Raw genomic sequence first — 72,089 nt, 5'->3', positions numbered from 1 at the left:
AGAACACATGTATATTTACAGCATGATACACATACACGCACCCCACGCCTGCCACATACACACACACACACTCTCACACAAATAGCCAATACATGAAAAGGTGCTCAACATCATTAGTCGTCAAGGAAATGCAAATTAAAATCAGAATGAGATAATCATACCATTAGAATGATTAAAATTAAAAGGACTGGTCATATCAAGTCATCTTGGAGAGGATTTAGAACAGTTGGAACTGGAAATAAATAAATGGGAGCCGCTTTTGAAAAAGGTTTTGTAACTTCTTATAAAGTTAAACATAAGACCATATTATCATTTTACCCAGCATTTCCACTCCTAGGCATTTACCTAAGAGAAATTAAAAATCTAATGTTCTTTTTTTAAGATCTATTTATTTATTTCAGAGAAAGAGAGAGAGGAGAGACCATGTGAGTGCCTAAGTGGGAAGGGGGCAGAGGGAGAGCTCTTCAAGCAGACTTCCCACTGAGTGCAGAATCCTACAGGCGGCTTGATCCCAGAACCCATGAGACCATAACCTGAGGCAAAACCAAGAGCTGGACACTTAACTGACTGCGCAACCAAGGCCCCCCTGTACTTCAGTTCAGGTCATGATCTCAGGGTTGTGAGACTGAGCCCCAAGTGAGGCTCTATGCTCAGCATGGAATCTGCTTGAGATTCTCTCTCCCTTTCCCTCCACTCTCTCTCTCTCTCTAAAATAAATAAATTTTTAAAACTTAAAAAATTGTATACACAGAGTGCATTTTATTTCATGTAAATTATAGTTCAATAAAGTTCATTTTTAAAAAAGGGTAATGAAAAAATAGCCACAAAATAGTTACAATATACCATTTACAGAATTCTTAAAAATACAACAAATAGTACATATTTTCATAAATTATTTCACATGAGAATCATGGTTTCTTCTGACATGGGAGGAACAAAGATACAGTGATGGATTGCCATGGAATCAGGAGGATCCCCATGAGTTTCAAGTGCATTTATAAATCTTGGTTTAAAATTTGAAACGTAGATAGTCTATATGGCAACACAGATTTGTCAAAATGAAGTAATGAGTGAAAAAGTTTATATCATTCTTTAAAGTTCTCTTTGTGTTTGAAACAATTCATACTTCTACAAACATGAGTAAATTTTAAACTCTAAAAATTTACTAAATCATATAAAATATTTACGTATTATTTTCACAAATCTGTCAAAGTTCCCGCTCTCCTGATTGAATGAGCACAAAATGGAAATATTTATTTACTTCTGTTATTTACCCACCACATTCCCTAAGCCCTAACAATTGGTGTTTTATACATTAAAAATAAACCTTGACATGCTCCAAGAGCTTCCCACAGAATTCACTATGTTCTTACTCACTTAGTATTTATAACCAGGTGAAATATCATGGAAGATATGAAGATTCACTTGCGGGACAGAGTTTCATGAGTCTAAGGACACCACCTTCCTAAACAGATGCAGGCGAACAGGATTAATGCCTGTGCACTGGACTATTAAAAATTGTGATGTGAATAATCTGCATAAAATAGACTATTATAATTTTATTTACTGTAACTTAGTAACCCTTGTCTTTATTGCATTCTTATTATGTGCCAGGCACTCATCTGACTTCACAAATGTTAATGAATTAATCTCCTGACAATTCTTAGAGTTAGGTGCTACTGTGTTTTACAAATGAGAAAACAAAAGCAAAAAAGGTTAAATAATCTGCCCCAGGTTACACACTAAGTATAAGAATCTAGGTTTGAGACCAGAAGTCTGATTTCAAAGGTGAGTGTGCACCACCATACCCCAATTTATTACCTTATTGTCCTTTCCACAGTATTACTGTCTTTTTCTAGACTCAGCCCAGTAAGAATACTTGCCTACAAAAGCCCACTCTACACATTCCTAAAACCATTTGTTGGCACCTCCATTTTCGTCAATAGCTCTTATCCACTGGCATGCCCCACTTACTAGATTGTCAACCGCTTGTGAACATAGACTAAGTGCTCCTGATTTTATTCACGTAGCATTTGCCATAACATCTAATACTCGAGAGAAACTCAAATATGTCCAGTAGAAAGTTTGCCATAGCCGAAGTAAAATAATATCACCTATGTGACAGCATCTCTTCTTACCAATGCACACAGGCTAAATTCTCTCTCTGATCAGGGAACAAACACGGCGGGATCACAGATAAAGGCTGGAGAGCAGGGAAGGGGGCATCAACATGGTGTGATTTGTTCAGGATTCTCATCAATCCAGAATGAAACCAAGATCATGCAAATGAAACCAGGAAAATGCAAAAAACCTTTAAAACAACTCAAGTTGATGAAAAAGAATTCTGTACATTTGGGCAACTTATACAAACATAATTTATCAACAGCCTTCCCCCCCTAACATTACAAACACTCCAGGGGCGCCTGGGTGGCTCAGTGGGTTAAAGCCTCTGCCTTCGGCTCAGGTCATGATCCCAGGGTCCTGGGATCGAGCCCCACATCGGGCTCTCTGCTCCGTGGAAAGCCTGCTTCCTCCTCTCTCTCTGCCTGCCTCTCTGCCTACTTGTGATCTCTCTCTGTCAAATGAATAAATAAAATGTTAAAAAAAAAAAATTACAAACACTCCAGCAACTTGGTTTCCCAGTTCACAGTGGTTTGAAAACAGCAAAGCCAATAGATTATATCCTTAATATTGTGTGCACACCCACACACAAACCCCTTTTTATTTAAAAGCACATAGGCATTCAAAGTTGAAATTTCAGGACCATTTAAAATCCAGCATATTTCAGTAGCCCCTAGACAGAACAATAATACCTATCACAACCAAGATCCTCTTGATGAAAACATTTTTTTTCCTCTTTAAATTTTATTTACTCTTTAAGGAGTCAGGAATAGGTTTAGCACATTTTTTAAAAATCTTATCAAAATGAATTAGACTAAAAAGGCAGGGTGAGGCGATTTCAGAAGAAACTTGGAATAAAATAATCCACAGTGAGGCTCCCGCTGGAGATGCAGGGGCAGGTCGGGATCCAGCTGTCCCTGCACACTCGCGGGGTCCAAGAGAGGATGGGAGTGAGCGACAGGTGGCAAACCAGGCTAGCAGGACACATGAGTGCGGGCTGGGGAGAGGTAACATGTCATAACAGGCAGGTGGGGCAAGGCTGAAGAGAGTCCAGGAACTGGCACTTGCAGATCCAAGAAAAGGCAAAGGCAGGAAAGTGGGTCAGCAGAGAGCAGAGTCCTACATGCCAGCTAGATTTAAAGGGGACTTCTTTCCTCAGAAACAGACACAAAGTAGAGAGACCCAGGCAGGTGTCAATGACCCCTTATCTCCTGAAGATAGATAAACGGTGATAGATGATAGATGATAGATAGACGGATGGATGGATGGATGATAGGGATATAGACATACACACACACACATATTTATCTATATCTCTATATCTCTCCTTCATAGAGCATAAGCTCTAAATAAATGGTGAATGAATGAATGCCTTAAGTAACGAGAGCTATTTGAAGCAAAAAAAAAAAAAAATTATCAAAATCAGTTACCAAAAATGTATACCGCTAATCTAACCAAAACAATAACAAAAATAACAGTAGAAGTCAAAATTGCCATTACTTGATACAAAAATATTGTAGCAAAAAAGAAAAAGAACCTAGAAGATAGAAATAAGTATCCTGAAAAATTTTATAAGTAATAACAAATTCTCTAATGCAGGTGACCCCAAAATAAATATACCAAGCTATAAATAGCCAATTAATGAGTGAGAAGATATAATGAAAAAAATTAGTTCACTGATAATGTCCAAAATATTATGAAATTCCATGAGGTTAAATTTATAGGGCATTTCTGAAGAAAACTATAAAATAGGGAAATCTAAAATATTAAATTTTTTGGTAAGGAAAGCCTGTTATAAAGAACACGGTTCTTTTCAAATTAGATTATTTCAAATTTGTAAAAACTTCTTAAGTTTATCTGAAAGAGTAAATAACTGGGAAACAGCTTAAGATTTTTTGAGTAGTAAGAGTGATGGGAGAATTATTCTTTCAGCTATTAAGATGTTTTATCATCTAAATAAATTATATTACTGATATGAGAAGCAGGCAATACCTCAATGAAACAAGTTTTTCTAACACAGACCAAGTTATAAGATTTTAAAATGTTGGTAAGGAAAAAAAATCACAGTGAAAAAAAGACATGTTATTCAGTAAATGATGAAAAGAAATTGGCTGCTAAGAAAGAATCATGTTAAACTTACCCACCTCACCATTAGCCAAAATGAATTTTGGAGCAAACAAATCTTAGTATGTGCATGGCCGTATTTCCCTTTAATGACCATAAATAATTTCACTCTTTTAGGATAATCTCTCACCCAACTTCTAATGCCCAAAGTATCATACCACTTTAACATGCAATGTTTACATTTTTTCCCCCAAAATTTACAAGAATTCCAAGACACATCTATGTCCCAGAAACAAAATCTGGAGTTTAGACTACTGGGTCACTTTGGGTAAACTTACTTCCCAGTCCAAAAAATTTAAGTAAAGTAGCATGTAACAAAATCTGTTCTAACTAGGAAGGACTGAATTTCCCAGATAATGGAAGCTTCTCCTGTAGAGCTGGCTACCTGCTTGCCTGTGTCAGAGTCCTCATGTCTATCAGAAGCAATTCCAGTTAACCAGAAAGCTCAGCCTTGCCCCAAACTCTGTGAAGAATTTCGTCCTTATCCAGGGAAATTTACAATATATTCCTTCAATACTTCTGGGTCAGCATCAATCAAACTTTGCTGTAAATGTGCTACAGGTCTTGTTTCCTGGTCCTACTGTTGGGTGTTATTTGCCAGATATACTAGTTCTAGTTTTTTGTTTTATTTGATTTTCTCAAATGATCTTCATTTGATTTCCTCATTACAAAAGTAGAAAATCCTTATAGATTTTATTAACACCAGAAAAATCTCTTTAAAAATGTATATCAATCAAAATTTCAGTACCTAAGTGTAACTTTTTTTTTTTTTTTGTAAATGTAGCTATTATGAACAATTTGGAGTCACACTTTACATTTTCTTTTTCTTCTTTTTTCTGGTCATGGTCAGAGAGAGAAATGCATCAGGATTTTATAGAAATGTTTAATAAGGTAATTGGGATATTTACAGCATTGACGTGAAGTATGACTGTTTTGCTTTCAAAGTTCAGGCTTGAATTATGTGCAATTTACAAAAAAATATTTTAAATGAATCTATCCATAAATGTGGTAAAGTCAGTTAGTTGAACGGCAAGGCCTATTCTACCGAGTTTTTTCTATTATGTTTTTCTAAGTTTATTGGGTTATTATTTTTTAAAATATGTTTGTTATATTAAGCTCAATTTTTAAGAAATATCCTTTTTGCATACTGAATATAATCTAACAGGAACCTACTGTCTAATTTTTATTTTTTTAAGACTTTTATTTTTATTTATTTGACAGATCTCAAGTAGGCAGAGAGGCAGGCAGAGAGAGAGAGAGAGATGAGGAAGCAGGCTCCCCACCGAGCAGAGAGCCCAGTGTGGGGCTCGATCCCAGGATCCTGAGATCATGACTTGAGCCGAAGGCAGAGGCTTTAACCCACTGAGCCACCCAGGTGCCCCTACTGTCTAATTTTTAAAAGGCATTTCACATAATCTAGCAAAGTCAACATTATAATATGGGATAGTTTGCACTTCACCTCTCATACTTTTCATAAAATAACAAAGTAGGTGATTATACACCAAGAAGAATGCCATTGTGTGAACTTTTAAAGAAAAAAATCACAATTTAAGAGATGCTTATGCAAATGTTATTCCAATAAAGAATTCTTTATAAAAGAAATGATGCATGGGGGATAGGTGAGTCATCCTAACACTTTTTGCTACGTTTGTTTTTACTTTAAAAGCAGTGTGGATTTAGATGTGATATTAACTATTAGAGATATTGTTTTTAAAAAGTTAATATATCTAAATAATTTTTAATTTTAAACAATTATTTAAAATGTCTCATGGTAAGTATGCAATTAAATATTGGTGCTTTTCTTCCCTTTTTTTATTATCATATGGAAATTTGGATATTTCAGTAACTGTACTATAGTTTTACCTCTTTTTGACATTGTGTTCTGAACCCATGTTTTAAAGTAGGACTTTCCTCAAGAAAAGGAGTTGTATTATACAACATTACCAATGCTATTTATAATTTAAATGCTATTTATTCTTACCTAATGTAAAATCATTTAACTATATGTATTTTGAGAGATAAATATCCAAGATCTAGTCTTATTTGAAGTAAAAAATATATATACCGGAAATTTCATTGCTCCTCCTTTCTGTTAGTAAATTAAATTTAGAGATTGGTTTTTAGTTAGTTACTAGCTTCTATTCGTCTAACAAGGGTATCTGTCAATCACTGGGCATCTAGTAATTGTTGGTCATTGTGTTAGATCGGGGGTTCTCAAACTTGACTGTGCATTAAAATCACCTGGTGTTTTCCAAACTTCCCAGCCAAGATGAAAAAGCACTGTGCTAGACGCATTGAATTCCAGCAACAACTCTATTAGCATTTACAGAAATATTCTACTTCAGCTGGCTGCAGTGGGTCATGGGAATCCGAATTTTAACAAGATCCCTTAGGGATTCTGATGCAATTGATACCAAGACTGCTTCTTAAAATAAACCTTGAGGCCTGGTTGTTTCAATAAGTGCCTTATACAGTCTACCGTCTTCATTTCAAAGGCCTTTTACAAATGGAGCTACCTGGTAGATAACATTAAAGATACCTTTTTTTAAAATGAAGATTTACTGGATTAAAAATTTTTTTTTTACAAAATTATTTTAAGGTAAATTAAAACACAATTTTATTACTATAAAGCCAAAACTTTATGAAGAAGAAAGTTAAAAGATGTAGTGAAGGGAGTTACATGTTACAACTGTCCATGCTGAATTCCATATTGTTGTAACTACCTTCAGGTACCCAGGAAATGGAAGCTGCAGGGTTCTGGAGGTGAGCAGGTAACAACACAGATCCGCTTCTCAAGAGTGTCCTGGGAATGGCTGGGTGTGAAATAATTATCCTAAGCTTACCCCGAGCTAAGCCTTATCCTGAGGTTCGCACTCTAATGGGGCCAGTAGTGGCTCTTGTTGACACGAAGGCCGGAAACATCAAGGATGGCCAGGTATTCAGGAGCTGGGTGACCAGGAACAACCAACCCACCAATACTTTTAAAATGAACAGCCGTGGGGCGCCTGTGTGGCTCAGACAGTTAAGTGTCTGCCTTCAGCTCAGGTCATGATCTCAGGGTCTTTGGATGGAGCCTCGAGTCCAGTTCCCTGCTCAATGGGAGCTTGCTTCTCCTGCTCCCCCTACCCCTGCTCATGGTTTCTCTCACTATCTCTCTCTCTCAAATAAATAAAATCTTTAAAAAAAAAAAAAAGGAACAACCAATGAACAGTCATAGTCTCATATAAACACAGCGTGAGTGCCTGAACTCAAATCTCTACCCTAATTAAATTGTGACGGTCAGATTTAGCAATTAATTAGTTAGACTTAGTATCTGAGTCTTAGTAATTTCATGTACAAAAAGAGAAGTTTGGCTATAAAGTGTTGTTTTGAGTAAGAGAGCTCCTGGTCCCATAAAGTTTCTGGGAACTTCTAACAAAACTAAGTTCAGAGAACCCTTTCCAAAGAGAGTAAATGTTCATTATATCTTGTACTGACCTCGATTACACGTCTTTTGGGCAAGGCATGAATAAACAAGCAAATCCTAAGTAGAAATAAAAATAGCAATAAATCTCTAATGAGGAAAAATGCCACTTCATCTCAGAAAGGTCGAGGTGGATTTTGACAATCACCGTTCTTGTGAACTGGCACAGCAAAGATGACGTAGTACCTGTTCTCCACCAGGTCGTGTTCCAAGCACTGACGGTTCCACGGTTCCTGCCCCCGAGAGTGGGTCATATGAACAAATAAGCATTATAGGGCAATGGGGTAAGTGCTTGGTTCTGAATAATTCTAGAAGCAGATATTATAATCAATATGAGCTATATGGAAAAAGACAGTTGTGAAAAATGGGCAGCGTCTGCTGCTCCCGACCCTACAAATAGTTTCCTTGTGAGTTCCTCAAAGTCATCCCCTTTCAGGCACCTTTCATGTGAGACAACCCAAGTGTTTGCAAGCTTCCTGGGACCGGGCTCTTTCATCAAATTTTGTGCCCAAGGAAGCATGCCAGAAAAAAAAAAATGGACTTTACCCTAACGCCTTTTGTGTTATCCGGGAATGCTAAACATTTAAAATAATTCCAAATATACCTTGATTTTCAAAACACTGGTTTTCTTAGAGAGTGGATTTTGATGGAGGTCTAGTTGTCAGTTCTGAACTCAGAAAGATTTCACAACCTACTCTTCCTCTCCTAACCCTGCCCTTCCCTCCCCTCTCCTTTCTTCCCTGCCTCTCCCCTTCTCTTTCCATTATTTGCCTTTTCTCTAGATAGACTATTAAAAGTCCCAGAGCCCCCAGAAAAGTTTTGTTGCCCACTTCTAAAGGTAGAGCTAAATTACTGCACCCTCAGGAAATCTCACACTAATCTTATAAGATCTTATAAGATCATGCTTCATTTTTTCCTGTGGCTGAGGTTATTGCTAAGATAACGTATTTATAAAACTCTTTAAGTAACACACCACTGCCAAAAATAGTATTATAGTATTAGCATATGTCCAAAAGCTGATTTTAATCATCACTTTAATCTTCAAAAGATAACTTATTCCATTGAGAAGACTGGGATTTTCTTCAAAGTCGGGAAAAAAATAAGCTTTTTGGTGAATTGAAATGGATAAGATTAAAGAAAAAAAATCTGCTATGGGAGTTTCAGAAAGCTATATAAAATACCAAACCCTCAAAGAAGTAAAAATAAAGTTGGAAACATAAGAAGTCTAGCTATCTTAGAATCATATATGAACATGAAAGAATTAATATCTTGAAATTACTTAGTTCTTTAAAAAAAAAGTAGCATATTTCCTAACGCTATTACATTATATAACATAATACAAAAATCTGAAAGACTAAACCACACTGATCTGAATAATATGTTAAAAGAATATAAAAACAATCAAATACCACTTATTACACTTATGTTAGTTTTAAGCATAGCAGCCACAAAAAAAAAAAAAAAAAAGATTGCTATCTTTTGGCAACTTCAAATGCAAACATTTCTGAGAACAGCGCAACAGATTGGTAAAGAGCAAAGCAGCCCTTGATTCTTGCATTCTTTCTTCGTGATGTGATGTTTCTCATTAACCTCAAACAAAAACTGACACACAAGTAAAGAGCTTGTTGTGCCATGAAAAAGACATACCATTGTGGATGGTCCAACTTTATTTTACTACAAAACAAATGTTATACTCAACTCCAACCATGTCTTTTATTACTCATTATTATATCCTTTAATCCTCAAAGAGCTGGAGTTTCCCAATCGTGAGTAAAAGTTAGCCAGGTTGGCCATATTTCACAAAGAGATACAACACTCATTCTCTGTTCCCTAGGATCTGTTCATGTTTCCAGTCATGGTGGTGAAGGGACCCTTCCCAGAGGGTGGGCGTATACATACCTCCCAAATGGAGTGGGGGCAGGGAGATTTTCTGTAAGCCATTTAGAACTCAGGATCTGTTGGCTCCACTCTGGTCAGGTGTATGGAAGGAGGCAAGTTAGGAAAGGAAGGACTGGCACAGATTAATGGCCACCATTTACGGAACCTCAGACAGTAGTCTAGGTAGAGAGAACGAATCTATTTTTCTCTTTTCATTGTTGAAGAGGTCAAGCTAAAATTTCCCTCTGTGAGCGTGGGTAATGTAACAAGTGGAAACTGCACCAATGACTAGGGGACATACTTTAGGGCTCTGGGGTTATATTAGCTTCTGGATACAGACAGAATGTTCGACAAAAACCCGTGTCAGAAGAGTTAGTAAAACCTTACATTGCTGCAACAGCTGAGCAAAGAGAATAGTTCTATTGAAAGGAAATTAATGAACAAGTGTCAAAATGGACAGTTGGTGTCAGTTCCTAGAGGATTTGGAAGTGAGAAGTGGAGTTGAGGAAACCATGTTAATAGAGCCCTTGTTTGTATGAAAAGAACATCGAACTTTACCAAATATCCATCATAGAAGTCATGCTTGTCACAGCCCGCATTAGCCTGCATTGAGCAGAAAAGAATGTTTTATTACGGGCTATGTGGGCGTCTTATTTTTTTGATCTCCAGCAGCATATGATCGTCTGTTTTCTTGGAAACAAATTTAGAAAGAAATTCTACCCTCAGCGATGTAATTCTTGGACCAAAATGTGTCCATTATTTTTGAGAGAGAAAAAGACTCTTTCAAGCCCAAACGATCTTATTTCTAAGTGAGTTTTAAAATATTTGGAACTAAAATATTTTAAGTTTTAGCTTTTTTCAGGAGCAACCCCACTCAAAAGTCAATTTTCTCTGTTCTGTCAATAAATGAATAGTAATAAAAATAAACTTTTTTCCTGATTATTAAATCTGACTAAAAGCATAATTAATAAATAGAAAATTTGAAGTATGTTTCCTCTCTATTTTAGGAAGACACTATGTTAAAAGGATTTCTTAAGAAAGGCTTTCTTTATAAATGTCTTATGTGAGATAATCTTTTAAACATCAATGTAATTTACATTAATAAACCAAAGGTACCAAAATGAACACTGTGAGGGCAAATATATAGATCTCTCTAAGTTTAATACAAAATTCTGCACAGAATAAAGGCTTGTTAAGGAAGAGGTAGAAAAAGAGAATGAGAATAAATGGAAATTTAAAAAACATTTCATGTGGGAGTTTATTGGATCTCTGAAGCTTTTACTTAATATTCACTTAATATTTCACTTAATATTAAACCTAAAAGTCTGCTAATAAAGCAAACATTTGAAAAGACGCATTTTAAAAAGAGAAAATCATCTTGAAAATTTTAAAATACATGAAGAATATGGAGTCAGAAGTGGTAAAGTTGGATCTATTGCTAAATAGTTAATCATATCAATGTTTGTAACTTGAGATCTAGAAATTTAAGAAATATGGTAGTAAGTGACAGACTCTCCAGCAGGCACATAAACCCGAAGTGGAATATAGGGTTGGGTGTGGGACTGTACATAGATAAAATAGCAGGTTCCAAAAAGAAACAAAGTCCAAGGAATGGACAGAGGCAGATCGAAATGAGATGATACTATAACCTTTTATAAAGACAGATTCATAGTAAAGAATTAAAATAAGGTAGGTTAACAATGAAGCAAACAGCCATTCTAGTTGGAAGCCCATACATAATCATTGTGAAAGAAGATACCATTTTTCAGAATATTCAGTCCTACCCTAGACTATAAGAGGAGAAAGAAGAATAGATGAAATTAAATATCAAAGCAAATGGTTTAGAAAACAAATTGGACACTTTTATTTTTATTTTATGTATTTTTTAAGATTTTATTTATTCATTTGAGAGAGAGAGAGAATGAGAGAGTGAGCATGAGAGGGGAAGGTCAGAGGGAGAAGTAGACCCCCCACTGAGCAGGGAGCCAGATGCAAGGACTCCATTCCGGGACTCCAGGATCTGAGCCACCCAGGCACCCTTGCATCATGTAGATGGGACAGGCTGCCTGTACGTGGCAGTAACATGGAAAACACAGTTGCATTGCTATTTCCCAGTGCAGCCAAACACAGATCCAAACCTCAGCCGTCAGCTCTCAACACTGCCTCTTTTGGTCACTCTACTAGAAAATAAGTTACCCTACAGGCTGCCAAATAAACATTTAAAGGTCCTCTAAGTTTGTTTGCCCCGAGATTTTTTTTCCCCCCACTGAGGACTATCCTTCTATTGGTTACTGTAAGGAGGCTCAGAATAAGAACTTCCTTCTGACTGTATCAATCACTGGTATAAGAACCAGGATTGGTTTATAAGCACGTGAACTTGAGCAAGTAGACAAATTTCTCTTTGCTTTCCCTCTCTTAATTATATAACATGCTTGGTAAAACACTGTGAAGATGGTATGAGATCATTCATTAAAGCACTTCAACACAGGGCCTGTCACTTCTTTTTTTCAGAGTTGAATAATGGCTATGACTTTACAAAATAAAATGTAAAACGGCACTCTACTTTTAAAGTCTACACTCTCAAAGTACCACTTCTTGTACATTATATTTTCAAAGAGCTTAAGTCTCATGGTAGTTTATGCTTAAATAGAAGAAAAAGAAAAATTAATTTACATGGTTTAATAAACCGGGTATACTTTTACTGTAAAATTACATAGCAAAGTCTTCCAATCCCAACATCTAGCCTGGATCACGAAATCAAGGAAGATAAAACTTAACAGATATTTTACGTGACTAGGGACACATCAACCATGTTATTTCTGTACTGAAAAAGCTCAGATATTATACAATTTAAACATATTCTAATTGTTGGTGTGCTTAGATCATTATTCTAAAAACTAACATGTATTATCAGGAGGCAGAAACGTTTGAGCTTCTCAGAAAGTATGAAATGTGTGTCTGTGGCTGACTAAACAACTTTTTTTTCCCCTAAACCGGTAGAAAAACTTTATGGAATAAATGTGTTTGTACAGTGGTGACTATTTGTCACGGGAGGCTCTGACATTGGCATTAAAGCACCAACTATTTTGGACAATATGTCATAACCAGCCAGTTGGAGGACAGTAACAAAATACTTGGCCAACCGTTCTACATGAGAGACATCTGTTTAGCTTAGCAAAGCTAGTAACACCAGACCCTACTATAATTTGGATGCTCTAAATAGCACAATTCATTTGGTTTTTAAAAGATGTAAATGACCCTGAAAAATTACTCTGTGTCTCTTAGACATTTTAAACAATAGTTGTATGTAGTATCATGAAAAAGGTCATATAATATTTTAAGTACAAAATGTAACATATATGTAATACTGTATTAGATTTATATTTTTAAATAACGTAATACAACACTTACATTATGTAATATTACATTATATGAAATTTTTTTACATACAGAAAACAAAGAAGAGTGTGATTTATTAAGGTGATATGTAGTTGGATGATTTTCCTTCTTTTCTTTGATCAAAAGTTAAATAATATAATACTGGTTTGCATTGAGTTTTATTATGGGCCAGATACTGTACATTAAGTGTTTCATTGATATTGTTTTAATCTTTAAAACAACCTTAAATAAAGTAAAATTGTTTTCACTTTATGGACTAGTTAATTGAGACTTAGAGAAGTTATATAATTTGCCCAAGGTCGAATATCACCAAGTGGCAGAGCTGGGCCTAGAACTTGAATCTAAAGGCAAACTCCGTATTTGTAATCACTGTAATTTTTTTTTAAAGTCACTTTGTATATCCTGCACTCTGTTGTCTTATTTATGAAGAGATATCTGTAGGCATCTATTGTCTTTTTCTGGGATTTATGGTGACCAGCTCCTTGATTTGCATGGAATTTTCCCAGTTTTAGTGCTGGAAGTCAGAGCTCCTGGGTTCCCATCCTAAGCAGACCTACACCAGTTGGTGACCCAGTTGGTCAGTCACCAGGACCATTTAACCTGGAAAGTCATTTAACCTGGAAAGATTCTAAAGTTTCCTGAATTTTGCTCCCCAATTTATCAATCTGAATGAAAAGTAATGGAGAGTACAAAATTATAAAAAAAACTTCATTTTTGTAAACAGCAAGGAATAAGTGTTTCACAGGGAGAGGAGCTTTCATTGTCTCTTTCCCTGGAAATTATGGCCTAGAAAATAAGAAATGTGGCAGAGGCTCTTACAGTATCTTTTGTGGTCAGTGCGTGACCTGAACACGAGTTTTGTGGAAGTAGGGTTCTACTCCCAAATGGAAGGGAATCAGGCCAGCTGAGAGCAAAGAGCAAACAACACACTCATGAAAAGATCTGAATAGCAGCCTGTCTGGTTCCTCCCTTGCTTGTCTTAGATCTGTGTCTCAGCTGTTTTAAAAAGGCAACCAGCTCTGGAGCAGGCCTCAAAACCAGAGTCCTCGGGAGCCCAGGTCCTGCCCCATTTCCCGGTATCACCTCTCCCTGCCGCCCTCTAGAGACTGCGCAGGACCTGCCTTTTAAATCTTCCCAGTTCTTCTGCGTGGTCCGTGCCCCTCCCCCATATTCTCTGAAGTGACTCGAATGTTCTGTCAGTCTAAGTGCAGAACTATTTTTACCACAGTGTTGGGGAATCTCTGGGCACAAACTGTTTGCCGATTAGGTAAATTACAGGTGCTGGGGTTCATGTTACTCACTGTGCTGCCACAAGTTTCAAGCATTAATCTGCCTCTTCTGAATTTTCCCTTTCTGTCACCGGGCCTTTCCTTCACCACTATTCTTTAGGCCTGTCAGAGGCCTGCTGGTTGACTCTTTTCCCACAGGCAAGCAAAACCAAGTTCACGGTCCATCCTGCCTCTCTCCTCTCCAGCCCCCTTCCTTTCTTCTGTCATGTTTTTCTCTCTTCTTTCTCTGTTCATTGCTGCTTCCTTCTGGCTCTCAGTCCTACATTCTCAGCTATCAGTGAAATGGCTTTCTATGAACCGAACTATGGTATAATAGAGCCAGATTCCTGAGACATGACCCACAGAAATCTCTTCACCAGTTTCTGACAAACCTTCACCTGTGACGGTTTCTTCCTTGAGTTTCCTCCTTCTGTCGCCACCATCCCAACTGACAGGTTTGCTAAAAATCTTCAGCATGCTCATGGAAATACCAACTGCACATTCAGGAACTTCCATCCCCAAACCGACCTTTCTCAAGCTTCCAGTTCAGGATAGACTCGTCACTGTATGCTAGCTTCCAAAGTTCTTTCCTCCAAAGTTCCTAGTTCCGTTACTCATTTTTGTGGTTATTTTCCATTAGCATCTGTCCCGCAGGAAACCAGAGATTTGTTGGGGGCATAAATACATCAAACACTTTGTTGGAGTCACTAGGTGTAATATTTTCACTTCCACTATACCATTAACATCATTCGGTCCCTAAATTCATCTTAAAGATTTGTCTCACCAAATCTAGGTATTTCCATTAATTCACTCTGGCTATTTCGATCAGAGGCCTTAAGAACTGAGTAAGGGGGGACGCCTGGGTGGCTCAGTTGATTAGGCAGCTGCCTTCGGCTCAGGTCATGATCCCAGCATCCTGGGATCGAGTCCCACATCGGGCTCCTTGCTCAGCAGGGAGCCTGCTTCTCCCTCTGCCTCTGCCTGCCATTCTGTCTGCCTGTGCTCGCTCTCTCCCTCTCTCTCTCTGATAAATAAATAAAATCTTTAAAAAAAAAAAAAGAACTGAGTAAGGGAAGGGAAAAAAGTAACATTTGTTGAGTGCATATTTCTTATTATGAACTCAATGTTTAATCATTTCATTTTAGGTGAAGGACATGCCTGTGATGGATGTGTTATATATGCCAGTTGATTTCTTATAAAAAATTAAGGCTCCAGGGCACCTGGGTGGCTCAGTGAGTTAAAGCCTCTGCGTTCTGCTCAGGTCATGATCTCAGGGTCCTAGGATCGAGCCCCGGATTGGGCTCACTGCTCCTCGGGGAGCCTGCTTCCCCCTCTCTCTCTGCCTGCCTCTCTGCCTACTTGTGATCTCTCTCTGTCAAATAAATAAATAAAATCTTTAAAAAATAAAAAAAAAATTAAAAAAACTGAGGCTCCAAATATATAATTAAGAATGGCCAGAGGGGCGCCTTGGTGACTCGGTCGGTTAAACATCTGCCTTGGCTCAATTCCTGATCCCAGGGTCCTGGGACCAAGCCCTGCTCAGTGGGGAGTCTGCTTCTCCCTCTCCCTCTGCCACCACCCCTCCCCCAGCTCCTGTTCTCTTCCTCTCAAATAAATAAATAAAATCTTTAAAAAAAAATTAAGAAGCATGGCTGGAACTTGGATTCTGTCTCATTCCAAAGCTGTTTTTCTACTGCTTGCAACACCTTCCCATTGACTGAGTAGCCATAATCCTTTCCCTCCCACTCCTTTTCACGGAGAACTGGATATAGTCAAGCTTTTGTGGAGATGATGGGAAGAAAATGCATTTGCAAATAACTAAGCATGAAGTAAGAACAATGAAGTAAGAACAACAAGGTGGCAAATTGTTTGAAAATTCTCAATTCTATCACCAACCTAGTTTCAGATTTTGTTATGAATGAACTCTAGGCCCCTGAAGTGAATGAGTGATCCTTAATATTATTATTCTCTCATTATTATTAATTGGTCCATAATTTTTTAAAAATGCATTTGCACTATTTAAAGTTTGGAGGATTTCCGTTTACACAAACCTGTTTGGACCACTTGTCAAGGTCTGTGTCTCCCAAGTTCTGCTGAGAAATAATGCAATTGCAATTACAGGCATCTCATATTCTGTAAACAGTTCGAGTTCCAAGAGTTCACCAGTTAGTTGTCTGGAATCACTGCGTATTTTCCCATTACCTAATCTAGAAATGGGTGGTTATTTCCCAAGCTGGCATTTCCTTTTTCTCTCCTCCAACCTCCACCCCCAACCCCAAAACAACAACAAAAGAAGGAAAAGCCTGTTTCAACCAAGGTGAACAACAACACTAAATTTTATTGGCCCAAGTTCTAGAGAATGTTGGGAAAGGGGCTTTATAATTTAATAAGAGACCACAATTCCATAGTAAAGTGTGAATTCACACAAAGAAATGCCACCCCTATCTGGGAGGGTGATATTGATCAGCATCTCAAAGCTTTTTCTACTCTCTAGAATCTTTTCTTTCTACATTTTTGACTCATTGTTTCCTCCAGTGACAACACTTGAATGAGGGAAAAAGATAGCAGGCTCACCATGTGAAGCCCCACCTATCTGATACCTCTTAAAATCGACAGTGAGTCTCAGAATGGTACCACCTTAACGTTCCTTCTCTTATCCAAGCAACAAAATTCCTTAGAAGTGATATTGTTCTTATCTCATTTTTGTCTACACCTAATTCCATTAATGAAAGTACTTTTATAGAATATGCAACATTTTTGAAGTGATTGCACAATTTTAAAAACTTCTTCTTCATTACTACCTTTGAGAGTATGATGTCTTTTGTCACTATTTCAACTTTATGGACAAAAAAGTGAGAATTTGAGATATTAGAGTTGCCAGAGACTTCACAAGCTAAAAAGACTATAAACTAAGCCTTCTGCATCCCAAATTGAGGGCTCTCAATCATATTTTTTACTACTTAGTGATTTTCATTCACCCTTCTAGGTTCAAAACTCCATGAGAAAGGGGATCATTTTTTACTCTTTTATCCTTATCCCCCAGGACACTATCTGGCACTTAGTAGGTACCCCCCAAATGTTGAATAAATGAATTTTAATTATTGTTATCTTAATTATCTTAGCAATAATGTGATATATTTTATTGGTTAAAAGTGACTTTTCAAATTGTCTTCACATTATCAGATGAGTTGTCAGGACCCCCAATCTGCTGTTTCACCTGCTGATATTAGCAACCAGCCCTGCCAGAAATAGAAGGAAATGTCACAAAATAGGTAATGGCTTCATATTATTCTTCCCCGTATTTTGCACTTAAAAAACAAAACAAAACAAAAATAAAAATGGTTCTCAAACTTGATAGGAAATTATTCAGCTACACAATAACAAAAAAATAAAAACAGTCTCAAATGTCAGAACATAACCCCTGAAGCCTGTGGCTCAGTAAGAAAAGGCTATGAAGAATTATCTTTTGGAATAAGTGACTTGACTCAAAAATGAAGCTAGTTCCTACATTGCCCATTGATCCCTTATACTGTCTTCACATAGTCATCTAAAAGATAAAGTCATGTTGAACACAGCCTATAATTATCCCTACTTGGGGGTAGAATAGGAAGACCTTATGTTTCCATCTACTTTTTCAGGCACTGACTATTGCGGACAAAACCAAGGTTGACTGTCATCCCAAAGGCCATTTACAGGTGAAGGGTGCACATCTTGGGGAGGGAAAAGCAAAAGAAAGGAAAGAGAAAGGAAAAGAAAAGAATGCAATAATAAAAAAGAAAAAAAATGCTTTGCAATAGCTGTGTTTTCTTTCCTTCGTACAAAATGGTCTTAGCCCCGCACAGAGCCTTATGCTTTTAGTGCTAACTAATGTTCATCAAGCAGCCGATATAAGGCTAAGTGCTTCCCAAGCATGACACCATTGGAGTCAACACTCTACAAAATTCTATAATACAACTGTTAGTATCCTGGAGCAATCCAGAACTAGTACTTGTCTATGTACACATAAATTGAAATTACCTTAGCTAGGACTTGAAGGGGGTTCTCTCCCATCTAGAGATGCTCTCCTTCATCCTTATATTGTATTATGTTCCCGACCACGGGACCATGGCGGGCTACAACTAAAATTGGTAATCCTTGCTTGGGCCTTGGTTGCCACCTTTCTCACCTGAATCCTATGCAACAACTTATTTGGAGTCAATGGGTATCAGGATGTGAACCACCAAGCCCTGAGAACAGTGTGCAGAGTAGGAGCCATAATGGGGGAACCTTGGGGTAGGGGGAGGGCACAGAATATTCTGAAATAGCAAATAGCTATGGTGTGAGTCTTGTTTCCACTAAAACTGTTTTCAAAGAAGTGATTCCGTGTATTACAACCCCATCCTCTGCCACCCCTTACCTCACTGGTACCACACCACGGCTCCCCGTTAGGGATGGGTACAGAATTCGGATCTTGGTTGCCACCCCACCAAAGCAGATAGCCAGAGAAGGAATCTGAGCACCCTTCAGCCACCCCTCCAGCTCCCAAATCATCTTATCAGCCTTAGTAAAAGAGAGGAAAGAGATTTACCTGCTGCTATTGAGGCTGAAGCCTGAAAGTCATGTATAACTTTGAAGGACTGTAATGGTTTTAATCACAGGAATAGCATCTTTTTGACAGGCAGGACAGAGAAAAGAGCTGAACCACTCTGCAAATATTAACCAGGCTATTTTGGAGCAATGGCTATTGCCTCTGAAATCTTTCATCATGGGTCTATACTTAGAATTCAGATGAGCCTGGGGGAGGGGAACAGAGCAGTGTAAATCCCCAGTTGTTTTGAAGTTGTCCAGTAAACAGGTTAGCACCTAAACTGTCTTAAATGGAAACATTCAAACGTTTTATTTAAATTGTAGGATTCTCCCTGGAGTATTTTGTTTTAACCTGTTCTGCACACAGATTGTCCTGTCGTCCTGGTGGTGACACTTCTCAGTTTTCTTTCAAACCAGATATTCCGGAGAGCACTGGCTGTGATCACATTGGGAGACTGATGCTCCATGACAGCTAAAAGTTGGATTGAGTTTCAGGAGCTACTATATATAAAGCTGGGGCGACTTATGTCACCGCACTAATTAAATGCCATCTGGGTGGTTCCTCTGGGTTTTTGAGCCCATCACCCAGTTCAAACCGAGTCAGAGGCCAAGGAGGAGAACATGATGATGGACCTTTTTGAAACTGGCTCCTATTTCTTCTACTTGGACGGGGAAAATGTTACTCTGCAGCCATTAGAAGTGGCCGAGGGCTCTCCTTTGTACCCAGGGAGTGATGGTACCTTGTCCCCCTGCCAGGACCAAATGCCCCCGGAAGGTGGGAGCGACAGTAGCGGAGAGGAGCACGTCCTGGCGCCCCCGGGCCTGCAGCCCCCCCACTGCCCGGGCCAGTGTCTGATCTGGGCTTGCAAGACCTGCAAGAGAAAATCGGCCCCCACGGACCGGCGGAAAGCTGCCACCCTGCGCGAGAGGAGGCGACTAAAGAAAATCAACGAGGCCTTCGAGGCACTGAAGCGGCGGACTGTGGCCAACCCCAACCAGAGGCTGCCCAAGGTGGAGATTCTGCGGAGTGCCATCAGCTACATCGAGCGGCTGCAGGACCTGCTCCATCAGCTAGATCAGCAGGAAAAAATGCAGGAGCTAGGGGTGGACCCCTTCAGCTACAGACCCAAGCAAGAGAATGTAAGCCCAGATGCTGCTAGGACAGGGGAATGCGCCGGCTGGTTAGACGCTTTCCTCGGGGCCTTAACCTCCAGCTGCTCCGTCTCCCTTCCCAGTTCCCCTTCCTCGCCCGCCCCTCCCGCTCCCTCTCCAGTGAACCCCCAGTGACCCGTGAACTCGGGGTGCCTGCAGTAGGCAGGAAATTCGTCCCCGGCCGAGGAAGTAGGGGAAACACCCCCACAGAACCTCCCCACTCCCTCCCCGGAACCGAGGTTTCTTTCCTAATCTGCGGCCTTGGTTTTTCTCCAGCTTGAGGGTGCGGATTTCCTGCGCACCTGCAGCTCCCAGTGGCCAAGTGTTTCGGATCATTCCAGGGGGCTCGTGATAACTGCCAAGGAAGGTAAAGTAAAAGGGCACTGGGCCGTACTGGAGAATATCCCGGGAGGGGCCTGGGGTGGAAGGGAAGAAAGGGCTCGCAGGGACGGCGGGACGCGCTGGGCCGAGGTCCTCCCGCGGGGCCCGGAGCTGCCTCCTACTTCCTTCCCCCCCGGGATGCTGTGCTTGACTGTTTTTTCTTTTTCTGAACTCAGGAGGGGCAAGCATCGATTCGTCAGCCTCGAGTAGCCTTCGATGCCTGTCTTCCATCGTGGACAGTATTTCCTCCGAGGAACGCAAACTGCCCTGCGTGGAGGAGGTGGTGGAGAAGTAGCTCGCGGCCGGAGTGTGGGATGTCCTCCACGGCGCAGGAAGACCCCCGCCCTCCCTCCTTCGCCTAATCCTGGAGCCTGGGTCACATTACATTAACATTCAGGAGCGCAGACCCAGGAGTTTATGAAAGGGAAGGAGACCTGTTCACAAAGAAACTTCTCAGAAACTGTTGTGCACGCTCAGATGAAAAAGCCTTTTCGGCTTTGGGCTTTTACTTCTGGAACCGCGAGTGGCTTAGCCCTAGCCCCTTACTCTGTGTTTGTGTGGTTAGTTCTGTAACCTCTTCCTTTGATTCCGGGGATCCCTTTGTGCCATGTCCAAAAGACGTTCATTCCTGTCTGAAGCCAAGTGGGAACGTTGCCTCTAAATGTTAGTGGTATTGAATGTATTTTTTGTAAATAATCTTAGTACTTTCATTTTTTATGTAAACCTAAGAAATATTATTTTAAATGTGGAGTGACGGATTGCATATAAAATGTGCGAGGATCCTGATATTGTAATATTAAAAAATAAGTTTCTTTATGGACAAAGCTGGTCCTGATTTGATTCATCTGAGAAAATATGTTTGGGCGCAGGTGCACGTAAATAAAGAGGAGCCGTTTTTTACCGAAGACGCCACACAAGCCCATTTATTTGAGTGTGTTCTTAAAGGCTGACTGTAAGGGAAGAACATGAGTTGTTTTCCTGGGTCTGAATTAAATTGTTCACTTTTCTATCTCCTATAGACCTCACACTTGGGGTTAAAAGTGAAGAATATCCAGGAGGAATCTGCCCATTTCTCTTTTATCAGCATCCTTTTTATTTTTTCACCGTCCTCTACCTGGAGATCTGAGCAAGATTTACTTACCCAGAGTTAACAAATGGATTTTCAGTCCAGTAAAAAATCTCACTTTGCAAGAGATAGCCACACAAAAACTTGTATCCGCCTAAAAATCTCTTCAGCTAATTGAGCCCACATTTCTCTCCCTGTTTGACTTTTCAGGCCGGGCCCTTCTCGAAGAAGCCTTCGCAGGAGGAGCCAGGGGCTGCACGGGCCTCCCAGCCAGGTCGTTGGCCCTTCCCTAGTTTTCTTGAACTAGACCGGTTAAAAGACGGGCATATCCTCCAGGCCTCGGGGGCTGGGGTTTGTTTTGCAAATAGAAAGATAAAAGAAGGGAACAATTTGTCTCTGGAGGGCGGGGGGGCTTCTTTGAAGGACAGGTTGCTTCAAGAGAGGGAAGGGTTAAATGGCTGAGGGCAAAAGACAACAACAACACACATGAAACCTCTTAGCTGGACCAAATAGCAAAGCCCCCAGAGAAGCTTGAAGCCGCAGGAGCTCCTCACGGCCAGGATTTTACAACGTGTGCCAGGTTTGTTTATCCTGTAACTTCAGGAAGGGACGACCACCAAGAATCGCAGTGGGAAGTGAAGCGGGGGAGAGGGCCAGCCATTTCTCTGGAATCGCTACTTCTCGCTTACGTTCTGCAAACGGCACCTTCCCTCCAACACTCCTCCCCACCCCTGACTTCTTCCTCCCTCTTTTTCCCCACAGCTGGTCCTCAGTTTACAAATGTGAAAATCAAACCGAATTCGCTATTTCCCAGCCCAACAGTCTGGACGTTCCTGTTGCACACCACACAAGTTCCAGATACCACCACAGACAGCGCCCCCTGCAGGCACGGAGCAGTATCGTGCCCCTTATCTTTCTCTAAAGGCCTCATGCTGGGGTAATAGTTACTCTGCCTTCCCAGCACTCGGATAATTCTCGTTTCTTCTAGAAGGTTTATAGAGTGCAGAAAGGTTCATAGAGAAAACCGACATTGAAATATAATCTCTCTCAGAGATTTGAAAAAAGCAGGCGGGAATGTGAGGGGCTGCAAAGGGCTGAGTTGCTGTGCGCACTGCCTACCTGGATTGAATCCGGGTTGCTCCTGTGTATTCTTGGGCTATTCCAGCTCCTCTCTTCTTCCGGGTTCCTCACTTATAAAATAATAGACAACAATAATGGTGCTTAATTCAGGGGTGTGAAGATTTCAGTGAGTTGAAGCACATAAAGAATTTAGCCAAAGCAGAACCCCAAGCACTAAATGTGGGCTCTCCTTATTTTTCATCAGTAAATCTACTTTGACCACCAAATGTTTTCTTCCACCAAAAGCCACAGTCCCTTCAAATACAGTCTGCCTTGCAAGTGCTATTTGGGAAAAGTATTAATAACAATGAAATCAGTAGCAATATGAAAGACTCGTTCTTAGCACTTTACATATTCACTCAGAATCCTACAACTGCTTGAGTGAGAGAAACTTGTTACTTCTTCCGGGGAAAGGTTTCTTTGGAAGAAAGTGTTTCTTGGATTTGTAAGCAAAGAGTCAGGGCTTAGAGCAAGTAAATACCAGTGGTTTCCAGCCCCTTGGCCCGACTGCTTGTGGCCTGAAAGAGAAGCCTTTGGCAAATAAGAAAGAACATTTATGGTCTAGGACAGTTTGGCTCTCTTTAGCAATTATTTTCCAAATGTTCTTTCACAAGAGTGGTTAGCTAGCCAACTCCAAATTAGGGCAGTAGTTTAATTAAAGATAAAGTGTAGAGCATTGCAAATTGTCCAATCAGAACATGTGTATGAATATGAGTATGAGTGGTCTCCATCATGCTTATTATGTATCTATGATTTTTTTCTTGAGAATCAATAGAGAATTTCCCTAAAATGTGTGTGTACGTATGTATGTATGTTTGTTGCTATATGTATACACATTACATATTATATATAGTATATATATAAAATAAGATACAGGTATATACGTGTGCCACAGATTCATGCCACAACTGAAATCAAATGTCATAATTAACCAGGTGAATTCATTTACTTTATGATTGCACATGTATTTATAATAAGCTCTGTACTATAAACTATTTAGCAGCAGAATGTTTTTTATCAATTCATGGACTTTATTTGCTTGATGGATTTTATTCAGTCTTTACAAAGCAAATCTTCTCTATCTCCCCTAGCTAGGTAACTTGAGAAATTGTTTGGAGTAAGTTGCCTATAGAGGTTTCTTCATTAAATAGAGCAAATATTTCCCAAAGACTTCATGTGACCTCCACTGCTATAGTTGACATATTAGGTTTTCCAATGAAATCCTTGGTGTGTTTGCAATTAAAATGTTTTTATTTCATATTAATGATGATAATCTCTACTAAGGCCAAAGGCAAAACAAACAGGGCCATGGAAGCAGAAAATCAAGATATAATAACTTGGTAAAGATAAACAATTTGGGATTTAAACTGAGTCTCTTTCCCAAAGTAGCCATAAAGTTATCAAATATTTTTAAAATGAGTTATTTTCTTTTTATATATTACTATACAAATAATTTATGAAAGATCAAATGCCAGCTTTTTCAAACTAACTTTAATCATCACACCTGAATCACTGAAATCCAACCCTAAAAATAATGGAAATTCATTTATGTCTAATGGATGGAGATAGATATAGATGATATAGATATAGATATATCAGACTCCTTCCTGTGTGTGGCGAATGGGAGCATGGTGCTGAAATTCAATGATCTCAACTACCCTTGAGACTGCCAGAGGAGTCTTGGGTTGCTAAACTGAACTCTGTCCTTACTAAGACATTTTTGACTCAAAGTTAGAATATAGCTGTTCATGCTTTTCTCTTAGTAAGCAATATTTTATATCTTTTATTTATCTCAAAATTCTCTGAGAAAGATATATTTAAATATAGTTAAGTTTGACTTTTGAATATCTCATTTCCTAATCTAATGCATTAGTAAGTTAGGAATGACATAGTGCTTCCTCAAAGAGCCAAGCCTTCAAGACGTATCTCCAACAGACCCCTCCAGTCACTCCCTTACCCTCAAAAGCAGTGTTATAGGGCGCCTGGGTGGCTCAGTGGGTTAAGCTGCTGCCTTCGGCTCAGGTCATGATCTCAGGGTCCTGGGATCGAGCCCCGCATTGGGCTCTCTGCTCAGCAGGGAGCCTGCTTCCTCCTCTCTCTCTCTGCCTGCCTCTCCATCTACTTGTGATTTCTCTCTGTCAAATAAATAAATAAAATCTTTAAAAAAAAAAAAAAAGCAGTGTTATAAAAAGATGACTCTCAGCCCTAAAGGTTTCGTTCTGAAAAGGACATTTTTTGCAAGCCTAGTTCAGAGTCAACCTGGCTTCTGAGTTCAGAATGGCTATGCCATGTGCTGAAACAAAGATAATGCTGCAAGGACTGGCTCCTTTCTCTACTCTCAAGGCTGCTCAAAGTCCCTCCATGGGCCTTTGATCTCTCCTGGGAGTCTTCGAATCCAAGCAGAGGCCAATGTCTTCCTCAGCTGTCTTCTCCACAAATTCTTCCAGCAGCTTTGGCAGGTACTAATGTGTTTACTTAGGTGTGCCTGGTTCCCAGAGTTAATAGCAGTTTAAAATTGTTTAGCACATTGTGAAGTCATATACAATAAGCAAAAAATCTCTAGAACAGCTCCCTTTGTCCAGGAATTGATAAGGGTCTCAGATAGAGGCAGAAGCAATTGAAATGGACTCATCTTTCTATGTGTATTTGGTTTCTCTCATTGAGAGAATCACAGAAAATTTGGAATAATGCAGAATTCCTAGGGTAGACAAAATTTGCTAGGAAAGGGAGCTCTGAGCATCGTATTGCTGGTGGAGTCTGTCCATCAACACTAGGACTGTTGCCATAATACTTAAATTAAAATAGGTTCTCAAAAAAAAAAAGGTTGGTGATTACTTAAAGGTCTATGCAGTTTAAACCTGTTGAGTCTAAACTGTAAGAAAGTCAAACATGCATTTATTTTCCTTCAAAATGTTAAGTGAAAAAATATTTTAATTATTGATATACTTCATGAAAACCTTGGGTGGCATTCATTTATAACCCCATGCATGGCTTACTGTCTTCCCTTCATCTGCCTACTGTAAGGTTTTCCTATAGTTAGTGCTGGGATGTCATTTCTAACAACGTGGTTGCATATTAAATACTTAGGAGTTTCCTCTGCACGGAGGAAATTCACTTCTCAAGAAAGAGTGAACCACTGCTTGTATTTTTATTCTTTTGGATGAGGAACAAAAGTCAGTCTAGTCTGATTTTAAGTAAGAGCACCCAAATAATCAGGAGATCTCTCTCTCTCTTTCTCTCTCTCTCTCTTTTAGTGATTTTCAACTTTTTTCATTCTGCTTTGTTCAATTTCCCCACTCCAAAAAAGTATTTTTCTCTCGAGGCTCACCCAGTTCCTCATTTTCCCTTACGCAGTTTCCCGTCGGAAAAGAGCAGCAGAATCCCTCCAGTACCGGGGGATCCCAGCCATCTTGCAAACACTGGCTTCCTTTTCCCTTTGTATACTGTCTCTCGTTTTTGTGTGTGTTTGTTTTGTTTTGCTCTCTCCTCCCCCTCCTCCTCACCCTCCCGCCCCCACCACTGACAGCGGTTTAAGTTTTGTCTCGTTTTTTTCACTCCGGCGTTTTGAGATCCTATTTTCAGCGCTTGAGTCCCAAGGGTCCTCAACCCCGGACCTTGTTTCCCCTGACCAACAAGTCCCATTAAGCCTCCGGGCGCTTGTGTTTTCGCGGCTTCTTTAGTTCCACTCGCCCGCGGCACTCTGGTAAATTTGTTTTGAGATCACCTTACCCAAGACTGCCCTAACCCCGCAGAACCGCCCTTACTGACAGAGCCTCCTAAGTGACAGCATCTCCCAGGCCCCGCGCGGAGGGAAGGGCGAGCGGCACCAGCTCGGGCGAGGGTCTGCTGCAGCGCCAAGCGCGCGCACTGAGTCGGAATGGACAAGAAAACAAACAAAATTCACCTCTAGGAGCCCTAAGAATCAGGATGCCCAGTTCCAACCCTGCGTGACTGGGGGCAGATTACTTTCCCCTTGAGCTTTGGTTACCGTCTTCTAAACATGGATCTAATAAACAGTCCCCCTCCCTGCGTCGTCGACCGTAGGAAATGAATGAACACAAGGAAGGGATGAGAACAGTGCTCGGCAAATAGAAAAATCTTAATAATTGTTTACTACACATATCCCGCGCTGAGGGATTGGGTACAGAGCACAGGAGGCGCCTGATGTAAAGAAATCAGCGGAAAGGCGAGGATAACGTCTTCCACTTAAACTTGGAAGGGCAAGTTGATTTGCGCCCAAATCATAACTCTGTGCGTCAGGTGTGTGCTGCACATTCGGAGCAAGTGGGGGTATTGCTGATGGCCGGAACCTGTGTGACTCCCTGGCTGAGATTATCTCCCACAGTTGTAATTCAGAGGTAGCAATGTGTATGCAATTCCAATGCTTTCACCGCTGTGGATGGAGTCTAGACTCCGCCTGGGTCCTTCAGGAACTTGACTCCTTCATCTAGTGTAGCCCTCAGTACCCTATTCATTTCAAAGGCATCCACTTGTTAATAGTCCTAAATAAGGTGCAGACGGATTTCCCACTGGCCAGACGATTAAGCAGCCCGTTGGTGTGAAAAAGGAGCTTGATTTTTCAAGAGGTGAGGGGTGTGGTGGTGTCTTTGTCTTAGGGATGAATGAATGTGGGAAAGGGTAGCCCTGCAGGTAGAAGCTAACCTTAGTGACTGACATTTTACCACCCCTGTTTTTCTGAACCTTCACACTGGAGAGTGGATGTCACCCTGAAAAAGTTAGAACTTCTCTGATCCCTACAGACTTGGGATCAGCCAACCAGGGTTGCTTGAGGAAAATAATTTTAGGAATAAGTAATACAAGAAAGCGCCCTCCCCGCCCCCGCTGCCCCACCAGCCACAACCCTTACTGGACTGGATGACTGAAGATGGTGATGAAAACACTCCCTCCTATTTTAACCGGGCCACAGCCCCTGTCTAAATCTCCAGGCTACTTAAGTCTATGTGCCTAGACCTTAAGGAATCGTTTTTTCCTGTCCATGAACAGCAGCTTCCCCTCACATCCCCGCCCTGAGAGATCTGGAAGTAGGTTAAAGGTGGAGGAGCATTGGCAAACGCCAATTAATAGACTGATTCTTACATAAATGGCAGCCCTCTCTTCTCTCCTACCCACCAAAGTTCCACAGACCCTAATGCGATTACTTTTCTGGAAGGTTTTTGTCACCAAAGTGTGTGAAGTTACTCAAGGTTTGAGCTGGAAATTTTACACGAGCAGAGAAGGATTGCTGTGCTGGCAGCTGGGACGCATCTGTAACGGTGTTAGCTCGCCTGAAAGCAGAAAATTAGCGACCCCGAAGCCCAGCTTGGCTGTTTAGTCTGTCGAAATGGCAGGGCGGAGCAGAAAGGGGAGAAAGGAAACTCGCCCCTGGAAAGAGAGGTCGCCGTCTAAAACTCAGTTTCTTCCAGTACAAATCACAGAGGTGCAGTCAGCACGAAACTGCCAGATCTGTACCAGGTCTAGCACAGGCCTAGTACAAGGGCAGAAGCGCTCAGTAAACGTGTGCAGCCGGGGAAGGGAAGGGAGGACGGTTCGCATCACCTGGCCCTTGAGCCCACCTCCTTTTAGATAAGCAGAACTCAGAGTGAGCCCTGTCTTGGGAAAAAAGAAACCTCCCTGCCCGTCCTCCAATAACGCAGAGCCTATAGAGTGACCAGCTGACCAGAGCAAAATAGATTTTTAAAAATCCAGATTCACTCCATGATTCAAAGTGTTGCTTCAAAGTTTTTAGCAACCGTTATTCGATCCACTGACTGAAAAAATTCCCGAGATAATTAAAGTTCATGTAGAAGAGAAACAAACACCAAAAAATAAGCTAATTCCTCATGTCCAAGATTGGGAAGGCGGGTCGGCTTTTGGTTTCAGCTTATAGTAGGGTGTGTTTTTTTTTTTTAATATTTTTTGATGTATGAGCAATCCCAAAAGGTTGGATGGACTTCGTCCCTTTGTCTCTACCACTCTTTAAGTGATCCCTTGGTTTAGGTAACCTATAGAGTGCGAATAAGCGGGTCGGATCCCCCGCCCCAGCAGAAATGCAGTAAAACCATTAGCGTCAAAAGGGGCTGTAAACAGCAAATTGTCTCTAGAGGAAAGGCGGAGGTTCGCCCAGACAGCCCCTGCGGGGGTTGTGGTGGGATATGCTAATAGTGCCTGGCCACTGGGGCCGGCCTCCCTCCCCCAAGAATATATAAAGAGCCCCAACCCCAGCACACCCGACCCAGGCCGCCAGGCGTTTGCCCTTGTTAATTACCGGAGAAACCGACCAGGGAGCTCCTCCCGGGGATTCACTGGCCCACAGCGGCGCCAGACTCCGTCTCTCCCCTGTATCTCTCGCAGCTGTCCAGGTGCACCACTTGCTTCACCGCAAAGGATGGAAATGATGGACGGCTGCCAGTTCTCGCCGTCTGAGTACTTCTATGAAGGCTCCTGCATCCCGTCCCCTGAGGGCGAGTTCGGGGATGAGTTTGAGCCAAGAGGAGCTGCCTTCGGGGCGCACAAACCAGAGCTGCAAGGCTCAGACGAGGACGAGCACGTGCGAGCACCTACAGGCCACCACCAGGCTGGACACTGTCTCATGTGGGCTTGCAAAGCATGCAAGAGAAAGTCGACCACCATGGATCGGCGGAAGGCGGCCACCATGCGTGAGAGGAGACGCCTGAAGAAGGTCAACCAGGCTTTCGAGACGCTCAAGAGGTGCACCACGACCAACCCCAACCAGAGGCTGCCCAAGGTGGAGATCCTCAGGAATGCCATCCGCTACATTGAGAGCCTGCAGGAGCTGCTGAGGGAGCAGGTGGAGAACTACTACAGCCTGCCAGGACAGAGCTGCTCCGAGCCCACCAGCCCCACCTCCAACTGCTCTGACGGCATGGTAAGAGATAGCGCTGGTCACCCCAGTCTTTTCCAAAATTTCTTACATCTCATTTAAACCAGGAGTGGCAACGAAATATTCAATGGTTATTGCTTGGTAGTTGGGGGGGGTGCTAGAGAAGGGGTGCCACAATTAGAAAGATGCCAGGAAACAGCTGTTGAACAGGATTTTAGTTTGACTTCTTCCCAGGTTCCAGGTGAACATTGTAGGAGAGAGTTGTTATATGAGACAGGTGGGTGCAAATGATCAATAACATGGCCCCCCATCTCTGCTTTGCTGAGGCCTGGCTGGAAAGGGATATCGATGCATTCTTTTTGGAGGGCATTTTCCCCATCGTTGCCAGGTTTTAATGTGTTTTTGCCCTGGGAAAGTATTCTCTCCCTGAATTAGTGTGGCTTCCTTCTACTCCAATCCATTTTGCATGGTTAACCCAATGCAGATTGCTGCTGAATTCCACCCCCGCCCTCTTCCCTTTGCCGCTGCTCTCCTCTTCTTCAAGCACAGAGATTGACCTCGGTGCCCTTACAATTTGGCGAGGTCCAACCCTTCCTAAATGGAGGCAATGAAGGTGATTGAGAGTGGTCAATGCATGGAGCTAGTGGTCAAGCCCAGCGCCACCCTAGTTCGGAGCATCTTTTTGCCAAGGCCTGAAAACAAACTTCCTTTGTGTCTTGTATTATAGCCTGAATGTAACAGTCCGGTCTGGTCCAGAAAAAGCAGCAGTTTTGAGAGCATCTACTGCCCTGATATGCCAAATGGTAAGAATTGATGACTTCAGAGGAATTTCAAAATCAGTTCAACTTCACAGTTGAGCCTGTCAAAGCAGAGTCTGGTTTTCCAGGCTGTATTGGGGAAGGGAATAGAAGAGAGGATTCCTAATGGAGAGGTTTTGGTGCAGCAAAATAGGCACACATCTTTTGTTCAAAATCCCCCTAACAGATGCACACATATGCACTTTTGCTTGAAATTTTACCAAAGGGCTTCTTCACTCCCTGTTCACCCCCGTGAATTGCTAGATATTTGTTGCAAATTTCTACAACAGGCTTTCTGTGACCACCTGACCTCTGGATGTCAAAGTTGCTGACCTATGGTTTAAGAGGCCACATAAGCAAGTCTCTCTATTTGGGATTTTTTTTTTTAATGGTTTTCTCCTTGTATTCTTAGTATATGCCACAGATAAAAGCTCCTTATCCAGCTTGGATTGTTTATCCAGCATAGTGGATCGAATCACCAACTCAGAGCAGCCTGGATTGCCTCTCCAGGACCCGGCCTCTCTCTCCCCAGTTGCCAGCACGGATTCACAGCCTGCGACTCCAGGGGCCTCTAATTCCAGGCTCATCTATCATGTGCTATGAACTGAAAATCTAGTCTAGATGAGTTCTACAAGGAGGGCCTATTACACAGGAGGAAGGAAGCCCCAAAAGTTCAAAAGCAAGACAACTTGTATATAAAGATTTCCTTTCAGTTGTAAATTTGTAAATATTATCTTGCCACTTTATACGGAAAGTGTATTTAACTCAAAAGTCACCGTTGTGATTATACTTTATTTCTTTTCTCCTCCTCCTCCTCCTCCTCCACTTCCTCCTCCTTCTTCTTTACCTCCTTATTGCTTTAGATATATAGTTCCAATAATATTCTTTCTGATAGGGGGCAATTTATTGAAGGTAGCTTGTTGCAATGCTTAACTTATATTTTTTTAATAAATATTGCTTATCAAAATATTATGTCTGATGTTAGGTCTTTATTTTTTTTTTCTTTAAAACATTAGAACAGCCAGAAATCAGTTACAGGAAACTTTAAATATATTTAACTTTTGTTTTTCTATTAACCCTTTGGTGATATTGTATTAAGTAAACACATAACAATACTGCCTAATGGTATATTTTTTTATCTTTTCTTGTAAGGAATGCCTCTTTTTTGTGTAAGCACAAAATAGTACTTTGTGGATAATTTCAAGATATAAGACATTTTGGAAATTCCACCATAAATAAAATTGTTCAGATGAAAGAAATATTTTGGTTTATGTTTTTAAAAAAAGAATACCCCTAATGGAATTAGCGGTCACTGACATAAAATTTTTAATATGGGGCTGAAAATAACAAAATAGTTGGCTTTGTGGATGCGTGTGAATGTTTGCCATCTCATGGACACAGTTTAGGTCCTGTTGTGACAAAAGAAGAGAACATTTCTATTTTAATCAGCTTTGAAGGGAGCCTGCTAAATACAGTTTTTCCATTCTCTGAGTACCGTGCCATATAATGTCAAATTATGTGTGTGTGGAGGGGAAGTCATTCAGGACAAGACCACATGTTTCAATGAAAAGAATGTACAACATTACATTTTAATAGCTCATGAGTTAGATCATATTTACTTTATCTACTTGCCTGAAAATATCTTGATACATTATGTTAATATTGTCAATAAAATATTTAAAAGTATTGGGCTGATTTTTTTTGTATTGCTAAAGTGCTATAATAAGAAAACTTAAACTATAGTGAAGTAAAACAGACTACAATTGGCCTCCTTTCCAGAGCCTTTCTGATTTTATTAATCATATTGTGTGTGTCTCTCTGTGTGTGTATGATGGACATACATTTTTCATTGTTCATCACTTTAAATCTCCTTTAGCAAGAATTGAGATTAAAAAAAAGAACAATTAAGTAGGAAATAGGCTCAGATGATTATTGAGATAATTCTCACAAGTTTACTGCTGAGAGAGATAAAAAGGAAATATCCTTGAAGCATCTAGAGTAACTGTTCCCAGGCAGGAAAGATAATTGTTTCATCCTCTAATGTGTACTTTCACTTAAAACTGCTAAGGGTTGCATTATATACAGTAATCCAATGGACTTTTTGCCAGAGCTTGGCAATTAAACTGTTCTCGGGAAGACTTTTCCCATCCTTCCAATATTATCTTTCTTGTGCTTGTCCGGTCATCAGACTTAAAAGAATGGAAGTTATTCCATTAAGGAAGAAAGAGAAGAAGAGCTGAGTTCAAAAAATCATGAAGCCTCCTGTCTTTGTTAGCATCATGGCCTAATAGGGATGCCGACTTTAAGCACACAGGTGAGTCTTTCTTCATCCTTGGTTGGTAGTGTGAGGAGTTGAGGTAAGGAGAATTCAAGAAGGCATGACAGAGATATATACATAGTTTTAGTATAAATTTAAGTTATTCACCCTCACTGGACGCTGTGCTAAGTATACACTCTTTCTTATACTTCTGTGGAGAGGTTGGAGATTTGTTGCTATTCTCTGTAGAATTGGAATAAAGGGAGTCATCCAAAGATTCGTTTGTTTTTTTTCAAGTTCAATTCTAAGTCACATTACCATACTCTGTTCCATTTCAGAAAAGCAAGCAGAGAATATTGTGTAATTTTACTCAAGTGAATAAAAATGAACTTTTTCCTTAGCAAACTCCAGTCACTTCTACAACTTGTCAATGTATCTGATATTCTCAGTGGAAATTATAGTGCCTCCAAGTGTTGAGTTCATCTTCTGCTGGTCTGGAGTGAATCTAGGTAGGGATCGATGTGTCATTGGAGGTAACACAGTCCACGCCAACTTGCTCAGTCATTCTCATTTCCGGTGTACTAACATCCAAGGCTGGTGTCTCCTCAGCAATAAGCTTGGCACAACATACCACACATCATCATATATACTTTTTTGACAAGGGGGCTTCGAGAATTGGCTCTCCCGTAGTCCAGACCCAGAAAAGTCTCTTCTCCATGGAAGTGGATGGGGAGGAGTGAGAAGGGACCCTGGCAAAATATTCAACCAACGACAGGAGTTGGCAATCTAGAAATCCCCTAGAGTGAACGGTTGGGGTGTCATTGAGCTTATGTCAGACCACCCCACCTCAGCCGTTGGGAAAATGCAATCAGCAGACAAACTTCTAGAAGAAACTGACAATGTTCCTTTTACTATCTGCAGACGTGTGGGGAGGAGGCTCTTGGGAAATAGTCAAAAGGAGACTCTTCTCTACTTGTGCCTGAGAAACACAAGCCTACTGGTTTATGCAGGAAAACTCTAGTGAGATGATGGAAACTGGGAAGTGCTATTTGGAAGGGAGCTGCTATCAAAAATCAAGGAGTCTTGATTGCCCCTGTTTTTTGTTTTTGTTTTGTTCTTCTCATTTGAAAGATACGAGTTAGTGGCTAAATTGTACACAAATTCTTCCTTAAGATGGCATTCCTACAATTACTGAATCTGAGAGAGGTTTTTCCTGAAATGCTCTCTTTGGGGTTGTAACAGTTACTAGCTTAAAGTCGTAATTTAATCCCATGACTTTCAGAGGTGGTATTTCTGGGAAGGATATTAGAGCACAGCTCTCTGTAACTTCAGGAAAGCCCAGCTGAAGTGGCAAAGTACCCCCTGAAAATATCACTTCTCGATGTTTCCACATCATTGCAAAAAGCATAGAACACTAAGTCGATTTCCTTTAAGAATGCTGATTATAGGTATTTTTCTTGACTGGTGATTCAGTTGTTTAACATGGTACATTGGCTGAGCAGAGGATCTAGCATTCAATCTAAAGTCTAAACTAGGTCTAGAATGATGTCTTGCTGTCTTCTCAGTTTTTATTTGCCATATCTGTAAAATAGGATAAATGGCCATTTGTGATGCTATTACAAATAGTTGCTACTAATATTGTTATAGTGTTAAAATCCCATAAAATAATTCTCCATAAAGAGGAAAATAAGCCAAATTTCACCTCCATTTATGCTACTGAATTCATTTCATTATAGATTCAGTGGGCACTAATGATAAAGCAGCAACTAGTAATTATTGAGTATTTCTCATTATGCAAATGAGGAAATTGAGGCTAAAGGGTTTAATAATTTGCCTAAGAACGCTCTATTTGGACTGGCTAATTAGACTCCCTCATAACTCAGATTCCAGTAAGCTCAGGCGGAGGTTACAAGGCTTCCTATGACCTAGCACTGGAAGTCTCAGAACATTCTTCTGGTCAAGCAAGTTACTAAAGCCAGCCTGGAATCACTGAGAAGCAAATTAAACTCCACTTTTCAATGGAAAAAATAATAATGAATTTGTAGCCACATTGAATCTACCATACTGACTAGTATATACTTTCTCTGTTTCTCTAACTTTCACCCATTTTACCCATTCACTGTAATCCAGCTCTGCTACTCTCCTTATCCATCGTCAAGACAACTTTCAAATCAGTAGACTGTTCCTATTCTGGGCAAGGTTATACTTGTAGCCCAGATGTCACTCCTGATCTTTTTACCTGTATATTCCTAGCATCTCTAATGTCTCAATGGTACCTCCAACCGAATATGTTCCAAATTCAACTCATGATATTCCATCTCTCTCCTGACCTCTTACCCTGGCTCCCTTTCCGTACTGAGTCTCTCAGTGAATGGTATCACCAGTGATGTAAACGTGAAGCTTAGGATTGACTCCTGATATGTCAATCTCCCTTATCCTCTTGGCTAATTCATTACAAAATCCTGTAAATTTATTCTCCTAAGTAGCTCTCAGACCTCTACTCTCCATCAAAACTGTGGTTATCTCTATCCAGGAATATCACAAGATCCTCTTAACCTGTTTCCTTACCCCATATTTTCTCTGGGTCTGCCACTCCTGGAGACATCATCCAAGGGTCTCTCTGGGGACTGTCCCTTTTCTTTTCTCAGGCCATGTCGCTCAGGTGAGATTGACTCTACCGTCTGACTCTAGAAGTGAGCAAGTCATTCAGGGCTCACTCGGAGTATGTCCTCTTCTTTGACCGCAATGATTGTTTCATGACCAAGTTGACCAAGTTGTTCAAGTGTCAGTCCTGGGATATTTGCTGGATCGATAGGGGGGGAAATTTCTCTTTCTGCTAGTGTGATAATATAGAGGATTTTTTTTTTTTTTTACTCTAGGTTGCCAGCTGCCATTTCATCCTCAAGACTGGAAATTCTGCCTAAAAACAAAGCCAACAGAGTAGAAAGCCAAGCTGTGCCTGTGATGCCAAGAATTATATTCCTGAAAACATCATTAAGTATGTGGATCCCAGTATACCTGAATATCCACGGTTGGCCAGGCTTTACAGGTTTGGAGTGAACAAGTTATCTTCCCCCTTAAACCAGTATAAGTGCAAACTCTGTGAACTGAAAAAATCTTGCATAATATCACTTTTGGTCTTTTCTGCCCATTCCAGCCAGAAGCATCATCTCAGAACGTTCATCTGATCATGTCAATCACCCCATTTCCCCTCCAGCTTATTATTGCACATAGGTTTACAATAGACCAGACTTAACAGCACCCTCCAGTTCTGCATGCCTATCTCCTAGCTACATCTCAAGCATTACCTCTTTGTAGAGGTAATGTCAAGTCCTTGCTTTCTCCACTCCAGCCACCTAAAGGACCTTTATCAGCCATCGTGTTCCCTCTTGCCAAAGGAGCTTCCCACATTCTGTCTGCATGGCTCTTCCTTCCTCCAGTTCACCTAGTTGATTTCCAATCCCCTTTTGACGTCAGCTCAGGCATCAATTCGAAGTTTTCCTTGCACTCTTTCACAATGTCATGTCCTCTGATTCTATCATCTCAAAATACTATATACCCAAGAGATGCCTGGGTGGCTCAGTCAGTTAAGCATCTGTCTTCCACTCAGGTCATGATCCCGGGTCCTGGGATTGTGAGCCCCATGTTGGGCTCCTTGCTCAGCAGGAAGCCTGCTTATTCTTTTCCTTCTGTCCCTGACCCCTGCTCATGCTCTCTCTCTCTCTCTCATATAAATAAATAAATAAAACCTTAAAAAATACCATATACCTCTTCTCTGTAGCATGTCTTATCATGTATCACAATCATGTATTGTTTTGCATGATTATTAACATTTGTTTCTTCTGCCATGTGAACAAGGACCTGTTCTTCTCGCTCAACCCTGTGTCCCCTGGACTACAGTAGCATATTTTATGTTATATATATGAATGAGTTGATATTGCTGAAGCATTTGTTGTTGTGGAACACACTCTTATTTTTTAAACTCCCTTGTTCATAGAATTCTTTAATACTATTTTCTATTTTTCTACTGGTTCTCTTACTTTTATGTTTTTTGTTAATTTCTCATACTCTAATTCTGGCCAATCTGTATACATTTATTTCTTAAGGTTCTGTTGTGTGGCCTCTTTTCTTTTGGTCTACTGTGGACTTTTCTAATTCCATAGCTTCATGTCCTACTTAGAGCCTATGGTGGAGATGTTTCTACCATTGCCTCATCTATACCATTTCTAAGGGAAGCTTCCCTGCATGTAACCTCTGATTGGCATGGATTAGCCTTTTTAGTAACTTAATCTGGTAGGGGTGGATATCTGACCTGAGAGTAACCAATCCCATAGATGGATCAACACTTATGAAATACATAGCTTGATTCCAATATATGCATTGAAATAAACGTGTTTTTTTTTAATCAGGAGTTCAGACTCAGATAAATAGATCACTGTTTAATTATAGGAGCTAAACTGAAAGATCATGATGTTGATAGGACTGAAGAGGTTATGATAAGCTATGCACAGGCTGAAATTATGGAGGAATATGAATTAAGTCAACAAAAGAAGCCCATCAGTAGTGGGATAGAGAGGACTCAGAGACAGAATAGAACACATCACCCACTGTGTGTCCACTATTTATAGTAAATCCGGGGCCCTGGACAAGAGCCGAAGTTGAGCCCCACTGATTTATCACTACTTAGCTGAGGGAACTTAGGTAAGTTACTTAAATTCTCAAAACCTTGTTTTCTTCCCTATAAATGTGAATAGTAACAGAATATAAATCACAGAATTTGGGAGGAATGCATGATCTGAGGCATAAAAATGGCTAGCTTAGTGCCTCGTACATAACAAATACTCGGGGAATGATAATTAATAAAAGAAAGCTCAATGGTTGAGACTTAGGATGAAGGCTCGTAAATAAATATCTGAGATGGGGATCTTTGGAACCATCCAGAAAATCCTTCCGCTTTATTGCCTGTTGGCCCAAGTCATTCCCTTATCCCTCTTTACGAATCTCACAAATGGGCTAGATGGAGTGGATTGCAACTGAAAGAATCACATTAAAACATCCTCCAAATATTATCTGCAGGTTTTTCTTCAGAAAGCCATTCCTATTTCCAGTGGCCCCTGAAACGTTGCCCTTTGATGGCAATCCCAACGTGGACAAAATTAGATGCATCTTCTCCTGTGTATCCTATTTCATTTTGCGGGATCTTTGCCTAGGTAAGCCTGCCAGAAATTTTAGCATCATTTTTGTTTCCTCATTTCCCCCCACAATAGTTAATCCAGTTGGTGGGTAACACACACGACAGGGAATTGTAAAAGTAATGGCAGTAACAGCAATGGAAATAATAGTATTTTTCCTCAATAAGTATAATTTCCCACACTGTAATTTATGAAATCAGTTTTGGTTTTATATTCTTTGCCAACATTTAATGAAGATTCTTTTTTTTTACTCATAAAGTCGTTTTAAGCTGAACATCTTACAGTCAACGGGATTTTAAGGTCAAAGAAATGTTGACCCCAAGCGAAAGTTAAGAAAGGACCTTGATTAAACATTTCTTTTATATTAGAAACTGGGTTTTACATGTATTATTAATGTTGATCACTAGTAGATAAAATAATTACCTCCACTCATGGAGCGACTGCTATGTCCCTAGAAATATTCTCAGCGTCTGATGGGCACAATATATATCTAAGCACAAAAGCGGCTCAATGAGATGAATATTACCGACCCCAGGCTCTAGCTGAGGAAGGGCTTACTGACACTCAGAGAGGAAAGTAACTTGATCAATTCATAAATGGGGTTCCTGTAAACCGTCCAATTATAGCCCGATGCAGTGACTAGAGTTCAGTGAAAACCTGAGGCAAGGCAAGTATTTTGGGCGAGTCACGAGAGATCTTGAAAATGGTGTTTTAGTATTCTGGTAGTTTGGAATGGGGAGAGGGTAGAGCCTGGAGGACTAATTAGGAGGATTTTGTAAATGGCCCCTGCGTGAGGTGACACTGTCCTTCAGGCCCTGCTGATTTGTCCAGCACACGCAGGGTTCTCAATGAAAGTTGTTGACTGATTGAACTGCTGAGGTTGTGTCTGTATGATGCCAGACATCTGGATATAAAGAGTAAAATCCAGTCATCCAGATGTTAAGGTTATATGATACGTAGCCATCAAACATTTAAAACTTTTAACTGATTGACTGCCTTTTTTTACTTTTCATCCAGATGAATAGCATTGAGTTAACTCAGCTTGAGCCTGTACCAATTGCTATTTCTTCAATTTTTTTTTTTTCCTGTGGAATGGTTAATCAGATTGCCAGGGCTGATGAATCGCTAAAAGATGAATGATTATATGATTATATAGCAGGCAGGTGGACCTAAAATAAGTGAGACCTAGTAAATTATGAAGAAAGGGAAAGCTTCATATTATCAGAGACGTAGCTTAAGCACTATTTGTGGTGGTTTCTTTTCTTTTTATTCAAAAAATTTTCTTTGGGTTGGGTGTCTCAAGCTTACAGCATTACAGTCCTCTAAGTAACTATTATTTTTGCACATCAAAGCTAACTCCTTCAAAATGTTTCACAGACAATTAAATGTTAACACTTTCCTTCTGTGCACAGTTCAAATGTGATAAAAAAAAAAAAGTGAAGCATTGTAATGCCATATTCAGTTCACTAAAAGTCAAGTTTATCCTCCTAAACAACTATATTGCATATAATAATGTATTCTAAAATCCCAACTTTGATAAAATCATACTACTTTAATTAAGTAACGGTAGTAACGTAAAATACATATACCTCTGGTTTTTTAAAAATTATTGCCAAAGTAAAGTAAATGTAACTTGAAAATAAGAACATTGATCTATCATTGAGGGTAATGCTTTCAAAAAAATTATTTTTGAGATTTTATTTATTTATTTGAAAAAGAGAGAGAGAGATCGTGAGTGAGCAGGAATAGGGAGGAGAAGGAGAAGTAGGCTCCCTGCTGAATAGGGAGCCCATGGCTGGGCTGGATCCCAAGACCCTGGGATCATGACCTGAGCCCAAGGCGGACACTTAACTGACTAAGCCACCCAGGATCCCTGAAGATAATACTTTTTGATCAAATTCATTGAATATCTAACTGCTAACCTGACTTACTGAGAAAGAAAAGTTTGAATAACTGGGTATCTGAGTGGTTTGTGTGCATGATGATAAAGAGATCAGCTGCTATAGGATCGACTTTTTTTTCTCTTTGGTACACAGTGTAGATTTAATGAGATAAGCCTAGGGCTCATCCCGTGTGTTTATACACATACATTTACTAGCACTTGTATCGTAATGAAATAGAGTGTTAGTTGAAGGATGCACCATCACATTGCAGTTCCGATGAGTTAAGTGTAGGGCTATTCTGATATACTTTTTTAAAGTTTTTATTTAAATTCCATTGAGTTAGCATGCAGTGTGATACTTTTTTTAAAAAACAGTGTAATATTAATTTTAGGTGTATAGTTTAGTAATTTTACATTCCATACAACACCTAATGCTCATCATTCTTAATCTCCATCACCTATTTCATCCATGCCCCCATCCACCTCCCCTCTGGTCACCATCAGTTTGTTCTCTCCAGTTAAGAGTCTGTTTCTTGGTTTGCCTCTCTCTCTCTCTCTCTCTCTCTCTCTTTTTTTTCCCTATGATCATTTGTGTTGTTTCTTAAATTCTACATATGAGCAAAATCATATGGTATTTGTCTTTCTCTGACTGACTTACTTTTCTTGGCATAATACTTCCTAGATCCATCCACACTGTTGCAAATGACAATATTTCATTTTTATGGCTGAGTAATATTCCACTGTGCATATACACCACATCTTCTTTATCCATTTACCATCTATTTAACTATTCATCATCTATTCATCAATGGACACTTGGGCTCTTCCCATATTTTTTTTCCTTGAAAAAATTGCTGATTTTTAAAGTTACTTTTTGAATCACTTGATTGGCTTTACATTCTGTGGATAAGGATAATAGTAACTAGAAAGACGAACTATCTACACAGAAAAGTGGTAAGGAGAATTGAGATGATTTTCTGGACAACTAAACCAAAACTCCACTGAGTCTAGTTTTTAACACATTTTGGAAGGAACCTAAGTTGTTGGCTAAAGAATATTAAAAGCATGTGTTTTTTTTTTTTTCCCTACTAGGTTATGAGTCCCCTGAATCCAGAGCCCCTGATATCTAGTCTTGCTTCAGGCACATAAAAAGTATAAAATGAATGCTCATTGAATCAATTTCTATATTCTTGAATCAATGTGTATACATGAGTAGAACCTCTACTGGAGGAATTCAAACTTCTTTCCATATTTAATTGTAGATCAGAACATGCATCCTGTTTTAAATGTTGTAATCTCTTTCAGAAGGACAGGATATACGATATGAATAGTCTCATACAAATTTAGAATCAATTCAACATGAAGAAATGAGTATCCACTACAAAGACATCTTTTTACAATCACAGGATTAATAACAGAGCTGGAAATAATTGCATCAGGCTGCCAACATTTGAATGGCAGAAAGAAATTTTTTTTTTTTAAGTTCCACGAAGAATTTTGAAAGTCTTTCAGGCTTGCTATGCTGAAAGGATAAGTGTCTTTTACATTGACACATTGCCAACTCAGAGCATCTAAGAGTCGTTTCAGAATAAACAAGAATCATTTCACCCACCTCTGGGCTGGAATGTGACAGCTGGCTAAAGGAAGCATAGCAACACTACACAACAATGTCAAACAGGATGAATGGCTTAACCAATCAAAAATAGAGCATCAGAGTAAAACTGCTCAAATTAGATTTCTGGCCAGGCCAGGGAGGTTAAATGTTCTGTATCGGTATCAAGTCCCTAGGGTCCTTGATGACCACAAAAGTCATCTTAGTGCAACTAACTGAGTTTAAGAGGTGATTCAACAGCTCAAGAGTTTACATGGGGCTTCTTTGGTTTTCTGATCCAGCATACAGAATGTGGAAAGCGATGGGTATAGTTAAGGGAATGAGCCGCAAAAGAAGAGTGACACTGGACAAGTCACGGTTTCCCAGCTTAAAGGTTGATCAAGCCACTTTTCCTCTCTGTGCTTTATTTTCCTCAGTCATAACACAGAGTTCTTAATTCTCGGCTCTGCAAGCTGTTTTTACGATGAGTTATACACGTACCATGTATCAAGCTCTGAAATCAATTCCTATTACAGAGAACCCACACTATACATGGAAAAATTCTGGTAGGCAGAATTCATACAAAACACTGAGGAGGGAATTCTGAGACATATACTCCTAAATACTAAATTTTTCTTAACTTAGGGACCTGAAAGTTGTTGGCCCAAGAGAGAGTCTGGTTTAACTTAAGATGCTTCAGCAATAGCAATAGATTATACACCTTGTACAATATCTTTCATAGCTGGAAGATATGTTTAGGTAGAACTAGAGAAAACACAAACACACTAGTTTTTTTTTAAAAAAGATTTTATTTATTTATTTGGCAGACAAAGATCCCAAGTAGACAGAGAGGCAGGCAGAGAGAGAGGAGGAAGCAGGCTCTCCGCTGAGCAGAGAGCCCGATGCGGGGCTTGATCCCAGGACCCTGAGATCATGACCTGAGCCGAAGGCAGAGGCTTTAACCCACTGAGCCACTTTTGTTGTTTCTGCCTAACAATAAATATTCAATCAAGATTCCAAAATGAGTTGTTTCAAACTCAGTTTGATAAACCCTAGAATTTTCAAACAAATATTAATGTTTATATAAGACATTATATAATGCTCCAGTATTAAATAAAGTTACTTAAATTAGTTACCTAAAATCATTATTCTTTTTATTTTGATTAATTTATAAGCTTTAATAAAATCTTACTTTCATCACCAGAACTATATCTTCCCCATCCCATCTCCCTTCTGAACTTTGGTCATCGCTCTCTGAATTAATAACTGAAGATACAAATTTTAAAATGTTTTCACTATATAAATCAAACTCTGAAATATTAATAAATACATGTGTGCATACAATTCAAAAGTGCTATAAAAACTATTTTAAAAATCCTTAGAGAAAAATATCTGAGTTACACTTTGAAATCATATATTAGCAATTGGCATAAGTGAGTTGCAAGCAAATTACAATCAAAGTGCTCTTCACCTTGTCTGGGTATGTATGGTTACTTCAGCATTCATGACAAGATAATTTTTCATTCTAACTTGAGTGTGGTAGGCAAAATCATCCCTTTTAAAATCATTGTGTAACCAAAGTTGGGTGGCAAGACTCATAGCTCACTGAAACTTAAATACATAGGAGTCTAATTGTTAGTCTAATCCTGTCCGGAGGTTAATTCTTAAAATCGTGGCTATTAAGTTTCATGTGTTATATTTGCTATGGCACTTGGGAACCTTGACCAAGTGTTGAGTGTCTCTGGTACGTCCATTCTAGCTTTAATCGCTGAGCCGTATCACTTGCTGGTAAGTTATATGGAAGACTTCTGTTTTTATGGGTGGTATTTTAAAAATTACTTTATATATTGGTTGCCAGTGAACGTTCAGGCCAAAGTAATGACATTTTATAGTATGTGGCAAATTCTTCGTACTATAAATTCCTGGATATTAATGTACAAAGAATGACAGCACATCTGGGTGAGGGAATTTTGGATACAATTGCCTCATTATTTTCTTTTTTTTAGTCTTTTCTAAGTTTTTTAAATGGACACTTGAATAAAGAAAACAAAACAGTGGATAGAAACTTCATGCTCTTCTTTATTTTTTTAAATTAATTTATTTATTTTCAGAAAAACAGTATTCATTATTTTTTCACCACACCCAGTGCTCCATGCAAGCCGTGCCCTCTATAATACCCACCACCTGGTACCCCAACCTCCCACCACCCCGCCACTTCAAACCCCTCAGATTGTTTTTCAGAGTCCATAGTCTCTCATACCAACATTAATCAATCTGTAAAGTCTTTTTTTAGAGAATTAGTTGATTTTGAAAGTAGACCTAATGTTTCATTTACTATATACATCTAATTCCATAAGCTTTAACCATAAGAAGGAAGGAAAGGTTGGGAGGGAAGGAAAATGTATTTGAGGGTGGGCCCTGGTATATTTACCAGACTTAGTAAAAACCCATTGTACAGAATTCTGACAGAAGCCTCTGTGAAAGCCAGTTGGGGTGTATCTCCTTCCTCCCCTACTTATTACTTAGACCACCCCCATCAAAATATTCCTCCCTACATATTATTTATACTCAGGACATCTTTGAGAAAGATCATGTTAATTTCGAGACAGAAAAATATTGATTTCAATTAAAGACTTTATCCGAAGTCTATTTCAGAGCCAAGAAGAAGTACTAATACTTATGACTCCAGTATCTCTGCTTCTCAATAACTAGCTTTCTAACGCAAGTATTAGTCTTAGCTTACTGCAATAAATAGCTTACATTAATCCTCTTTGCATAATTTTAATTTTCATTATTTTGCAATTTTAACACAATTCTATTCATATATTCTTATCAATATTTACATGTGGATTTATTGCCAGTACATCTCTAGTATTTTTTTTTTCAGTACACAGAGCCATCTCCCACTGAAAGAGAAGATACTTAGCGTCATTCGGAGAATATTCCAGAAGTCTGAGGAAAATATTTGTCCTTATCGAAGGCTAGAAAGGAGTGACTTGTAAAGCATAATAAAATCCACACAACAAATTAAAGATATACATTTTATGTGAATTTCTCTAATAGATTCAGAGAAAAAAAATTCTTTCTAATGAACCTGATGGACTGGCCCATACGGTAATGATAAAGAAGACAAGATGAATTAATATAATGTTTTGGTAGAATCTTGCTAAAGCAGGATATAGGGGATTGTCAAGGATAAAATTGTGTGGCTTCCATGGAAAATCTAACCAGAGGAGGAAAAACACACGGAGGCACCTGAAACAAGTTTCTCCATTGTTCTTCCTTGCCTGCAAATCCCTTTCTAGGTTTTCTGTTCTTGTTTTTACCATAATGGCATATAGCTTCGTACTTCAAATATTCTCCCAGTGAATTATGAACCCCAAATAACTGTGTCATGTGCATAATGCTTGCCTTCTAGAGAACTTAAGCTGGGCTGCATAGTTTATAGCTGATAAACTCGGCGTCCATCTTTCACTGCGATGATGTATTCACCGCACTAAGAACCATTTCCACTGTAAATTCATTCTTGAAATGTTGGACCATAAATGTCATCAGTATCATTACCCAATCTGCTCCCAGAAGCAGTGACTCTGTCAGTCCGCTGCAGGTGCTAGCTTCTGGAAGCAAGGTGCTCCAAATCAACCACATTAAACCATGACTCCTTTCTTAAGGGCAACTCCTTTCAAAGGCCTCTTTACTTCGGGCTGCTTGGCAAAGAGATTAATGGATGCTATTTCTTTCTTTTTTTAAAAAAAATATTTTATTTATTTATTTGACAGAGAGAGATCACAAGTAGGCAGAGAAGCAGGCAGAGAGAGAGAGGAGGAACCAGGCTCCCCGCTGAGCAGAGAGCCGGATGTGGAGCTTGATCCCAGGACCCTGAGATCATGACCTGAGCCGAAGGCAGAGGCTTTAACCCACTGAGCCATCCAGGTGCCCCATGGATGCTATTTCTGATATGCAACTGGCTTGGGGTTTGGTTGTTGGGTTTTTTTTCCCCCTTTTGGAAGGAGGCACCTTTGAGTGCCTCTTAACAAATATATCTCCCAAACGTTGCCCCTTTAGAAGAATGTGCCGGTTCAATCAGAATCCATCCTTGATATGCCTGCATTTAGAATACACAGACCGAAACTATAATCAGTTATCATGTCTGTATTGGATCATCAGTGCACCGGGAACTTCCTCAGGATTGTGTCGAGAGATCCAAGCAGCAGACAACACAGGACTGGGCTTGGGCAGCTTGGGTTCTGGTAGGGCTAGAAACAACCCTGCCATGGCGAGTCAAGGAACAAATAATAAGGGAAACTCATTTCCCGTATCAGTTACTTCATCATACATTTTGCGATGTTAACTGGGGCAAAACATTCTTGCGGAAATCTAAGTAACGTGAAGGTTTAAATCCTTGGCATGAATTTTGCAGAATAGTACATCATTTGGAATATTAAATTGAGTCTACAATTGCTACCCAGAGTGGAAAAGACTTTTAAACATAGTTTTTCTTATTTATCTTTAGATGGTCTCTTCTTTCTACAGTATTCAGATTAAACTCAGTGGACTGTGGATCAGATCTGAAGCTCAGGAAACATCGATCTGGTGAAAAAAAAAAAAAAGAAAAAGAAAAAAACGAAACAAAAAACCTTAGGGCCTGCTGCAGAAAACCTTTCTTTCTTTCATGTGTCTTCTGATTTTGTATTCCAGGAAAGTAAGAAAGAGGTGTTCTGCTCCTTTAGAAGTTGGTAGGAAAATGTTAGAAGCCATTCACCTGAAAGCAAAAGCCTGATTGAATAATCCTAAATTGGTGTTCAATCAATTCAAGTAATGAGTGGCAACCCAGAGCACCCCAGCTCCTGACATGCATTTACGAGCCTGTAGCCAGGACTCGAGGTGCACTGCCTTAGCTGAGTAACAGGTATTACAGAAAGACACTCACTGCACTCGCTCTTTGACATGCATTATTTTACAGATTATGAAATCAAGGTGAAGAAATCTATAACGTACTTGTCAGATTTTTTTTCTGAAAGAACAACAGTATTCACTACCTGGAAAATATAATTGGAAAAATATTTTATGACCCCTTCCATGATGAGCAAGTTATGGAGACTATTGTCAAGGGTTTACAATCACATGTGGAGAAAACAACAACAGCACAAATATTTTCGCCTTTGGGCTTTAACCCAACTGACAGTGCTCTTCAGGCACTAATTACTGAGCTCACTGATTAATGACATTGTAGCAACGGAATGCTCACAAGACTCTTTGATCATTCTATCCATCAAAATATTTATTGAGCTACTTTTAAGAAATTAAATATAAATACTGAGAGTCAACTGGATATGTATGTTGGAATTTAAAAAAAAAACTGAGACAGAAATAAGATTTTGAAATTTTTAATTAGCTGAATATTCACTGAATCCATGAACTATAGGAAAGCATGTGGAATGAAGAGATGGTCCCTGAAGACTGACTATATTTAAGAATCAAGGAGAGGTGGGACACCTGGGTGGCTCAGTCGTTAAGCATCTGCCTTCGGCTCAGGTCATGATCCTAGAGTCCCGGGATCCAGCCCCGCATCAGGCTCCCTGCTCTGTGGGAAGCCTGCTTCTCCCTCTCCCAATCCCTCTGCTTGTGTTCACTCTCTCACTGTGTCTCTCTCTGTCAAATAAGTAAACAAAATCTTAAAAAAAAAAAAAAAGAACCAAGGAGAAGGAGAAGAATGGGTAAAAGACGCAGGAACGTGCTCTCAGAGAAGTGTGCACAAACTACAAAAGTGTTGTAAGGAAGCCCCAGATACGGAATATAATACGTGAGATTGTTTCTTAATGTTTCTTTTTGTGGTAAGGGACAGTATTGGTTGTTCTTGATTTGATGGGAGAGTGAAGATGGGTTTATTTATCACTAAAGGTTGTGTTCTGCATTGCATCTAGATAGATGATATTCAAGAGCTGATCCCTTATAAAAATGGGGGGGGAGGTGGGGACACACAGGACTCTAAGAAAAAGAGTTGGACTTCCGGTTTCAACTCTGACACGTAAAAAACCTTAGAAATCAGCCACCTGTTCTTCAACTAGAAAGAAAATAAACAAACTAAAAACCAATAATTTTTCTTAGACCTAACACAAAATTGAGGTTGCAATGCAAATTGTCCCCCTGAAATCTGGAAGACACAAGAACCCGGGGGGAAAAAAAAAAAAAAAAAAAGGGATGCCTGGGTGGCTCAGTTGGTTAAGCAGCTGCCTTCGGCTCAGGTCATGATCCCAGCGTCCTGAGATCGAGTACCGCATCGGACTCCTTGCTCTGCAGGGAGCCTGCTTCTCCCTCTGCCTCTGCCTGCCATTCTGTCTGCCTGTGCTTGCTCTCTCGCCCTCTCTCTCTGATACATAAATAAATAAAACCTAAAAAAAAAAAAAAAAAAAAGAACCCGGGAAACACAGCCATTATCTGGAGCATAAGGGGCTGGAGTCATAAACTGACAGGAATATTTAGACGATCATTTTGACAAATTGCAGAGGATGAGTGTGGACCAACTTGAGAGTGAGATGCTCTTGGGAGCCTCAGTCTTAGAAGGGTCCCCATGATCTCATGTGTTTTACTTCCAGGAACCCACTAGGTTTTCAGTGTAGAGCCAAGAAAAATCACTGCCTGTTTTAGGCAGGGGATGGGGAAAAAGTTCCCATTTGGAAATACACCCAACACCTTCTCCATTAACAAAGTCCTACCCTGGGTGAAAACAGAAGTGAAGGTCACAGCCCTAGGACATAAGTCAACTAAAAGTTGGGTATTTAATCATAGGCTACAGAATGCTTACATTCTCCTGCTCCTTACCACCACATCAGCAGAGCTCTAGTGCCCAGAGAGTAGATTATAATGGAAAGAGCTGCAAGGCTCAGACTCTATTGAATAAAGGATTCTTAGGGAAACACAAAGACACAGAAAAAGACAAAAATAAGGATACTTGGGAATTTGAGGCTTCTGTTATCTACAGCTACAGGAAACATTAAACACAGCCCCACTCCTAGTCAGGTGAACATAAAACCTCTCACCAAAGTTCTATTCACCTCAGCTCCTGTTACTTGATGCATTATGCCAGGTTCTCCACAAAGTACTACAGTCATGCTGAAAGGCAGAAAGAGACTCAGGGTGAAGACAACCATCAATCATCAGAAAAAAAAAAATCATGTATGACCCAAATTTTGGAATTAGCAGACATGGGATTTAAAATAACTCTGATTAAGAGGTTAAGGGCTGTAATGGAAAAGGTAAACAATATGGAAGAATGGAGGGGCAATGTAAGCAAGGAGATGGAAATTCTGAGAGCCAGACGCTGAACACAAACCCAGGACCCTGGGATCATGACCTGAGCTTTAACCAAATGAACCACGCAGGCATCCCAACTATAGGACAATTTTAAAAGGTGTAACATGCATGCAACTGAGATGGATATATGTTAACTAAATTTAATGTAGTAATCATTTCACAGTAAATGTAAATCAAATCATTATGCTGCACACCTTAAACTCTGCAGTTTTGTTTGTCAATGATGTCTCAATAACGTTCCAAAAATAAAAGAATATCTTTGTGATGTTCAGATATGGTGATGGACATCTTACATAAGACATGCAGCACAAAGCACAGAAAAGATGTTAAATACTTGTCCATTAAAATTTTAAGTTATGTCCACCAAAGAACATAATAAAAAAGTGAAAATATATGCTACAAATAAGGTAGTTAGTTACAACACGTAGCTAACAAAGGATTGTTATAAATTTATATTTTATATATACTACTTAATATTTATACAATATACATATTAAAACTATTCAAATCAATAATGTAAAAAACAAATAATCGCAAGGTGGCCAAAACATATAAGCCAAAACATCATAAAAAAGGAAATCGGAAACTGGAATGTTCAATAAACACATAGAAAGTTGCTCAACTTGATTTATAATCAAGGAAATGCAAATTAAAGCTACAATTGACTCTCATTTTATGCATACTGGATTGGCAAAAATTGAGAAGTCTGATAATCCCAGGTGTTGGTAGGGATGTGGACTAGTGCTGGTGGAGTGTTTATTGGAAAAACCATTTGAAAGAATCATTTAGTATCTTATAACACACTTAAGATTTTATAGTCAGAGGAAGTTCCATTTTTAATTAAGTTTAAATTTTATATGCACTTTTGTTATGCAGAATTATGATAGTGAGCTCAATAAGAGACAATGGGTCGTAAACATAGGAGTGCATATATCCCTTTGAACTAATATTTTGCATTTTGGGGGTAAATAGCCAGTAGTGTGATTACTGAATTATAAAATAGTTCTATTTTTAAATTTTTGAGGAATCTCCATACTACTTTCCACAGCGGCTGTACGAGTTTGCATTCCCACCAACAGTACATGAGTGTTCTTTTTTCTCCACATCCTTACCAAGACCTGATGTTTTTGTGTTGTTGATTTTAGCCATTCTGACAGGTGTGAGGTGATATCTCACTGTAGCTTGATTTGCATTTCCTTGATGATGAGTGATGTTGAGCATCTTTTCATGTGTCGGTTGACCAGATTTGGATGTCTGTCCATCAACAGATGAATGGATAAAGGAGCTGTGGTATACATACAGTGGAATATTATTCAGCCATAGAAAGAATGAAATCTTGCCATTTGCAGTGGCATGGTTAGAGGTGAAGAGTATAATGCTAAGTGAACTAAGTCAGTCAGAGAAAGACAAATACCGTATGATTTCACTCATATGTGCAGTTTAAGAAACAAAACAAACAAAGGGATCATAGAGAGAGACAGATCAAGAAACACTCTTAACTATAGAGAACAAACGGATGGTGACCCGATGGGAGGTGGGTAGGGGGATGGGTGAAATTGGTGATAGGGATTGTTACAATCACCACTGGGTGGTGTATAGAATTATCGAATCGCTATATTGTACACCTGAAACTAATACAACACTGTATGTTCACTATACTGGAATTAAAATTTAAAAAGACGAGTCATAAAAATTATATTACCCTAAGATTATATGAGCAAAAAGGGTAGAAATACAAGCTGGAGAGAAAAACGGATATATTTTAAAGTTGATGAGTTTAAGTAGAATCAAAATATGAAATGGAGTACAAAATATCAGATCGTATTATATGTAGTAAGAATAAGTGTCATTTCGTTAAAAATATTCTTTCAGTTATATACGTGTGTGGGAATGTGTGGGCATGTATGTGCATAGAAAATCACGATGTAAAAACATTTTTGTGAGAATAGCAGCAGAAATCACTCTGACTCAGATAATTCTGATGCGGTAATCCACACATTGAGAACTAATACTCTAGAAGCAGTAAGGATGAAAGAGAAAAGGTTTAAGACTTTGGCTTACCAAACAGATATATTAATGCATTGCACTTGCATGTGTGGGTATGTATAAACTTACTGAAGATCTCAAAATACCTAATAGGGAATCAGACTTGAACTCTTGAGAAAGAGTTAGTAGCAAAGAATGCAGTTTTTAGGATCTTGTAGAGTACAGACAACATTCAGTAGCCAGAAGAGCCTTGAACTTTAAAAATGAATGCCAAGAAAAGAAACAAGTACATGCAAAAATACCACAGTAGTATGAGGTAGGTAGATGAGGAGAGAAAAACCTATTAAAGCAATCAGATCCAGACTGTACAAAACCATCGACACACGGTGGGACTGAGTTTGCGGGAGAATCTGATGCTCCAAACAACTGATGAAAATCTATTCCTTCATGTCTTGGGTTAGGAAGTTGGCATCCCTAGAAGTAGGTCCCACGATGGGGATTTATGGAAAGTCATTTATTAAAGAAGGGCTCCCAGAAAAACCCTGCAACAGAGTGTACGAAGCAGAATAGAGAAGAGGAAGAAACTAAGAAAAGATGGGATTTCAGACAGAGCTCCAGCATCAGCCCGATCGCTGAAACATGAATTCTATCTCAGGATTTGTCCTTACTGGAGGTGCAGGAATTGGGTTTTCATGTCTGAGAATCAAATCAGTTATTGGCTAAGGGCTCTGCCGGTAATGTCCTAGGAAATTCCTATCTCTACACTTGGCAGAGTGGCTCTAGCCAAGGTCAGTATTGGCGGAGAAACAAGGATGGAACCTGGAGATGGGCACAGACAAGATAGAAGGGATCTGAGGGGACCTGAACAGGGCAAGCATAGTGTCTACTGCTCTTTAAAACAGTTTTCTCTTAGTAGGATACAATGCTATAGAAAGAACCAGTTGGAATCTACCAGAAGGGTAAAGTGGGCCATAGACAGGAAGGTCGCCAGAGTCTCCTAGGACATTTAAAAATAAAATCAATCCCCTTTCCAATAAAATAATTTTTTAAAATAGGAGAGCTGGAACTGAGGCTAGAGTGCTCAGAAATATATTCTAGTTTTCTTCATTTTCTTCAATGGTATAGAAATAAAATAACTTTGGCACACTAGCATATTATACAAATATGATTTCATTAATGTGGGCTTTATAAGCTCTGAGAAGGTTTGATATAATTCAGAGGGCAAGGGGAGGCTATGAGGAGAATATATTTCTTTTTTTTTTTAAGGTTTTATTTATTTATTTGACAGAGACCACAAGTAGGCAGAGAGGCAGGCGGGGGTGGGGGAAGCAGGCTCCCTGCTGAGCAGAGATCCTGATGTGGGGCTCGATCCCAGGACCTTGGGATCATGACCTGAGCTGAAGGCAGAGGCTTTAACCCACTGAGCCACCCAGGTGCCCAGAGAATATATTTCTTGAGTTGAGCCTGAGCCCTTGCTATGATGATTCTGCCAGTTTGCTGACTGTATCTCTAGTACTAGAAAAGAAGACACTCAGGATAAGTGTGTAAGTGCAAATGTGGGATTTGTCTTCAGGGTTATGAGGTAAAATTGGCAAATAAAAATTGTATTATATTTAAAGTAGACAACTTGATGTTTCAATATATGTGAACTTTGTGAAGTGATCACCTCAATCCAGCTAATAAACATATCCATTAATCTATTACTTCACATAGCTTTCTTTTTCCCTCTCTCTTTCTATTCCTCCCTTCCTTCCTTCCTTCTTTCCTTCTTTTTCTCCTCCTTCTCCTTCTTTTGTGTGGTGAAAATCTACTTCTTAGATTTCAAGTATACAAATGTTCCTTGACTGCTGTCAGCACCAAGTGAGGGAAAGACAAGTCCGGAATTTAAGGCTTTATAAGAATGAAGATATAAAAATGAAATACCAGTAGGAGTTGTGATTCAGTGTACATGTGATTAATAGTGCATTTTAGAGTTAAGTTGCAGATTGAAATGTTTAAAAGATCACCTTCTTTGGAATGACCAATGATAATTTTAAACTGATCAAAGTTGGCCCTTCCAATAATATATGAACTAGAAATTCTTTGGTTCAAAGAATAGAAAACCCAACATATGATGGATAAATAAATAAGATAGCATGGTGGTTAAAGCATAATTTCTGGATACAGATTTTATAGATTCAAATGTTAAGTAGTAAACTTAAGCAAGTTAATTAATTTCTTTGTGTGTCAGTTTCCTCATCTAAAAATGGGGGGTGGGGCACCTGGGTGGCTCAGTGGGTTAAAACCTCTGCCTTCAGCTCAGGTCATGATCTCAGGGTCCTGGGATGGAGCCCTACATCAGGCTCTCTGCTCAGCAGGGAGCCTGCTTCCTCCTCTCTCTCTCCCTGCCTCTCTGTCTACTTGTGATCTCTGTCTGTCAAATAAATAAATAAAATCTTGAAAAAAAAATAGAAAAAGAAAAATGGGGGAATAATGATAGGATCTACTTTATATTTAGTTCTAAGAATTAAACTTAACATACGCAAAGTATCTGAAATATACATGTTCACAAAAGGGTACCTGAAATGTAGTAACTAATATTTAAGTAAATAAATTTTCTTTTGAGGTTACAGAAATGAGACATAAAGATGGTTTTATTGTCATGAATTTTTTATTAATCCTTAGAGTAAGTTACCAGAGGAAATAGATATTTTGTTTATTTCCCAACAGCCTAGGTGTTATTTATAGGAGAGGGATAATTAATTCTGTGTCTATTCATTTTTCATGGACGTGGAACACTACCTGCTTTTCTTTACGTTTTTGCACCATGTTTTACACAAAATTTAAATTTCTTTTCATATATGCACATGTAGGTATCCCTTATGCTTTTAAAAATCAGTATAGTGTCCCATTATATGCCATCATTTATTTTACACTTTCAATACTGATGAACATTTGGCTTGTTTACAAACAACACTGCAGTGAATATGTTTATAGATCTTTGGATATTTATATGAATATTTTTGGAAGGCAAAATTTAGAGATAAGCATTTGATGTAGACTTACCCTGTGTAAGCCATTATAGCAAAGATTAAGAAAGATTCAGGAAGATGAGAAAAATAGTGGAGAATGTTAAAACTAGACATTTACATATATCTTACATGATTTTGAACACTCTGTAGTTAAATCTAACTAAAATGTGTATTAAAAACTGGAACTGAATGTCTTAAATTCCATTTGACTCATGCCATACAAGAAATGTACTGTCAACAAGCTCAGTTTGTGCTTAAAAAGTTTTTTTTTAATCAGTTTTTTAGAGCCAAGCTTTTCTATGAGCAGACAAGCAAGAATCAGTAGATGTACAATGAAAGAAGCAAAATAATTAGAAAATAGAAATTTAGAGGAAAGAGGGACTATGCAGAGAGAAGAAAACCTCCAAAATCCTGTAAAAAATATTCCTAGAGAGATTCATTTAACAAATATTTGAGCATTTACTGTGTGCCAAGCACCAAGTACTCAGTTGTTTGTAGAACAGACCAAAAATTTAGCCCTTGTGATTCTTAGAAATTATTGTATCAAGAAACAAGAAGAGGGGCACCTGGGAGGCTCAGTCATTTAAGCATCTTCCTTCAGCTCAGGTCATGATCCTGGAGTGTCTGGATCAGGATCGAGTGCCATATTGGGCTCCCTGTTCAGCGGGGAGTCTACTTCTTCCTCTCCCTCTGTCTCTCCCCCTGCTCTTTCTCTCTCTTTTGCTCACTCTTTCTCTATCAAATAAATAAAATCTTTCCAAAAAAATAAAGAAACAAGAAAGGATCCTACAGAAAAGGAATATTCAGAGAACAAAAAAGAACTCATGGAAAATAAAAGTATAACAATAAAATATTCAGGAGTAGGACTGAAGAATAAAGTCAAAGAGGCCTCTCAGAAAGTAGAGAAAAAAGAGCAAAGAGCAAAGAAAGGACTGGACGTCTTATTGGACTATGCCAAGTGACTTAACACCCAAATAATAGAAGTTCTAAAAGAAAGCAAAGAAAGGAATAATTCAAAAAATTCCCCAGAAAGTAAGAAATGGATTTATTAGATTGAGTGAATCTTTTGAATGTTCGACACACTGCATGAATATTGACCCAAACCAAATGATGTCAGTATGCAATTTCAGAAGATGAGGACAAAAAGAAGATTCTAAAAACCTTGCAGAGACAAGACCATAGATTTTACACACATGATCAAGATCCGAAAGCAATAAACATCTCAAAACAATACACAAAGACAGAAGACAGCAAAACAATGACTTCATAACCCTGTGTGAAAATGAGTTTCCATCTAGACATTTTTCAATTAAGTGTGGAGATAGAATAAGGATAGTTTTAATAGAGACACGTAGTTTCAAAAATTTACTATCTTTCAGAAAGTTACTAGAGGATATATTTCACTAGTAGCAGGGAGTTTACAAAGGAATAAGTGAGGCATAAGATCCATCAATAAACTAATGACACATTTTGAGGCGGCAGCTGTTTGGCTGACCAATCAGATTGGAGCAAGATAGAATTTTCCACAGGAAACATATTCAGAAATTGAAGAATATCTCCTGTTTTTAAGTGAACAGAGAAGAGATTAACGGCCCAGTGAGAGAGAATTTGGGGGTGGATTAATATAAATATACAAAAAATTCACACAACAGACAAAAAAACAAAATATTAATTCTATAAAAAAACAAAAAGTTGTGGATGAGGGAAAAAATAATCCATATACTGCGAGGCCCATCTGTGAGTAGGATTTATAGAACTCAAATACCCTTACTCCATTACAGTTGGAGTAATCTGGAATACAGACAGTGTCCTAGACTGACCAGTGGATGTTCAGATGTTTGAAGTCAATTCTCAACTGACTTTGACCATAGAATTTCAAGTTTATGAGTTGGTCAGATGGACTGAAAAATATATGGCTACAGTATTTCGCTGCATCTCAGCAAGGGGCTGACCATGCTGCTTGCTTTGACACATAAAATGTGGTATAAGTGATATTGTACAGGTTTTTGAACCTAGAACTCAAAAAGTCTTGCAGCTGTCACCTTCACCCCATTGGAACCTTGAGACTGCCATGCTATGAAGAAGCTCAACCAAGCCTCTTTGAGAAGAGTACATTGAGAGAGAAACCCTGCCAACCCATCTACCCCAGCTGAGCCCAACCCCAACCAAAACACCAAATGAACATGGCAGCCCCATGAGAAAGCTCAAGTGTGATCAGAAGAGCCATCCAACCAACCCCCGGAGTTATGAAAAACAATAAACTGCTGTTGTTTCACACTATTAAATGTTCTGCCATATTTCTGAGCAACAACAGATAATCAAAACAGTTTATATTATTTATTTGCTACTTCTGCTAAAACTACTTCTGTTTTTTTTTTTTAAAGATTTTATTTATTTATTTGAGAGAGAGAGACAGTGAGAGAGAGCATGAGCGAGGAGAAGGTCAGAGAGCGAAGCAGACTCCCCATGGAGCTGGGAGCCCGATGTGGGACTCGATCCCGGGACTCCAGGATCACACCCTGAGCCGAAGGCAGTCGTCCAACCAACTGAGCCACCCCGGCGTCCCAAACTACTTCTGTTTCTGGCCCAATATTATCAACCTTACCATAAATGCTTCTAACTGTTGCTTTTTCTAAGACACTAAGTATTACCATGATTCAAATTTGTTGTTACATTTGCTTGCTTTCGTATCTCTTTCTGACCTAAATTCAGTACCGATGATGTGATTGTGCTTCTTTGTACATACGATCTCCCCTCTGTCTTCATTTCTGGACATTACGCCATTCATCACTTGACTTTGCGATCCTCCAACTGGGACACTTGCCTCATGACTCTTAGTCTTGAAGACACGGTTCCCTCTCTCTGGAAGAATTTCCCTTCCTAATCAGCCCGTCAGATGCTTTACGTAGACATACTGTAATACTGTTATTGCCCTGCAAAGTTTAAAATCCACGCTGTGAGATCTCCTGTGACCAGGTCTTACTCAGCAGACTCAAAACTCCTTCACTTCATCTTCCAGCAGAGTCTGTGTTCTGATGCCATGGTTCCACACTTACTGGAAAACCTCCACTGTCTCCCGAACACAAGCACAGTGGCTGCTCTCACTGTTTTCTTGTTGTCCTAGTTTTGAGGCTTGTGAAACCGTGTGCTTGGGAAGGTTTTCACCTGCTCTCCACGTTTGTTCAGCCACAAAATCACCTTCGGCACATTCCTGAGCTGACACTGCTGTTGACATATTGAGGCTCGTGTCCCAGGGTGCATGCAGTAAAGACCAGTCAATACCTCTGCCACGTGCTCCACAAGACATTGTCTTCCTAAAACTTGGGAAAGTTCTAGATCAATCTTGTGCAGATTTGTTACAGAGCTGTTATAGTTTTTCTTTATGACCTTTTGGTATTCCCTTGTTGCTTTTAGAGACATTCAGTTAGATTCAACCGTTTTTCTGATTCTTGCATTTCTCCCTTTCCTAGGTAGGTAGAATTGGTGTTATTTGCTGGGTTTGAATGTCTTATTCTTTCCTTTCTCTCCTTTGTTTTTTGGCTCAGACTTCATTTTTCTTACATAGTCATCTAGATTTTGTCTTATTGGCATCTGCCATAGAAATATGTAATTTATGGGACTACTTAAAAGTCTCCAGTATTCAAACAAATTGTGTCTCTCTTTATTCCTTACAAGTCAGATCATCTCACCCAGGAGATATTCTTCTTCAGGCAAAATTCAGGTCAGGCATGGACTCTAGTATGGTTCTGCCCAGTTTTCAGTAGGATGTCTCATCTTGTCTGTGCTTCCTTTGGATTTGAAATGTCCAGAGTTCCTGGCACATATTCCTTCAAAACACAGGCAGTACTTGCTAGCCGGCTGACAATTACTGTCACCGTGAACAGTCATTCACCAGATCATTTTTGAGTTTCTATAGCAATCTTACAGTTTTGGTTTTTGTTTTGTTTTTTTTTTTTCCAATAGGTACAAATTTTCTATATTGAAGCTGTCTGCTGTAACTGTCCTAGTCTTCAAGGGGGCTTTCCAAGTGTGCTGACTTTGACCCTGCAACCGCTTTAATTGAACTATGAGACTCAAGGTCAGTAATTTCTCAAGTCCTGTTCTTTGAAAGGCAGTCATTTTAACCTACTCTTTAAGATCTGGCCTCCCTTCTTCTATTAGAAGTTATTGTTGGACCCTAGTTACCCTTTGTGAATGACTGAAATGATTCCTCTATATATTTTCTCTAAACGAAATGAGATCTGAAAACTTCCTTTTCTGGTTTTTTTTTTAAGACTTTAAAAAAATATGTGTATTTATTTATGGGGGGATGGAGGGACAGAGAGAGAGAGAGAGAGAATCCTGAAGCAGGACCTTCGCTGAGCTCAGAGCCTGATTCAGAGCTCGGATCTCGCAACCTTGAGATTATGACCTGAGCTGAAATCAAGAGTCAGATTCACTGCACCAACCAGGTGATCCCCCCTTTTCTTTTTTTGTAACTGGTTCTTATAGTCTTGAAGATCTAATGTCATTCTCCCCTTCATATCTCTCTAGAATATCATCTATGGTCTTAATGTTAAAGAATATTTTCTGGGGGGCCTGGGGGGCTCAGTGGATTAAGCCACTGCCTTCAGCTCAGGTCATGATCTCAGGGTCCTGGGATCGAGTCCCGCATCGGGAATCTCTGCTCAGCAGGGAGCCTGCTTCCCTCTCTCTCTCTCTCTGCCTGCCTCTCTGTCTACTGTGATCTCTCTCTGTCATATAAATAAATAAATAAAATCTTTTAAAAAATAAAAAATAATTAAAAAATGAAAATAAAACAAATAAAGAATTCTTTCTCTTCCTCAAGTTTAATTTTTTGCCTTCCTTGCTTTATTTTTAGTCTTCTCTTGCTTCTTTCTGAGTATATGTCTGAAGCCTAATTATTTTAAACCAATTCTTGGGCACTGCAATTCCAGGAAACATGTGGCTGCAGGCATAGACTTTTACTTTGCAAAAAATTCAGTGAACACTTTCTCCGTCTCCAACAAAGAAGAAAGGATATCGTCTTTATGGGGAGGAATGACATAATTTTACTTATTTTTTCATGATTACTAAAATTGGCCACATTAATATGAATAAAATCACACTTAGGGCCTCTCCAATGTGGAGGTCAAAATGGTTAGAACTCATGTAATGAACAAAACCACAGCCTTCGAGAGCCACTGAGTGACAGCCATGGAGGGTACACATGTGCAAGCATGTGGACAAGGACCATGAATCAAAGATGTTAGCTCTTCCTTTGCCAAGAATGCAGTTGAAGACAACACAAAGGAGGGGATTTCAGGCAGCTGATGCAGCACCGTCTGTTCAGGCCTGGCACCAATGATTTAAAGTCTGAAATTCATTACTGGGGCCCACTTGGAACCCGGCGGCATGTGCTGTGCGAAGTCCTCCCTGAAAGCCTGACTGAAAAGCAGCACAAATGGCCAACATTTCTCTCCCTATTAATGTTCAAAAGGAACGAATCCACTTTCTGTCTCTATTGCCGTCCAAGTCAAAATAGAGCTTATGGTCAAGCTACGGCTGCTTGCCTTCTAGAGCCCACGCAGCAGACATCTGCCAAGGCCATTATGGCCCATTTTGCTAAGATACAGTCAGTTGCCTGAGGATAAAGCCACCTTACACTGTGATGACCTGTCAAGGTCAAAAGAACCATGTAGTCTGCACACAAAAAATGCCAAGTCTTAAAGCCACTCGCCTAAATCATGTCAGTTTAAAGTCAACTCCACAACCTTAAAAGTATGTCAAATAGCACAGTTTTGACCATCAACTAAGTTTAAAAAAAAAAAAAAAAAAAAAAAGGTGGTTTAGTAAATCACCACCCAAATCTTAAGTTCTGGTTATATGACCAGAAGACTAAGAGCAGAACACGATACGTTCGCTAACAGCCACAGATCCCAAAAGGTAGTCCAGAGATGCCAGACCAAGCATGCTTGGTTCCTCTCCTCTGCATCTCTAAAAAGCTAAGTCATTCCTCCCTCCCAAGAGGCCTAGAATTTTATTTGAGGGCAATCATACTACATCATTAGTTCTGTACTGGGAGCCATCTTGCCCCAGTGGCAATGGCTGGAGAAATTTTTGGCTGTCAAATCAGAGCGGTTTTGCTGGCATCTGGAGGACAAGAGCCAGAGATGCTGCTAAACATAGTACAATGCACAAGAAAGCTCCCACGACAGAACCTTACCGGGCTCAAGGGGACAGTGGTACAAGGCTGAGAACAACCGCTCCTTACAGAAGTACAAATGTTGGGAAATAATACTTCTTCTTCACACTCAGATTCACGGCCTCCCTAAAATTCCACATGAGGGAGGTGGACAGGACATTCCCCAGGACAGCAGAGTGCAGGTAGAAGGGGGGAAGATACTAGAGATGAAAATGATAAACATCCTTTTCCAAATGATGTGCGTGTATTTGGAATTGTTAACTATCTATAGAGCAGTATTTTAGGGGACTTTATTGCAATGTTGTCTTTTTTATTTATAGTTAAATGTTTCTACAATGGTTAATTAATATTTCTTTGTGCTACATTTTAAGAAGGATATCACTTCCTTTAATTGAGACATCCGGCCTGAGGCCAAGTCAGGGGAAAAAGAAGATATCCTATGACATGATTCTGCACTTCCTAGAAACACCAGGGGGCCTGCGTCCCCTAGTTGCAATATTGCAAAGAAGTAGTGTTCAGATTCTGACAGTCCTGCTGGGAATAGAGAAGAACTTATTACAATTATTATTATTTATCTTTCAAGTGGCAACAGAACTCTCACTGCTCTGCAGAATATAAAGGAACAGATGACTTGGCAAATTCTTCATCACAAGTTCCCTGACGCCTGCATTCTCCTCTTTTGTGTTGCATAACGGGGGAAGACAGAGTTGCTTGACTCTTACCGTATTATTAACTCTAAATCACGTCTGAAAGGATCCCTGTGAGGAGGATTTAGATAATGACACATCAAAGAAAAAAAACACAGTCTAAAAATATTTGGCTTTAAATCTCATTCACAAGGTGCCAAGTATTATTTTCCTTGACATGCTCTCTCGCTTTTGCAAAATCGTAATCACAATAATTTCCCAATCAGATTCCATGGGGAACAGGGTGGGGATTTCGGGACCCAGCTGGCAAATTTATAGAAACTGATGAAAGTCCAGTTCAGAGAACTCTCGAGTCATAAAATTCTAGAGTGAAAAGACAGTTGTGATCATCCGAATGAACTTCCCTGTTTTGAGAAACACGGAAACTGAGGGTCAAAAATGGAGGTATGCCTTGCTGAAGGTCACATAACATGTCAAGAGAAAAGCGAGATGTTCTAACTCCAGGACCAGTCCTGTCTCCACTCTGTGACACTTTCTCATCTACTGCTTTATCCTTCCATTGAATATTCATTGAACATCCATTATATGCCTTCTTCTGCATTCATTCAACAATGAAGCACAGATATCTTACGGAGCTAACAGTTGCGGAGGAGGTAGGACTTGTGTATCGGTGATTATAACAACAGACGGTAGGTGATACACGCCCTAAAAGAGATCCAGGCACTAAAATTGAAATCCGGAGAAATGAAATTCAAACTTCGCTAGAAACAGACAGTTGACATAAACAAGTGAAAGACGCTGTGTGCGATTGAAGGGATTCGTGACGATTGGGGCAAACAGGGACTCCAGAACAGTGAGACGTCAGCTCTAGCTAATTATCACCAAAAAGGAATGCAGGCCCATTTTTTTTCCCCCCAAGAGACACTAAGCATCTCAATTTTTATGTAAAATGGTCATGTTTGTAAATTATGTGGATGAAATAAAATTGTTTTCTAATCACGAATTTTGTACGTGCCTCGTGAGGAAGGGAAGACTGATCTGGAGAAGAGAGAAGAGGGATAGACCCATCAGAAAGGAGCTGACAGGTTTGGGGACGAGATGGCCAGTAGACCGATGCCAAATACGATGCAGGTTGGCAGCTGACCTCCTCCAGCAATCTCTCTCCTTAGGATCCTGTTGTGTTCCAGATTGATTACTTTGGTTTCGTTTTAAAGTAAGGTAATTCTTTTTTTTTTTTTTTAAAGATTCTATTTATTTATTTGACAGAGAGAGAAATCACAAGTAGGCAGAGCATCAGACAGCAGTGGGGGGAGGGTGTAGTCGGGGAGGAAGCAAGCTCCCTGCTGAGCAGGGAGCCAGTTGCGGGGCTTGATCCCAGGACCCTGAGATCATGACCTGAGCCAAAGGCAGAGGCTTAACCCACTGAGCCACCCAGGGGCCCTTAAAGTCAGGTAATTCTTGAACAAGCTATTTTGTATGTGTTTTCATTACCTCAATAATAACTGGCACATTTTCTGACTTTAACAGCCTTCACAGTTACCCTGGGTCCTACCATTTGCCTTTTTCTTACAGATTGAGATGTGAGACATCTCTGCCGCTCTTGCGCTACCTCCTTGAACCTTAGGTGGGCAGTGAATCTCTTCTGTGACAAGTCCATATTGAAATTGCAGAACAGATGGGAGTTGGTTAGAAATCATAAAGAACAGAGAGAAGCCAGCCATGAATCATGATTGCCAAGAAATCCTCCAAAGTTATTCTATATTAAGTAGCATGGAATATACTGGAAAACTCAGAATACTGAAAGAATAATGGAGCTCATTGTTTTGCCTTTTTGCCAAAGAGTCGTAAAAGCTTTTTGATAGATTTTAAGCACCTGCTTTGTATCTCCTGAGACAGAGTGCAGGATGATTTCCTTTCAGACCTGGAATGGTGAGGGTACCGGGTGGGGGAACAGTTGGTACCAGGTCTTTCTACATCCGCAACAGGAGGAGATGCACCACTGAATTGAGAAGCTTTGTGCAGTCAGGGGACTGCATAGGAGACCGGGATTCTGTCCTTTAATGTACTTAAAAAATACAACACGTGAAGGCACGAATGCTATTTCAGCCATACACTGGTTTAACAGGAGAGGGAAATTGCATAACCCTTAAATCAGATCAAGGAAAGCACGAAGTAATTCATTATGGGTGATTTTCTCATTTCCATAATTGTTCTGTTCGGCGATGCAGAAACCATGCAACCACTGGGATAAAACATTTACTGAGTATTTACTATGTGCACGGCATCTCCTTGCTATTTGTCAGATGAACAGCATAGTTCTTGACATATACTATGTTCAACTTTGACTCGGAAAAGCCATTTCTTCTTTCTAAACTGCAATTCCCTTCTATTCATTATTCAGATTTCAGCTTAAAGAATCTCCTATGGGGAAACCTTCATGGCCCAGCAATGCTGGGTTAAGAACTCTTCCCTGTGCTCCCTCCTAAATGCCGGTGCATGGCTCTGTCTTGGCACTGACTTCCTGTCTCTTCGCCCAGACTGTAACAGTAGGTAGAGTTTTATCCGACCTATAGCCTCCGTGTCTCTCGTGGTGCTTAGTGTACTGCACACACGCAGTGAATGTTTGTGGTATGAATGAAGAAATGAATCATTGGATAGATGAATGGATGGATGGATGAAATATGTCAGGAATATAGAGGGAGTGACTTCCTTCACCTCAAGGAATCAGCAAGGACTTTATAGAGAAGATAGAAATATTTGTTGGAACTTTTTTTTTAAGATTTTATTTATTCATTTGAGAGAGAGCTCACTCATGAGGGGAGAGGCAGAGGAAAAGGGAGAAGCAGACTCCCCACTGAGCAGAGAGCCCAGTGTGGGGCTTGATCCCAGGACCTGGAGATCATGACCTGAGCCCAAAGTAGATGCTTAACTATCAAGGCCACCCAGATGCCCCTTGCTGGGACTTTAAACATTATTTAATTCACTTAGTAAAGATTTCCTGAGGGTTCGCTCAGTGCCATATGCAGGAAGGAAGGAAGGAGAGAGAGGGTAAGAACACATTAGGTGGTAATGAGTGCTATAGGAAAATAAAACAATATTATATGAAAGGGTGTGAATAAGGGCAAAAATGAGTAAAGCTTTTACACAGCAAAACTCAACCAAAAGTCTATAATTTTCTTAACTGATTCTGCTCAATTCTTAAGCTTCCTGCTTACGGAAGGTGTCAAAGCTGTGTTCTGAAGGATGATTTTTTTAGCTGGGCAGAGCTTTTGGTCCTTTGCTGTTTTTTTCTTGTTTCCACTCTGAACTTCTTGCATTTTTCTACTACATTCTCAACAAGACTCCTTCTTTCTGCTTAATTAAGCCTACAATCGAACTCTAAACCTCTTGGAAAACCACCTGTATCCTTTTTGCCTCCATAATGAAATGATCCAAGGAAAATGAAAGGAAATAAAGAAGAAGGTGCTGTGCTTTGTTTAGGCTTAGAATGAAAAGAATGGATTGCAGGAGTGGGTGCTCACAGCAGGCACTGTGACAACGCTCTTCCTCCCAGATGGGAGAGTCAACACTGGGAAACTGTCCTGTCTTTGGGCTTTTGGCATGGATACGTCATAAATCTTTGGCAGCATGAGATGCACGGCAGTCCAAAATTCTCAGCAGAACTATGTAACTAATAATCAAGGAATTTAGATACTGGTCAACCCAAAATATATATTACAATTTAAAAATAACCAGTGGAGGGGAGCCTGGGTGGCTCAGTGGGTTAAGCCTTTGCCTTCAGCTTGGGTCTTGATCTCAAGGTCCAGGGATCGAGCCCCACATCAGGCTCTCTGCTCAGCGGGGAGCCTGCTTCCCCCCTGTCTCTCTGCCTACTTGTGATCTCTGTCAGTCAAATAAAGTCTTTAAAAAAATAAAAAATAAAAAAATAAGAATAAGCAGTGGGAGCATTGAGGTGTCAACAGAGTTGTCAAAATTCTCTCTTTGATTGGAAGTGAGCATATTCAGGGTAGGCCTCTCATGACTCATGCCCATAGTCCCTGTGGCTGTGTTCCATAAAAATCCCCAAATTCAATGTAAGAACCATGGATGCTCAACGAGTCAAATTCTACTCACGCTTATTGTGTGTTGAGCTGTGTTCTTCCAACGGTAATGCATCGGTGTTAGACACGCAGACTGACAATAGGTCACTTTTGTTGTCTGAAACATCCAGAGCATGAATGATAATATCCACTATTCTAGCTTCTGCATCACGCAGGCAAAAAAAAAATCCAATTTGGTGGTAGATTTAAGATATCAGTATTACATACAGCTATCCCCGCTTTTGTGTTACAACCACTTTACTCTATTAGTAACTGTTTTCACTAACCAAAGGGCCTCAGAAAAGAAACTTCACTTCTATGAAAAAGGTGAAAAACAAAAACTAGTGTTCATGTTTGTTTTTCTGTGAGCCATTATGGGCGCAGCATGTGTCCGAGCTCCTTCTCTGGGACCTACTCTCCTGCATCACAGCGTCTGTGCTTTGTCTTCGTTCATTTTGTCCATCCATGGGCAATGTGTCCTAAAGTACCAGAAGAGCCTAAGGAAGGTTAAGTTTGGAGTCTGGGAATGCTTCAAATTTTTCTTATATAAATTAATAGTAATTTTCTCTTCACTTTATGCAATAGCGCCTTATGAAAGGTTTCGTAGGAACGCTCTATTTTTGGATAACAAGAGGAAACCCGTAGCCTGCTGCTTCCAACTTGGACCTTTCAAGGGAATGAATAAGCACTTTAAGAAAGCTGCCCTGTTCCACTACAGCCATATATATATATATATATATATATATATATATATATATATCACAGGAGCAGGAGGGGCAAAGGGAGAGAGAATCTCAAGCAGACTCCCGCATGGAGCCCACCACATGCGATCATGACCTGAACTGAAACCAAGAGCCAATGGCATCATGCAGGTGCCCCAACAGGTGCTTTCTATGTATTGGTTCACTCAGCAAGTATTAACGAAGACCTACTCTGTAATGTGACATTATGCTAGTTGCTGGGATGCAGTGGAGTTTATTTTTTGCTTAGGAATATATTCATTAAATAATTATACAGATGAAAATCAAAATACAAATGATACAATGGGCTGCAAAGGCAAGACCTAGGGTGCTGTAGAAACAAGTGACGGGGACCTAGACCTAGACCCAGTCTGGAGAGTCAGGAAAGTCTGCTCTGAGGAAGAAGTAAATGATGGGAGATCTACAAGAGTTAATTGGGTGAGTAGAGGGTAGCTGGGAATGGGATTGGGGAAGAGCGCTCCCAAAGAGAGAAAACCACATACAAAATCCCTGCACTGAACAGAGGTTCAATCGAAAGAGCCAGTGTGGATAAAAGTGATTGCTCTGAGATCAGACTGGGCGGTGGGTTGAGGCTAGACCTTGTAGGGTCCAACTGGCCACTTTAGATAATTTAGTCTTTAGTCTTAGAACAATAGGAATCTTTTAAAGCATTTGAAGCAGAATCATGGTCAGGCATACAAATAAATTTTTTGTTAAGTATGCCTTATCCTGCATTTTAATAAAAATGAATAAAATATTTTTTTTTCTGTGCCATAATGGTGGTAAACATGCTCTTGTCAAGAGTTGCTCAAGTTGTGAACATGTTTTCTTCCTTTCAGATCAGTGGAGAGCATCTCACTCAAAGGAGATAAAGACCTGATGTACCTCAAAGATGAGCCTGGGTGGTGGCCCAGTGGGTTAAGCCTCTGTCTTTGGCTCAGGTCATGATCTCAGCGTCCTGGGATCAAGTCCTGCATGGGTTCTTTGTTCCGCAGGGGGCCTGCTTCCCTCCCCGCTTTCTGCCTGCTTCTCTGTCTACTTGTGATCTCTCTGTCAAATAGATAAATAAAATCTTTAAAAAAAAAATTTTAAAAATTTTTTGAAAAAAAATTTTTAAAAGTTCTAAAACGCATTTATAAGGAACAACGTATACAAAAATGTTATATAATCAATGCTGGCATGGCTTAGGTAACTTTGGGTCTAACCAATCGGAATAAGGCTGATAACCATTGCAAACCAATGGAATGTGAGACACTTCCAGAGCTCTGGATTTCCCCAATTAGCATACAGCCTGCTGGGCAGACCATGAGCCATACTGACCCTTGTGTCCTAGAGAGTGTGCAGAGCTGGCTGCAAATTGCTACATGCAGACGATTATGTATCCCCTACCCTTGGCAAAGACATCTGCAGGTGAGACCCTGAGATAAACCTGTTGGCGGGGAGCAAAGGCTTAGCTGGTGAGAAAGATGCCCCCTTCCAGCCCCACCCCATCTTGCTTACTTGCAGATGTCTCTTAGCTTCTAAAGGAAATAAAAATGTAAAAGCTTCTTAAGCTAAGTGGTGTTGATGTACAATTTTTCTTGGTATCAAAAACCCCAAATGCGGGGCCCCTAGGTGGCTCAGTCGTTGGGCAACTGCCTTCGCCTTAGGTCATTGATCCCAGGGTCTGGGATAAAGCTCGCACAGGGTTCTCTGCTCCTGGGGAAGCCCGCTTCTCCATCTTCCACTCCCTACAGTGATCCCTTTCTTGCTGTGTCTCTCTCTGTCACATAAATAAATAAATAAAATTAAATAAATGTTTTTTTTTAATTAAAAAAGAAGAAAGAAAGAAAGAAAAAGAAAACCCAAAATGTCAAGCCTGAGTCCTTGCTTTGACCTTAGCTGTATTTCCATAGACTGAAACAGGCATGCCTTTTGAAAATCTTTATTTTTTTTTATTTTTATTTTTTTTTTTAACACCAGATGGAGAACTGCCCCTCTGGACACATTTTAGCTTTGTTTGCTTTGTTTTATTTTGTTTTCTTTCATCTTCCTGATCTACAAATGTTAGTGAGTCTGGGGTATCTAGGGTACCTTAGTGAATTCCTTCCGCCTCGCGGCTTTAAATACACTGGTCAAATGTTGAAGACTCTCAAATTTATAACTCTAGCCAAGATTTTTCCCTCTGAACTATAAACTCATAAATCTAGCTGTCTGATCAACCACTCTGCTTAGATGTTTAATAAGCATCTCAAACTGCACATGGGAAAAATGTAATTTTTTTTATCTTCCCCCCTCAGTAAGGACAATTCATTATTTCAGTTGCTCAAGCCAGAAACCTTTGACTCTTTTTATTTCATAAGTTATTATGATTTATTTAAACATTCTGGCTCTACATTCTAAATATATCAAAAGCCAAATAGCTTCTTATCACTTAACTAGTCTCCCCCACTTCTGCCTTGCCCCTCTCAGTCGGTTCTCAACACAGTAGGCAGATCCTGATGAAACATACACCGGACCGTGTTATTCCTCACTCAAATATTTCAGTGCTTTCTCATCTAATTTAGCACAAAAGCTGAATTCCTTAAAGTGAGCTACAAAACTGTGGAAAAGGAGCTTCCACACCGCTTCTCGAATCCCACTCTACTATTCCTCCCTGGTTCTGGTTCACTCTGCTCTAGCCCATTGGCATCTTTGTTGTTTCTTGAACACATTAGTTCACTCTCACCTCAGGACTTGGATTTGCCCTTTCTTTTTCTTTTTCTTTTCTTAAGATTTTATTTATTTATTTATTTATTTATTTGACAGAGAGAGAGGCAGGCAGGGGTTGGGGGAGGGAAGCAGGCTCCCCACCAAGCAGAGAGCCCAATGTGGGGCTCTATCTAAGGCCTCCGAGATCATGACCTGAGCTGAAGGCACAGGCTTTACCCACTGAGCCGCCCAGGCGCCCCAGGATTTGCCCTTTCGGGACCTGGAATACTCTTCTCCCAATACCCACATGGCTCCTACCTTCACTTCTTCTAGGTCTTCATTCACATATCACCTTCTCAGAACCCAAAACTGTTTTCTTGACTGTCCCCTATCCTTGCATACTTCTTACACCTCCTATAGATTTTATCATCCAACATAATCTATATTTTACTTATTTATTTATTATCAGTTTCTACCAACAGAATACCAATTCCTGAGGGGCATGGATTTTTGTCTTTTTTATATGCTCTTATTTTCTCCATGGCCTGAAAAATTGCCAGACCCATAGTTGCGCTCAACGTATATGGGTCAAATATAAGAATTCATGTTCATAGCACAGTGAATGAAAATGTAGTGAATGCAGCCAACAACGTGCTTGGCAGCGGGTGAAAGTAATTAATTAGATAAACAATCAGTGTCATAAATAAATATTTTTTAATCAAGGTAAAATGACCCCTAAAAATTAAAATTTGGTGCTTTGATGCATTTGAAAAGTACAGCATGGTGATTTGATAAGTGCAGACATTGTGAAATCTTTAAGAGCATAGTGATGAGTGAATAAAAATAAGATACAGAGTATAATCTTTCACATAGTAACATTTATACCGTTTAAAACCCCATTATGCTGAAACAACCTCATATTTCTTGCAAGTATATCTGTCTACAGGAATAAACAAAATGAGAGAAGAAAATAATGGCGATGAGGGGTAGAGGGAGAAAATAAAAACAGTTAAAACAAGAGAGGAACGTTGTACGGACGGTGATGATACTATGCCATGAACTGAAAACTGTGAGTCACTCAGCCCTTGACACCCAGAGTCCCCATAATAGCCACAGACGCAAATGGGACTCACTCCTGGCACAGCGTGGAGAATGGCGTGTAGGAGGTGAGAGCCCACGTAGATGACCAGCCAGTGCAATTGTCCAGGGGGCATATGTGGTAGGCTGAGCTAGCATGGCAGGAAATGGAGAGAAATGGATGCATTTGGAAGGTACAGGGGAGGGAAAAATCTATAGGGTCTGATGCTGAATTTGCTCTAGAGTGAGGGGACAGATAGGGAGATTTCTAAGACAGTTTCTAAGTTTCTGCTTCTGATTTCATCATTCACCGGAAAAGGGAATATTGGCATAGGAATGTCCTCATTGTTTTTGCTTTGATCGTATATTTGTAATTTTGACCAAACACCATCAGGTAGTTATGTTCATGAAGCTAACTTCACAATATTTTTCATTTGATAGGTGCTTGAAGTATGTTTTATGGGATTCGTAATTCACATTTCCTGATTCATTTTGACTGCAGATAATGAGATGAATTAAATTGAGTTCAGTAGTACTTTAGATTATGGGAAGTTACTAGATTAAAAAAATAATCTTTAAAACTTCAGGATTCAGGGCTTTGTACTTTGCAAAGCATTACTTAAACAAATTGAGGGAATGACAAATGAAGAGCATAGAGTCTGATAACATAAAATAAAAACCATAGCAATTATTTGGAACTGGCTGAGGTCAATTTAGTTGAAGCATCTTGCAAGAGATAAACACATGCACAAATTTAAAATGAACTTTAAAAGTGAATATCTCCAAGTATTGAAATTAATCATTCTCATTCCTGTCTCTCTATTGTGCTCTGTACCTTTATGATAGCACTTATCACATTCTGCACTGAATTATAATTACTGGTGGTATATGTCTTATGTTTCCTACTCTTACTGGGCGAACACCATGTTTCATCTGGTATTCTACTAACTGCTTATACATTGCTTCGTGCATAATGGGCACTCATTCTATGTGTGTTCAGTTTAGTTATCTTTTATTTATTTTTTTAAGATTTTATTTATTTGAGAGACATAAAGAGAGAGCTTGAGCTGGGGGAGGGGCAGAGAGAGAGAGAAGAAGAGAGGGCATCCCAAGCAGATTCCATGCTGAACATGGAGCCTGATGTGGGGCTTGATCTCACGACCCTGAGATCATGTCCTGAGCCAAAATCAAGAGTTGGACATTTAATGGACTGAGCCACTCAGGTGCCCTGAATTTAGTAATCTTTAAAATTTAAGTGAAATTTAAATTCATCTTTTATATTAATTAATTAATTATTATAAGTTATTGATTTTAACATTTTTAAGAAAATGATTTACAAATGTGAGTTTACATGTGACAAACTTGACTGCTGGACTCTGGAACACGTAAGGGCTGGGTTTATTACCTTCGGAAGCTATATTCAAGGAATTTGCCATTTCCCTGTCTTTCTGATTCTTGATTCCTGTTCTTCTTGTTATGGTTTTGAACCAAGTATATATGAAGAGGTGGTGATGACTATTGTGTCTCAGCATCTACTGCTGATACCTGAAAAGCAAATCTTGGGCAAGAAATGATGACACAAGTCTGTGTTAACAGAAGCTTGGATTTTGTTAATCATGTGAAAGAGGAAAACCGATAGATATGTATGTGAAATTGTTTAAATCAGTAATCAATAAACCTTCCATTTACCTTGAATCCTCTCCGCACACTACTTTTCTCCCATCATTCAGCAAATCTTATGGAGTGTTTTAGGTAGGGACCCATCAATGAGTAAAACTGATCAAAATCTTTACTCTTGTGGAGCTTATACTCCAGGAGAGGGAAATAGACAAAATAAAATAAGCAGCACCAAAAAATGGACAGAGAAAGAAGAGAGGATAAACCGATATATATGACGGGTGGTGGTAAGTGCTAAGAGAAAAAAGCAGAGCGGGGTAAATGGATTCAGAGCATGAGGGGTGAGGACGGGCAATTTGCATTGGGAACTAGAGAGGTTAAGATAGGTCATACTGTGAAATTAAGACCTGAACAAAGCTTTGAAGAATCTGCAGGAATTCGTCAAGCAGTTGTCTGGAGGAGAGTATGTTGGAAAGAGAGAAGAACTAGCTCAGAGGCCTGGCATTTTTGAGCAACAACGTCAAGGACAGTAGGATCTAGAGGAGCGGGCTAATGGAGCCTTGAGGATGTTATAAGACACATGGGTTTTACTCTAGGTGAAGAGTCATTCCAGGGCTGTGAGCAGAGGAGTTACATAATCTGACCCGTCATTTTTAAGGATCTGACCACTGTGCTGAGAATAGCCTGGGGGTGGGGAAGTTACTACAGCCACTCAGGTGAGAGATGGTGGCCGAAATCAGAATGATGGCAATGTAAGTTGTGAAAAGTGGTCAGCGGCTGGGTAGGTATATTTTTGAAGGGGGACTCCATCGAATTTCCTAACATACTGGATGTGGGGGTCACTCCAAACAAACAGCAGGGTGAGGCTGTCATAAATTAAGAAGGGGGGGCATGAATGTGGAGGTGGGGTGGTCAGGAGTTCAGTTTGGGGTGTGCTGGGCTTGAGATGTGGGTTAGTCATACGAGATCCTACCTTAATACTTCTTCATTGGGAAAGAACTTCGAGATTACGGTTATACACTATTTGTTGGTCTAGTCAATAACATTTCTTTACAAATGGAGGGGTTTATTTGTCAAAAAGATTGGATGACTTGTACCGGGTTCCGCAGATGGCACTGTTGTCATGAACAGTTGTTGATGTAAACTACCGTCTAGGCATTAAATCATAGCCAAGCACAGAATGCTCTGGTCTATTTAAGGAAAAACCTGCCAGGGGAAATGACTCCAACCACTTGAGAAGGGGCTTATTTAAAAAAAAAAGAAAAAGAAAAGAAAAGAAAGAAAGAAAACCTCCCTTGTAATGAGGACATATAACTAACGCTCATTAAGAGTTTGCAACACGCCAGACACAATGTCCCATGATCTCGCTTAAGGCTTAAGCAGCTCCACAAGCTAGCTGCTACGACTACTCTGTTTTACAAAAGGGAAAAAGAAATCACTCAGAAGTTAAGAAATTTGCTAGTAAGAGCAGAGCTGAGATTTAAACCAGCATCCTGAGTTTAAAGTTTTGTGCCGTTTCTTCTTCCTTCGGCTTTAAGTATTCGAGGCTTGTAACACTTCAGTTGGTGCTCGGAAGGGTGACCTGGGAAGGTGGTCACTGGGTCATTTATAGCAATTGAGGTTGTGACAACAGGCGTTGAGCAATCATGTATATATTGGCACTCAGG

General features: G+C 39.8%; 2 protein-coding genes across 2 annotated transcripts; both read left to right on the top strand.

Annotated features, from left to right (window-relative positions):
• The first annotated feature begins 19,440 nt into the window (after window positions 1–19,440).
• Window positions 19,441–20,647, top strand: MYF6 (myogenic factor 6). Its single transcript, XM_044228071.1, has 3 exons — window positions 19,441–19,959; window positions 20,248–20,338; window positions 20,529–20,647. The coding sequence occupies exons 1-3, from the start codon at window positions 19,441–19,443 to the stop codon at window positions 20,645–20,647; spliced, it is 729 nt and encodes a 242-aa protein (XP_044084006.1).
• An 8,275-nt stretch (window positions 20,648–28,922) lies between these two features.
• On the top strand, window positions 28,923–30,778 carry MYF5 (myogenic factor 5). The gene is made up of 3 exons (XM_044228141.1): window positions 28,923–29,423; window positions 30,106–30,181; window positions 30,588–30,778. The coding sequence occupies exons 1-3, from the start codon at window positions 28,923–28,925 to the stop codon at window positions 30,776–30,778; spliced, it is 768 nt and encodes a 255-aa protein (XP_044084076.1).
• The last annotated feature ends 41,311 nt before the right edge of the window (window positions 30,779–72,089 follow it).

This window comes from Neovison vison, chromosome 12 (assembly GCF_020171115.1).
Source record: "Neovison vison isolate M4711 chromosome 12, ASM_NN_V1, whole genome shotgun sequence".
Classification (NCBI taxonomy): Eukaryota; Metazoa; Chordata; class Mammalia; order Carnivora; family Mustelidae; genus Neogale; species Neogale vison.
This window is presented reverse-complemented; position numbering and strand designations above follow the sequence as displayed.

What these genes read in the sequence shown, in the direction of transcription:
- MYF6 (XM_044228071.1), top strand. Translation starts at nt 19,441, where the DNA reads ATGATGATGGACCTTTTTGAAACTGGCTCCTATTTCTTCTACTTGGAC. An exon ending in ACAGACCCAAGCAAGAGAAT is followed by an intron (nt 19,960 to 20,247) that starts GTAAGCCCAGAT and finishes GTTTTTCTCCAG; the next exon opens with CTTGAGGGTGCGGATTTCCT. An exon ending in CGTGATAACTGCCAAGGAAG is followed by an intron (nt 20,339 to 20,528) that starts GTAAAGTAAAAG and finishes TTCTGAACTCAG; the next exon opens with GAGGGGCAAGCATCGATTCG.
- MYF5 (XM_044228141.1), top strand. Translation starts at nt 28,923, where the DNA reads ATGGAAATGATGGACGGCTGCCAGTTCTCGCCGTCTGAGTACTTCTAT. An exon ending in CCAACTGCTCTGACGGCATG is followed by an intron (nt 29,424 to 30,105) that starts GTAAGAGATAGC and finishes CTTGTATTATAG; the next exon opens with CCTGAATGTAACAGTCCGGT. An exon ending in CTGCCCTGATATGCCAAATG is followed by an intron (nt 30,182 to 30,587) that starts GTAAGAATTGAT and finishes TTGTATTCTTAG; the next exon opens with TATATGCCACAGATAAAAGC.